Genomic DNA, 72,089 nt, shown 5'->3' on the forward strand with positions numbered 1-72,089 from the left:
CTGTGAATTCATGCACATGCGCTTAAATGTACAAAAATTTAGAACCTCCACGCTTATGTACCAAAATACGTATCTGCGTGAGCATTTTCCAAAATAAGCACTTTCGTGCGCATGTACTAAAATAAGCACATGCCCGCTCGGATATGTATCAAAATAAGCACTTGCGTGCCCATGTATGAAAATGAGACCTCTGGGCGCATATATCAAAATAAGCACATACGATCACATCTAGCAAAATAAAAACCTGCGTGCGCATGTCCCAAAATAAGTATTTGCGCGCTCATCTTTCAATTAATGCACTGAACGCATAATTACGAAAATGTATAACTTGCTTGCACATGTACCCATATTAGCACCTGCGCGCATGTGATAAATCAAGCACCTATCACAAAGTACTTGAACACAATAAATGGAATATATTAAAGAACAGAAGTAAGTGCAATAAACGAAATACAAAATAAATTTGAAAGAAAACCTATACTGAGATAAAACCAAAGGATTCATAATTGACTCAACACGAGCGTGACAGAGTGGGCAGCACCCAGACGTACTGGTACCATGAAGATACAGATGCTTCCATACAGGTAAAATATTGTGAATAATGCACTAACAGAAAACCTGCAGGTACAGGTCAACATGATGCAAAGCGACACGAATCCAAATATAATCCCAAGAGAGATAATGTTGCCCAGTTTAGTGAAAATGTTGAGAGACCAGTAAATGATAAAGAGAATGAGGCTACAATGACAAAACATCAAAACCACTAACCTCTCTGACAATGATGAACAGCTGGAAATACTGGAGAAAAGAGTCCAAGTACATGGGAAACAACAAGGAAAGTAGAGAGCTAAAAACCCTGAGTTCCACACCCAACGAGTAGCGAGAGAACGGACAACAGGGATTGCCATCCCAAAACAGACATTACATAGATAAGATAAACAGTAATGATAAACATTTTATCCTAATACAAGGAATTTCAAGATACCCATTATCAGAAGATAAATGTAGAGAGAGCCACGAGACAAATAAGAAAATGATAAGACGATCAATAATCCATTAACAACTTTTCTCCAGGGGAAATGCAACACCGACATACCGCATAAGAGGTAAGACCTGTTGATGAAGAAATTACAAATTAGGTATAATATAAGCAGGACTGGCACAAAAAATCGTTCATAATATAATGGAGAAGACAAAAACATCAAACCAAAGAACGTCAAGAGTGGAAAGGAACCAAATCACAAAGCATTTTAAACAAGACTTTGCTAATGTCAAGTCAAACGGAATATTAAAGGAAGATGCGAGATGGCCCAACCATCTGGCCTTGAGAATATTAGTTTGAGCTTTACTTATCTGAGAGTAACGTCTCCATCACAGCAAGAGCAGTACCATGGAAAAAGGCCAGATGCAAAGATGTTGGCATCATGTGTATGGCTACACAAGTCCAACAGGAACCTCATGAGATAACTGGATACTTTGAAGCGTGATAAAAATCAAAAAGAAACATTCTCACTGGTCAAGGTATGCAGCAGAAAAAACAATTGGCAATCTTAACACGAACCTTGATGAACGGAGAAATAAGGTGTCAAAAACTCATTCAACAAAAGTTTACTGAAAACAGTAAAATAGAAAGAACAAAAATAATAAAGAAATACAGGAAGAAACCCACGTATTACCAAAGCAAACCATAAAATATAGTGGTTAACATAATTAAATGCCTCACTGTAATCATGGGAACGATTACTGCAAGGATATTTCTGTTATCAGTGTAATGAAAGAGGTCACACAAAAACATAAGGTTTCACTGAATACTCCAACCACTGACACCACATGTTTGAGTAATGAGAATAAGGTTGGATGTTTCAGAGGCTCTCAAAGAAATAGACTGAGAACAAGCCATTTCACTAGCGTAGTAGGGCGCCCTCTGAAGGCAAGACGAGGAACTGTGTCCCTCCCCACAGATTTCACAACACAAAGTACATTCGTCGCCATTATGCCCAAAATCCATATACTTCTGGCATGGAAAGTATCACAGGAACAGAAAAGATGCCCCTCACGACCAAAACGATGGAACATACCAGCGTAGTTTACCATTACTACATAACTACCAATCTTCACAAACTTTGGCACTCGACTCTTTGGACTCTTCACATCAATATTCATGCAACGAATACTTGTTTAAATGACTGGACGAGATGGATGTCACTCGTGTTCGATCTTCAACACGCGATCAAACTGAGTAAGTGTAACAGTTGCAAAGTCATAAGGTATCTCAAATGGAGAAGAATAGAAAGTCATCCTCTTTATATTCAGACTGGCAGGTCTCATAGTGATAGACGGTTTATTGTGGGAAAAACAGCCACGTTCAAATAACTTCTGAAAAACAGCAGAGGAAGACAGTGTTGCAACATATGATGCAGAATCAAAGTGCTGCAGACGTTCCATAGCTTCACCATCATGAGCAGTATACAGATAGCTTATAGTAGCAGACTATAAAGTGTTCCTAATGAACGACACGTCTGACAAACCGTGTCGCGCAAGGTAGGGGGGGAGGCAGTACTTCCCCAGTAATAATCCAATGAAAATAGGTTTAGAGAAGAATATCTGGACATAAATGTGACAATATATAATGAAAAACCACTTTCAAGTCCAAAAAAGCCTAGAAAGTTCAACAAGGGGCATCGAGAGGTAGGGCAGGGGGACAGCTATGTTCCCGGCCCCCTTTTTGAAGTATTCATAAATTCGTGGTACATCCATAAGCGTATAAATTTTTTCTTCTGGTGGGTGGAAGCCAGATGTATTGACAATTTACATTTTTTGAGGCAAAGCGATTTTCCGCAGTACCGCAATATTGCGTTAAGTACATTATTAAAATACGAATGCATTAGTCTTTATCCCATATTTCCTCGGGCCCCAGGACTTTAATACCCCTGACCCCCCTCGTCAGGCCTCAGTCCAACACACACGATTATCAAATACCGCACACACAATTCCAGGTTTGGCTCCAATGAAGAGTTGAAAAAAAAGACGACCAGTGTAGAACGCATTGCTTCGATTATTTAGAAACTGGAGTTATTAAAATGAAACATCAGTAACACAAGCACAGATCATTCAGTTGATTGAATACTTCAACTGCCTAGTAGTTGCAACATTAATTCGAACATTTATTTATTGATAGAAAAATTATATTGGAAGATATGTTTCTGCAATGAAATGTTACAAGACCTCACGAACGAAAATTGTGTGTTTTCATTAGCGACATAAAATTAAACTTATGAAATACGAAAAGAATATATTTTTAGTTTCATTCTTAGTTTTAGGGCTTTAGTTCTATTCTGATATCCCTAACGTCTTTTTTTTACAAAAATATTCTTTACCCTCTCCTCATAATCTGAGGGTCGAGGGGTTCGGATCCCCGTCGCACGCACCAAACATGCTCGCCCTTTCATCTATGGAGTTATTATAATGTGACTGATAGTTTTACTATTCGTTGGTAAAATAGTAGCACAAGAGTTGGCGGTCAGTGGTGATTATTAGCTGCCTTTCCTTTAGTCTTACACTGCTATATCATGGACAGCTAGCCAAGATAGTCTTTGTGTAGCTTTACGCGAAATTAAAAAAAAAACAGCACAGAGTCATTAGAGGGTGAAGTAGAGGTCTAAACTGAATCAGAAACAGAACCACCAAAATAAAGATAGACTAACATTTTATTTCACTCACATAAATTAAATTCAATAAAAATAATTCAAATAAAACTAAACAGAATCTAATTTTAATACAAAGGGTAAAATCACGTTTTTAACAACAACTATAAATCGTTGGTTATTCGAAGAATTGCTATAAATGTATCCAAAAACAAAATATTAGGTACAGTAAAAAGTACGTAAACAAGTAAAGTGATAGTGTAGATGGACAGTGTTTAAAACGATTTAAATCATTACGTTGATTAGCAAATTTATTTCGTTTTACATATACCTCATAGAAATTTTACGAAAAACTACCATTCCATATGTTTTTATTTCCTATTTTACAAGGGTATGATCTCTAAAAAACAAACAGATGTAGTCATTACGTTTTATTTTACTCACTAGATGGCAGGTCACACATTATCAGAGAAGATTTTCGACCTGTTTTGATCAAAATCACAAAACACAATTACTAAATCATTAAGAGGCTATCGAGTAATAACGACATATGGTCTTGTTTCATAGCTGGAATTGTTTGTTGTTAAGCGCAAAGTGTCGCAGTGCAGTATTTGTACTCTGTCCAACACAAAAATCGAATAAAATAATATTTAAACCTCAGATATAACGGTTAGCCTCCAGAGCTTTGCTTGAAAAAAATATATAGGGTTATATGTTTTGTCCATTGACGGACGTCTCTAATCCCAAATTTTAAGTGCACAGCCATACCGCCATTCCCTAAGGGGTAGCATTTGATTGGCTAATTAAGCAAAGTTCTAATGAACTTTCCACCATATTTACTAAAGAGAACTTAACCTCGGATTTTGCGTTGTAAGTCTGTAATTTTACCACTGACCCACCAAGGGACCTTGTAAAGAATGTTTATTTGCAATACTTTCACAAAAAAGAAAATCTTGAAAGAACATTTAATTTTTATCTGTTGTTATAAATATTAGTTGAATGCATGTATTATATTTCTCGCTGGATAGTAGAAAAATATGAGGATTATAAGGCTAAAATTCGTAGTTCCATTCCCATCGATGAACACAGAATAGATAGCCTATTGTATAGCTCTGCGATTACCAAGAAATAACTACAATAGTAACAATAATAATACCACTATAATATTTTCACGTGTTAACATGAATGTCTGGGCAAAAGATTTCTCGTTATAGTTAGTGCGACCTCTACGCCAAAGTATTTTTTTATTGTATTGTTGATATGCGTCTCAGAATAAAGGTCTTGAAGCCTATTTGTAGTTAGGAGAGAATCATCACAATGTACAATATGCCAAGAGTTACTTTAGTGTCTGAAAAATATCTACAAACACCAGCAAATAGAAACTATTTTAAACGCTCGTGTTGTTGAGCACTACTGCAGGTAGGCGGCGCCAGTAAACACATCACGAAGCTTTTTTGTGGAGTAGGTGTATATATATCAGGCTTAGAAGGTGCGAGAGAGACTGCCGAATAAAGAATAACTATGGACAAACGTCATCACAAGGGTAGGAAATCTAGTGTTCTCTGTCCACCACAACAGGTGATACACGAGTGAGGTTTATTAATCTCATGTCCTGGCCTTACATAAATTTTTAAAACAAATGATTTTCTTAATGTTAAGTAACTCCCCCAGTGGCATAGGAGTACGTCTGTGTATAATACCATACATGGGATTTTATGTTTTTTTAACCTTTTTGTTCTCATTTCCTTCTACTTATTTGTTTCAACAAAACGTGAATTGAAGTATGTAGAAGTTTTGTTTTTTAAATTTTGCGCAAAGCTATTCGAGGGCTATCTGCGCTAGCCGTCCGTAATTGTGCAGTGTAAGAGTAGAGGGAAGGCAGCTAGCCCTCACCATCCACCACCAACTCTTGGGCTACTCTTTTACCAACGAACAGCGGGATTGACTGTCACATTATAACGTCCACACAGCTGTAAGGGTTAGTATATTTTGTGCGACGGGGATTCGAACCCGTGGTTTACGAGTCGAACGCCTTAACCCACCTGGCCATGCCGGACCTTATAGAGATTTTCTTTTCAACTGAAGTAAGTTGATGTGAGCCAGTAAGTTTCGTTTGAAAACATTTAGTTAAGTATAATGGTGAAAGTTTCTTATACCTGTCATGAACTTGTACTTCGTGTTTTATAATTAATTTGTGACTCTACTGTTATCATGCAATACACTCCAGTACATGTAAAATGACTCTTTGACATCACATTTGTTTGGAACGAAAGTTCACAAGCGTTTTTGTTGCTTTTTGTGGCATAGTTTACCATCTTACGGAAGATATTTCTTAGCGTAACAATGATTTTGAAGAAAAATCCACTTACTAGACTTGTTCCTTGAGGAAACCAGTCTTCCCAGTAGCACGGTGGTATGTCTGCGCACTTACAATGCTTGAAAACAAGTTTAGATACTAAATGTGGACTAAACACAGATAGCACCTTTCCGTAGCTTCTCAGTTAATAAGAAAGAACAAATTGAACTGTTCCCCTTCCAGTGGCAGATAACGAAAATCCTATAATACCAACTTCAACAACACTAAATGTTATCGTACTTTTAACAAATGAATCTAATAAATAAAAGATATGTTTTCTTTCGGTTTTTAGAATATTTGGAGGTCAGTGAAGGAGGAATGGTTCCTCCTGGAGAGTACAAGTAACCCGGAGCGATGAACCAACGTTAAGGGGACATTTCCAGAATCCACGCTCTCCACCTTCTTCCCCAACTCACTGTGTGGGCACACAACTGATGATCACATGGCAGGGTCATACAATTAATAGGGAGGACACTATACGGATCCTAGGCCATAGAAGTATAGTACCACGCATACCCACATAGCTGTTGGGTTTGACCCCACTGAAAACTTTAACCAAAAGAACGTCTTAATATACGATTTGCTACTAAATAACACAATGGTGTTAACTAAATTTATCGGCCAATTCCTGTTTCACAAACCTTTATAATTGTCTGAAGTTTCAAGTTGTTTCATTTTATTATTTACTTCTTGTTATTAAAGTCAAGCTGTACATAAATTATTTATCAATTGAAAACACGATAAGGGTGAAATTATACACCTTAACTGCCCTGACATCTAGTGAAATGTTAATTACATTCAGTAAATAAGATTAGTAATTCTAAGAACATGAGCTGTCAAATTATTGTGTGGATATTTGTTATTTATTTTATTTCTACAAATAACTTGAATAATATGACAAAAGTATAAAATTAATATATTTTAAATACCATTTTATGTTTATTTGTCTTTCTGAATTATTTACTATAATATATGAAAAATGCTATTAAGCACAATCTACATTACATAAACTAATGATGTAAAATCTTATTGGTTGAAGTATAATATTTATAATTGGTTAAAGATGTAATACTTAAGACATTTTACAATGTTCTTCATTGTGACCAACACTTGTTTTAAAAAGTACAGTTTTCTTTCATTGTTTCATGTTTAACTATATGGTATAAGGAAGCAAGATCGACCACGATATAATATTTCACATTATGTGTGCAAAAACGGCTCGTTTGGGTTGAGAAAATGTTTTACATAGAAGAGCGAACAACGTTTCGACCTTCTTCGGTCATCGTCAGGTTCCCAAAGAAAGAGGTAACTGACCGGAAGCTGACCACATGTTTGAAAGGGGTTGTGTAACTGTGTATCAAAATGTAGAGGGCGGTATTAGATGTTTGAATATATAATTTTATTTATTTTATTATATTAATATAGGTATAAAGGCGTTCTTTTATATTGGTTTATTTTGGGTTTAAGTTGTTGTATAAGTAAGGCTTCTTTAATTTTGCTTTTGTTTATGTTTGTTTCTTTATTTAGTATTTGAGTGTTTTCTATGGTTATGTTGTGTTTATTTGACTTGCAGTGTTCGAAAACGTGTGAAGGTGACTTTTTTATGTTCTTTGAATCTGGTTTCCATTTTTCTACTTGTTTCTCCAATATAGAAGTCGTGGCAGTTATCACATTGTATTTTATAAATAATGTTGGTGTGGTGTTTGTCAGTGTAGTTTTTACATAGTATAGACCTCAGTTTTGTGCCTGGTTTTTGAATAAATTTGGTATTAACTGGAATGTCATATTTTGTTACTAATTTTTGCCAAATGTTGGTTATTTGTTTGCTGATGTCAGGAATATATGGTATACAGCAGTATATGGTTTCGTGGTTTTTTTTGATTCGTGAGCTGTATTTATTTTAGTTGGTTGATTTTGCTTTCTGTCTAGGTGTGTGCGTATAATGTTTTTTACGGTTTGTGGAGGAAACTTATTGATGTTGATGAAGTATTGTTTTATTTTGTCTAATTCATCGTTAATTTTATCTGGTGAGCATAGTTTTATGGCTGTGTTTATTTGGTTTCTTAGTATGTTGAGTTTTTGTTTTGTTTCATGTGCTGAGTCCCAAGGAATGTATAGTCCAGTATGGGTGATTTTTCGGTGGATTTTTGTCTTGAATTGTGTGTCAGTTCTTGTAATTTTGAGGTTAAGAAATGATATTTGATTGCTTTCTTCCTGTTCACATGTGAAGTTAATGTTGGGATGTATAGAGTTAATGTGATTGAAAAAATTAAGTATGTGTTCTGTAGATTTGAATCCCGCAACCGTGTCATCTACATATCTGTACCGGTATAGTGGTGGATGTAATGCTGTGTTAATTGCTTGTGTTTCAAGTTGTGTCATAAAAATATTGGCTAGAACTGGTGATACTGGGTTGCCCATGCTTAGGCCATTTGTTTGTATATAGTTTTGGTTGTTGAACATGAAGTTTGTCTTTATCGTGGTGAATTCTATGAGGGTTGCTAACTGGTTACTGGAAATTTCTATAGTTGGGTTAGGGTCTCGGATATAGAGTTCTAGGGCTATCTTGCAGGCTTCAGTGGTTGGAACTTCTGTAAAGAGGGATATAACATCGAAACTGGCCATTAAAGCTTTATGATTAAGTTGATTTAGATTAGACTTGAAATTAAAAGAGTTTTTGATGAATGAGCTGGCTGATGTTACATATTTGGAGAATGCCCATGCTATGTATTTACCAAGATTGTAATTAAACGATTCATATGTGGACATTATTGGTCGTAATGGACAATCTGGTTTATGAGGTTTGGGGATGCCGTATATTTGCGGTGTGCGTGAGTCGGTTTTACGTAGGTAGGAATAAAGTGTTTGTGAAATTGTGTTGGCTTTTTTCATTTGTAGTAGTAATTTGTTCAGTTGCGTCTCGTGTGTCTTTGTTGGATTTATGTGTATAGGTTTAAATTTGTTCGTGTCTGATAGGATGTTCTTCATTTTTTGGATGTATTCATTCATGTTCATTATGACTATAGCGTTACCTTTATCTGCTTTTAGAATTTTTATGTTTTTGTCTTGTTTTAGGTTTTTAATGGAATTAATGTCTCTTTTTGTAAGATTGTTTTTTAGCTTTGTGTTTTGTGAAATTATGTTGATGGTTTTGTGAGAAAATTCTTTGAAAAAATCGTTAAAGATGTTGTTTTTAGGTGTTTCTGGAAAATATAAATTTTTAATTTTAACTGGGAAGTTTGGCTGTTGGATGTCAATAAAATTATCTAAGTTGTATTCTTTCTGTTGGTTGTTTCCTTGTTTTTGTTTTCTGTAGAAAGTATCACAAGTCTCCTGGCTAGATCTTCCAAACATGTTTTGATTTCTATGGTTGGAATGTACCTAGGTGCTATTGCGAAGTTGAGTTCTTTGTTAAGTAGATGTTTCTCGTCTGTGTTTAATTGACGGTCGGATCTGTTAATTATGAGGTTAGTCAACGGTTTGTCGTTTTGGTGTCTTTTCTGTTGTTTGCATCTTAGTTTTTCTAGTTTTTTGTTGTGGCAGATCTTTTTGTCTCTGTCGTTCTTAGAAACGAACACTTGCGAGTGTGGTGCTGAACCTTCCCCGTCGTCCTTCGTTGTCTCTCCGGCCGGCAGAACCGCTTCTCTGCTCTTCCCGACGCTCCTCAATTAAATACAATAATCTGTCAACTTCTAGGTCATTCGTGACCATCACTCTGGATAAATAACTAACATGCCACTCAAATTCGCTTAACTATCTCCGTAATCAGTTGACTAATTTATTCTTGCCTTGTGTGGGGTGAAGAGAAACAATAGTTTCTGACCGCCCCTGGTTATTTTTCGTTCAACATTTGAAAAACGAAATGATAATTTAACCTAAATACCTACCAAGTATTCCTTTCTTCAGCTTCCGGTCAGTTACCTCTTTCTTTCTTTGTGAACCTGACGATGACCGAAGAAGGTCGAAACGTTGTTCTCTCCTCTACGTAAAATATTTTCTCAACCAAAACGAGCCGTTTTTACATATATATTTCTCTACAAGTGGGTTTTATCGACATCACTGAGAGTTAAACTTAGCGCGTTCTTGCAATCTATGTACGTTTGTAAAACTCGTCCAATTTTTTAACCTCCCGTAACTACCGATAAAAGTAACAATCCATAAACTCGAGAAAAATTAAAAAAACATAATCTATCTAACTAAACACCAGAACCATACGTATCATTTCACCACTGTGCATTTCGGTAGTTAGCCTTTATTAGTACCTTTCGTCTAGATCAAAAATGAAGCCAAAAATAGTAACATTAGAAATAATATAAAATTATTACAAGACAATTGCTTAAACACTAGAAATATATACTTATCTTTAGTGTGTCCAGTTTAATAAGCATATGTAATGATTCTTCTTACAGAATATATTATAAAGAAATGTGAAGAAATGGATCTTAGGAAATGATGTAAAATTATTACAACACAACATTATTGTGTAAACACTAGAAATATGCAGATGCTTTTTTCTTTTACATTTATATTGCTTCTGTATCCGTCGTGTACAGATAAGAACAGAAGCAGGACATTGAAATTAGTGTGAACGTGTTTTGACACAGCTACAAACTTAACACAAACCTACATTTGCTATTATTCTAAGTACTTTCAGAACGTTTTCTGTATGTCACACCTCTCGTATAGATTAGGTATATACAACAAGAACCAAATCTTTGGAAGTCATCGAAAATGTAATACAGAACCAAACACATTCTTTTAGTATTGTGCTGTCTGTCAGAAACCGAAGAACTTTAACTTTAGATACAGCGAAACATTATTCTAATACATCTATAGAAGCACCGGAAATATACAGATGCTTTTAGTGTGTATATTCTTACAAATTTATATTGCTTTTGTATCCATCGTGCACATTGAAAATATAAGTACAAAAGCAGGAATTTGGAATTAAAGTAAACGTATTTTAACACAGCTACAAACTTAACACAAACCTACATTTCCTTTCATTCTGTGTACTTTCAGAACGTTTTCTGTAACTCACAACTCTCGTATTGTTTACATATTTACAAGTATTTATTTTGTACTTGTACATCGTGTCGACAAATAAGAAAGAAATAAAACTTGAATATTATAAATAAAATAAGATTTTTGAAACACAACTACATTAGGAAAAACGAATCGCTATTATTTTCTGGTGTCGAAATTTCTGAAAATTATCTGAAAATTTTGTCCTTCGAATATTTCAATTAGAAAGAACAAGAAAAAATTGTAGGAGATAATGTAACACCTCCATCGAGACGTGGAAGACCAACACGTGCTTATAAGGCATGTGTTTCATTGATTTATCTGGTCTTGCATCTCTGTTGTGTAGATGAAGAAAAGCCAAGAGTTCTAACTTTATAATAATATGTAATTATTTCAGGACAATTCCATAAACACCAAAAATTTACATCGTCTTTTAGTGTATATGTTCTTACAAATTTCTCTCAGTTTTCTACCTATCACGTAGATTTGAAATAAAATAGTAGAAGTGAGACTGGAAATGTAGTAATAGTATTCCAACACATCTACATACGTACCTAAAACCACAGAGCTTTTTGTATTGTGCACCTCTGTTTTGATTAGGTAAAAAAGCCAAGAACAAAGTCATTGAAAGTAATTTAACATATCTACCTACACACCGTAAATTTACAAGTGTTCCTCAATGTAGGGATTTCTGTAAGTATATCTGATGTTTTGTATTTTTCGTGAAGATAATGAGCAGAGGCCAAGAAACCTCTTGTATACAAACACTAATAACACTTTACGAAACAGGAACGTTAACACGCGAAAAATACACCTGAACTTCGTGTATACGTTTGTACAAACTTATCCAATTTGTTAACCTCCCGGAAGTACCGAAAAAAGTAACGATCCATAAACTCGAGAAAAAGAATCATAGTCTATCTAACTAAACACCAGAACCATACGTATCATTTCACCACTGTGCTTTTCCGTATTTAGCCTTTGTTCATACCTTTCGTCTCGATCAAAAATGAAGCCACAAATAGTAACATTAAATATAATATAGAATGATTATGAATAGCTACTTAAACATCAGAAATATACACGTGCATTTAGTGTTTACCTTTTCACAAATTTTTATTGTATTTTGTATCTCGTACAGGTAATAGAAAGGTGAAAAACAGAAACTATAGAAATAATATACAATTATTACAAGACAATAGCTTAAACACTAGAAATATACACTTGTCTTTCGTGTGTCCATTTTAATAAACATATCTAATGATTCTTCTTACAGAATATATTATAAAGAAAGGTGAAGACCTGAATCCTTGGAAGGGATGTACAACACAACAGTATCGTATAATCACCAAAAATATTCTCTCTTTTACTTATTCGTCATGTTTAGAAACATTACTGAAACTAAGAGAATAATGTATTAATATACGTTATTATCAAAACAGGCTAAAGAGTTAAGTAATGTCACCATAAGCCGAGCAAGAAATTACTGAATGTACTGTCAGAATGGACAAAGAGATAAGTAATGTCACCATAAGCTGAGCAAGAAATCACTGAATGTACTGTCAGAATGGACAAAGAGTTAAGTAATGTCACCATAAGCTGACCAAGAAATCACTGAATGTACTGTCAGAATGGACAAAGAGATAAGTAATGTCACCATAAGCTGACCAAGAAATCACTGAATGTACTGTCAGAATGGACAAAGAGTTAAGTAATGTCACCATAAGCTGACCAAGAAATCACTGAATGTACTGTCAGAATGGACAAAGAGATAAGTAATGTCACCATAAGCTGACCAAGAAATCACTGAATGTGTGGTACATAATGGCCAAGCAGGTTAGTTTATGATGACATGACTGTGATAGACTGAGAAGAAAACTTTAAAATAGTATCGCACGCAAAAATCAAGCAGATAAAATTACAGCAAGAAAACAAGAAAAGGTATCTGTAGATGGATGTATAGTGATACTGACCTTTGTATGTAAGTCTCGAGCGTAGGGTAAATAAATCTCTTAAAATATGGAAGAAACGCAGGTTCTCCACCCACACAGTTTTACCATACAAATCACCATCCACTACCTGAAATACACTATGGGAAGGTTATATATAGACCTCAACGCTTCAGATGTGAGAACGACATAAGTAGCCGAGACACTGAATATAAAAATAGTTGCACCAAATTAAGAACTGACCACTGGGGGTGATAAGATAACTTATCCTCTGAAGTTGGGATTCCAGCTCCCATAATGGTCAAATAATCTGTGCGAAACAGAAACTTGAATCGTGGGCGTCGTGTAAAATACTCAATGAAAGAACAGAGTTAAACTTAGCGCGTTGCTGCAACCTGTGTTCAATGGCTTTAGTAACCTCATAGAATGAACGTACATCTGTTTGAAAGATCTAATATGATTATCTCACCAGCTAACTTAGACGCATGCGCAAAGTCATCAAGTTTACCCAATTGTGTGTTTGCATTGGTTACGATAGTGAATGCATACTCGCTAAGACAGATGACCTAAAATAACTCAATAATAACCTGAAGATGACCTAGGAACGTCGAAACGTTGTTCTCCTCTTATCAATAAGTGTTAATATCCATACCAGCCGTTCTAAGATACACTTTTATTTCAAGTGGGTTTCTCGTCATCAAGAAATACACGCTCGAAATAAACGACTCTGCTTCATAGAATATTACTCGCCGTCATATTATCGGACAGAACGGATAAAATCATTATAAGCTTATTTTAAGAAAATAGGTTGTCATCATATATATAATTGATCTATATGCATATATGTAATGACCATGATTGTTTGTTTGGAATTAAACATGAAGATACTCAATGGACTATCTGTGTTCTGTCCACTACTGGTATCGAAACCCGGTTTGTAGCTGTGTAAGTCCGCACACATACCGCTCTGCCACTGGAAAGCGTAATGACCATGAAAAGATGTCATATCAGACGTCTTTATATTCTAACTAAATGTTGATTGTTTAAGTGCAAATTACTTTATATCTTATCTGTGCTGTACCCTCAAAAGGTATCGAAACCCAATTTTTGGCGTTATAAGTCTTCAGACCTATCGCTGGGTGAGCCTACAAATTGAGTACAAATAAACTTTTCATTTTACGACAGTTCAAGTAATTAAAGGTATTATTGTTACAAGAATCTCACGTTCAGTTGTTGCTTTAGTTGAATTTCGTGAATAGCTTACCTTGGGCTATCCATCCACGCTTGCCATCCCTAATTTTGAAGGCAGAGCAACTATTTAACAAATGCATACAGCCAACTCGTGAGCTACTTTAGAAATAAGAGTGAGCTTTTATTATCACTGTTATAACGCACCCACGACTCCAGAGCGTGATGTATGATATGTATTTTTCTCTTTTGACGGCGGTTTGTTTTAAATTTCGCGCAAAGCTATCTGCGTTAGCCGTCTCTAATTTATCAGTGTAAGACTAGAGGGAAGGCAACTAATCATCCTCACTCACCGCCAACTCTTGGGCTACTCTTTTATCAACGAATAGTGGCCTTCGGATCAGAGTCGAGTGCTTTAACCACCTGGCCATGCCAGGCCTTTTTGACGATGGTAACAAAGCACGAACGACAAAACTCTGGACTCACATTCCAAGTACCCTAACCTATAGGCCACGCTCGGTGACAAAGCCATTTAGCTTACTTTAAACATGGTTAGGTACAAATGTGATACAAACATAAGTTTGAAGTGGTATAAAGTTGGTAGAATTTTTACAACTGATTCATTGGGTGGGCTAAGTCAAAAAAAAGATAACACAAAACGTTACTGATTAAGACGCTCGACTCACAATCCGAGGGTCGAGTGTTCGAATCCCATCACACCAAATATGCTCACTCTTTCAGCCGTGAGAACATTATTACGTAACGATCAACTCCAATATTCATTGGTAAGAGAGTAGCCCAAGAGTTGGCAGTGGGTGGTGATAACTAGCTGCCTTACATTGCTCAATTAGAGACGCCTAGCGCAGATAGCCCTCGTGTAGCTGTGCACAAGAATAACATAATCTATATTTATTCCCAACTAGGACAGCAGTAAGTCTTCAGATTTAGAACGCTAAAATGAGAGGTTCGATTCCTCTCGGTGGACACAGCAGATAGCCCGTTGTGGCTTTGCTAAAAGAAAAGCACTTACACAAACCCATATTTATGAACTTAAAATTAGTACAATATCAAATGAAATAAATTAGGAGCGACTAGTGTAGAGCGATCTCGAGTAGCAACGTTCAAAACTCAAAACAAGCCAAGCCAAACACCGAATCAAAAACTACGAATAAGCTCAGACTTCCAATGTACCTCTCAGGACGTAACCTCATAAAAATTTCAAACTCGAGTAAAACTTCCTGCATAAACGTTTATTTGTTCTGAAGTTAAGCACAAAGCTACACAATATATGCTCTAGGGTGTCGAAACTCGGTTTATAGAGTTGAAAGTCCGTAAACTGACCGCTTTACTATTTGGAGGGGGGGAGACTACATTAAAAATAAAGAGGAATGGAAGAGAAAACTGGAAACCCAGTGACTCAAATACACCATGTATAATCCATACTCAAACTACTATAAATTCCAAACTTATATTTGCTCTTAAAGAATGCAACGGCAGTACGACAACGAAACTGTTTTAATTAAATTCTTATAATTGTCCTGGTTTATCATCTCTTTACAAACAAACGTCACGATGTCCTTCCGCAAAACATCGAAGATTAGATAACCCATGGGTATGAAGCAGGTACCAACCAACTAACGGAAATACGAGAGTTATATCAAGGTCTTGGTTAATGTAACTTCACCTTTCATAGATCAAATGCCATGGTACTAAGAAGTCGAAATGCGAATAACTCCACATACGTTTCAGTCAGTTCAATCTATAAACTGATTCAGTCAGCATGAAGATAAATACACAGAAGTTTTAATGGGATGATAATATGACCATAGTCTTCCACCATAAGGTTTGTTTTGTGTGTGTGTGTTTTTTTTTGTTTTCCTGGCCGCATTTATTAACTCGTCATAACATCAAATTACCTAACACAACAAAACCACAAACTTCGGTTTTTTTTCTTCCTTCGGCAAAATTATACTAAAAAAATCTTACAAGAAATTAGGTCAATAAGTAAATAGTACGTGACAACCAGAAGGGCCTGGCATGGTCAGGTGGTTAAAGCACTCAACTCGTAATATCCATGGGTGCGTTATAATGTGACGGTCAATCCTACTATTCGTTAGTAAAAGAGTAGTCCAAGAGTTGGCGGTGATGACTAGCTGCCTTTCCTCCAGTCTTACACTGCTAAATTAGGGACGACTAGTGCAGACAGCTTTCGTGTACCTTTGCGCGAAATTCGAAACAAATAAAAAGACAACCAGAAATGTCAGTCTGAGTAGGAATCTTATTACACGATGGTTCAACACAGATAGTATATAAAAAGTCCCTTGGTTTTAAAACGGGATTCTAAACTCCAGGTCTATAGAATAGTTCATTAATGTTCTTCACGTACTCGAGTATAGAAGCACATTATGTTAACATAATAATAAATTGACAAACAATGACTTGCAATCGCAATGAAGTTGTTTATGTTTGGTGAACATACAACGCACTTCAACAGGTATAGTATAATGATAATACATATTATAATATAAAAGTATTGATATAAAGAACCAACAGAGGGCAGCTCTGTCTATATTACTTCTGCCAACTTCACCTGGGAAACGCATCACCACATCCAACTCTTTGCAATACTCATTATCCCCAAATTTGAAAAGTGTTTTTTTTCTCTCTGAGTGAATGGCTATAGTAGAACAACCACTTAAAGCCTAGACACGGTCACACATAAAGGACTGAGTTTACATTAACGGTCTGCGAGGAATAATCAGAGACCATCAGTTGTGTTTTCGAAACTTTATTCATAAAATACATTTCAATAACATAATTTAATGGTAAAATATAAGTTCTGAGATATCTTTCAGTAACGAAATATTGAAACAAAGGTGGTAGTAAATGTTTTAGCAATTTTTAAAGCTGAATTATGAGTGTGCTCGACAGAAACGACAGTTAACTCTTGATATGGCAATGCTAAAAGCCAAGCATAGGTGCCGCCACTTTCACACTGTCATTCCTGAATCTAGATATTTAATATTGGTATAATTAACGGAAGGATGATATCATACAAATTATTTTCGTTTCTCATCCAATGTTTCGGAGCCGGCGCAGAAATTTACTGGTAGCAAGAATGCTTAGGTTTTTTCATCCTGTTCTCCACTAACGAACATGCTCAGCCATGGATGTGTTAATATTATAATGGTCAATTACACTTTTCTTCAGTAATAAAAAGTAACTTAAATGTTGGCGGTGGGCGCTGTTGACTTTCTGTCTTCTCTCTAGTCCTCAGCTTCAAGTCACAGGCGACTAGCACACATTGGTTTCGAGTAACTTTGTGTGAAACTCCAAAAATAGTCATACAATCCTTATGGGTCTACAGGAGTGCTCGAGTCTTCGCCTTCTTGTTCTAACGTCCCGAAAGTGCTCTTTTATCCCTTCCATAAAAATGATTAACTATGAAAAGAAACATTTGACTCCATACTTTGTTGGTTGCGAGTTATTAGGAAAGAAAAAACAACATTCAGCTTTCAAACAAATGGAACACAGGACCTCGTAGGACTTCACAGTAAAATATAATAATAATTGTAATATATTAATACGTGCTCGTGCATAATAATTCAGTGTTTAGTTTTTAAAAAATGAATAAAAATAAAATATCTTTTCTTCTTAAGGATTTTTATAATACGTGTAAAACACGAAGTCTCAATACCCATAGTATCCTCTAACCCCCCCTCCCCAAACAAAACAAAACAAAACAAAAGAAACTTGCCTTACGATATTTGAAAAGCGCTTCTCTTTTATCAATACGTTTTTACCCTTTAATACTCTTATATTGAACTTTATAGTTCGTAAGGGTGGACTACATGACTTGAATACTGTTTTGTCTTTTGTAACCACTATGGTGCTGATAGGTTTGTGTTCGTACTGGTGACGAGCAGAAGACATTGCTAAAATCATGTTAGGGTGAATTTACTCCGGAATTTGTCACTTTGTGTTTAGAAATAACTTTTGTTCGAGGTAATTTACAGTATGAAGTGAGGTGTTCTTATACTTTTACTGAAGTGTATAAATAATTACTACCATAGTAACAGCCATCCTTTAACTTTGTTAAGTTGTGAGCTGAAAGATATTCTCTAAATGTTTATCTCGCTGATTATCGTACGCTGTGAAAAATACTCTTTCATCTTATTAAACTAGTTTAAAATCTAGATGTCGCCAAATTGTATGCATTTTTATAGTTATTGGTTGAATACTGTTGTGCAAATTAGCTTGGATTATAAAGTATTAAAAAAAAAAGTCCACTCCACTTAGTGATAACGAAAATGTATCATTTATAATAATAATAAAAAAAATTATTCAACTAATTTGTCTAAACTTACACAGTTTCACGAACGAACGATAGGCCAAACTTTATGAACAACGTTAGCACAGTCACTTTCCTCGTCGGAATACAAACACAGTACTCAAGACATTGAAGTGTCAGACAAGCTGATTAAACAAACTTGTTAATTTAATAATAAAAATCAATCACTTCAGTAGAATCACTAACTAATCAAAATATCTACTGCTCTCGTATAATTCACGCGTTTATACTTTCAAATAATTCCCTAAACTTCCAAAAAAAAACATTACCTGGTAAAACAATAAGGAAAACATCTAACATGAAACGGCCCGGCATGCCAAAGTAGGTTAAGGCGTTCGACTCGTAATATGAGGGTCGGGGATTCGAATCCCCGTCGCACCAAACATGCGCACTCTTTCAGTCGTGGGGGCATTATAACGTTACGGTCAATCCCACTATTCATTAGTAAAAGAATAGCCCAAAATTTGGCGGTGGGTGGGGAAGACTAGCTGCCTTCCCTCTAGTTTTACACTGCTAGATTAGGAACGGCTAGCGCTGAAGTAACATAATAATTAATATTCGTAAATATGGATATGACAATCGTTATATCATTAACTGTATAAAATATACAATCAAAATTTACTTTCTTATTCAATATTGTCCCTAAACTACCCAGTCACCAAATCCTTTTGATCTTTTTTTTTTTTCTTTTCATGGTTTATGGTGCGAGGGCGAGATCTCTTACTACCCTTTATTGTCCCTCAATAGCACAGCGGTATGTCTGCGGACTAACAACGCTCGAAACTGGGTTTCGCTACCTGTATCTGGCAGAGTACAGATAGCCCATTGTGCTTAATTCAAAACTACTGCCCTTTATCAACACTTGCTCTCTTGTCACTTGGAAAATTATCTTGAATTAGATTTTTCAGGGAATTTATTAGTGGCTCCACCGTCAGTAATACTCTGTATGTGATCTCAACAGAAAGGTCGAGTTCTTTAGAAAGTTGAAATATATATATGGCTAAGTCTTTTTGGAAACAGTCTATTAACTGTTCTCTCCCCGTACTTCTGAAAGCAAACATGGTGGATGACCATTAATTTGTGGATCCTGTCTTTGTTTCGTAGAATGTTGTGCTTTTATATTACTTGTCTTCATTATCTTGTGATTCCACTATTCTTAAAGGTTCAACCTATTGTGGGGTAATTGGTGTTTGTACAGAGAGGTTTCTTGGTCACAGATTGTGAAACCATTTAAAGCTAAAGTTTGATGTTTTCTCCCACACATAATCAATTCCACAATTCGTGAAGACGAGAAACCTACTTGAAGAAAAATGTATCCTCAAGACGGCTGAGACTAGATCTGTGGTTTCGTAAGACACCAACAAGTAACAGAATTATCTGTCTTAAGTTGGTTGACACTTGTTACAAACTAAATACATCTGAACAGTAGATACATTTTATAATTAATAAAGTTTTTTGTTCTTATACCAGAAACTATTTCTGTTTTGAACTGTTGAAATGTTCAAGAAGTCCTAAAGTATATTTTATTTGGTTTCGTTTATCGTGAAACGAAGCCAAATAATGTTAATATCCTACACCGACACGTAAAAATACCCAAGCGAAAATACTAACATTGTAACCAATCTAACTAATCACATCTGGAGTTCATGTGAATTTTACACTGAAAACAAACAATTTCACTAATCTTTTAGTGGTTAATCCTCTGTAATGTACAAAAATATAAACTTCAAAATGTTAACCCTATCCGATGTAAAAGGTATAACATGTAAATACCATCATTAATTAGCCACCCAACCCTCATTCACGTTCTCATCTAACCTCTCCAAAATGGGAGGGTAATTTTTTTTTTTAATATTTGTGCAAAAAGCGCATGTTTTATTTGATTAAAATATTATATTAAATATAGGAAAGCTATGTTTAAAATGCTTACTTAAGGGAAGCAAAATCACGTGTTTTAAATGCTAAGCAGTGTAAGGTTCGAATCCCGACCGACCTCAATTTTCACACACGTTCACTCGAAGGTGTATAAATGACATTTAGAACTTTAGTTCACAAGTCACTACTTCACATGCGTCGTGCTACAAGAAATACAGTACTAAGGAAAACAACCTAAAGTTTAAAATCGAATTCTATTGACGACTAAAACCCTTCAACTCTGAAATTACAAAACCAGTTACGTTTCCTTGTTTTGTTGAAGTTTCACATAGTTTAAATTAAACATCAAACTTTTAAAATTTCAACAGACATATCTCCCACTGGCTTTGTTTTAAAATGTATTTTCATATAATAATTTGTTTACTACAGGTTACTAAACCTTACTTTCATTCAGATAATAAACTAATCAAATATTCCATCCACACTGAATATCAGATACTGAGATGTGGTGTATCAAATTACATATTAAGAAATAAAATCTTTATTGAAACATGAAATATTTTATAGAAGTCCACAAATGTGGAAACAGATTTTTACATTTATCGTACCTAATGATATAAAAACTAAATCGTACCTTGGTCTAAATAATAAATTTGAATACAAGGAACTATTATACATTAATTTGACATAAGCCTTCTCCTGATCTGTTTGTTGAATATAATTAGAATGTGAAAAGTTATAGTAATGGTGCTGTTAACACTGTATGTGTGGACAAAGTTGATTTAAATTCTGCATCATATTTACTAGTCCCATTTAAAGAAATATTGTGTAAAAAATAATACTGACAAAAATCAGGGCAACAAGGGACACTGAGACAGTCCTATTTGTTCAAAGTTCAGACAAACAATTTCTTGCATTTGAACTACTTGAGAAATAAAAACACTGGAAAACAGACTTTAAAGATTCAAAGTTTAATCTGCACCAAATTTTTATAACGTTCATCACTCACAAGCACATATTCAAAGTATTTATTTAAACTGAAATGAAACAAAGTTAATATATCAAGCTGTAGTAATTAGTGCTTGAAACACTAATATCGTAAGCTGAAGTGTTTTTGGTTGTCTTACATTTGTAGCATTAACATTAGAGATTCTATATCTGTAGCAACATTCACAGTATCTATTCATATATAAAAACAAAAGCTGTTTTGCAAGCTTTGAAGAACATGGGAGGAAAACAACTACAAGCCTAAAAATACTACTGTGGGTATTAATACTAGAAGACAAAACGTTTCCGTTCTCAGCAAATTTACTGGAATATTTACTCATAACGAGTCATCTACTCATCAATTGTATTTAAATTCATTTGAATCTAACAAATTCAATGATTTAAACAAAGACTTTTCTTATTTTACTTTGTGAGGGACACAAACAAATTCTCAACATCAGTGTAACCTTGACAAACATTTTTATAAAAGCTGAAAAATCAAAATGAAAATGGAATTTTTAATTGCTAAAGTTTGAAGTAATAAGCATTTCTGACGTTAGCCATGCTTATTTCAATCCAAGCTCATTTCTTCATCGGGATCCTTGTCTTTATCCTTATTAGAAACGTTCCCGTCTGTTCCTTTCCCTCCTGAACTTCCTTTACCACCTTGGGCATTTTGCAATGCTCGTACAAAAGCTTCCATGTCTATCAGAAAACATTAAATTACATTGACTTGAAGAACAGGGTAATAAAACCAAACACATTGTGTTTCCCCATGTTAGATATATTGTAATTTGATACTTAAAGTTCTTTGAAAGCAAAAATACATTCAGATAATAAACTGTATTAGTTTTGTATATAGCTACTTGTGGCTCAAACTGTGAACAAGTTGTTGGAAGGCAAAAGTATTAACCTGTGTTGTGAATAAGTTTTTAAAAAATGAAATTAAAAAAAGAAAGATTAATTGAAAATAATTCACAGTTAGAAATGAAAACACTGGGTTTTATGTCTAGTCTCTTTACCAAAAACCAGTTATCGCATGAGACTTCGCTACTCCCCAACTGAACCAGTAAACACTGGGTTTTATGTCTAGTCTCTTTACCAAAAACCAGTTATCGCATGAGACTTCGCTACTCCCCAACTGAACCAGTAAACACTGGGTTTTATGTCTAGTCTCTTTACCAAAAACCAGTTATCGCACGAGACTTCGCTACTCCCCAACTGAACCAATAAACACTGGGTTTTATGTCTAGTCTCTTTACCAAAAACCAGTTATCGCATGAGACTTTGATACTCCCCAACTGAACCAGTAAACACTGGGTTTTATGTCTAGTCTCTTTACCAAAAACCAGTTATCGCACGAGACTTCGCCACTCCCCAACTGAACCAGTAAACACTGGGTTTTATGTCTAGTCTCTTTACCAAAAACCAGTTATCGCACGAGACTTCGCCACTCCCCAACTGAACCAGTAAACACTGGGTTTTATGTCTAGTCTCTTTACCAAAAACCAGTTATCGCACGAGACTTCGCCACTCCCCAACTGAACCAGTAAACACTGGGTTTTATGTCTAGTCTCTTTATCAAAAACCAGTTATCGCATGAGACTCCGCCACTCCCCAACTGAACCAGTAAACACTGGGTTTTATGTCTAGTCTCTTTACCAAAAACCAGTTATCGCATGAGACTTTGCCACTCCCCAACTGAACCAGTCATAAGACAATTCAGTGTTCTCTAACTGTTTCTACATTACTTCACATCAATCTCTACTAGCTAGTTGTAGAAACACTCTGTACAGATCTTACCTCCAGAAGTGGCTGCACTGACAACATCCGAGGTCATACCAAACTGCTGCATCAGAGGACCTAGTTGTCCAGACTGTAAAGCAGCACTAAATATTCCCAGAGCCTGAAAATTAAGAGAAACATCTTGTGTCATATCTTTATAATGTTAACCATGAAAACAGAAAATAAAGGAATATTAAATGAGTATCAAAAAATAATAAACAGCTTTTTAACAAACAATTAACTTTTACATTTTCAAACATTGGTAAGAGCAGCTGGTTGAGGTTAACATCAGTGCATGTGCACATAACTTCAATATTAGATTTTAAACTGCCTAGTGCCTGGATGTGAGAAATGAGTACTCTATCAAAATGCTAAAGAGCCCCTGACAGTGGGTTAGTGCAGAAGAACCAGCTACACCACAGCCAAAAGCAAATCTGCACCCTGGGAAGGTTTTGCTCAGTGTTTGGTGGGATAAAGGTGGTATAATACACTTTGAGTTGTTACAACCAAATCAGACAATCACTGCTGAGAGATATTCAACAATTGAATCAACTGAACAATGCACAAAAAAAGACTTGCTTTGGTGAATTGGAAAGGAGTTGTTTTCTAACATGACAATACATGTCCTCACATTGCTAGGATCACTTCCAGAAAAATTGAATAGCTTGGTTGGGAGAAACTTCCTCATTCACCTTGTTCTCCTGATTTTGCTCCTTCAAATTACCATCTTTTCAGAAGCTTGCAACATCATTTGAATGAAAAACAATTTACTTTTATGGATGAGTTACAAAATAGCTTTTGTAACTTTTTCATCTCAAAACCACCTGATTTTCATAATTCTGGTACTGAAAATCTTTTGAGACGTTAGCAGACTGTTACTGAAAGTGATGGAAAATACGTAACTGATTAAAGTTGTTATTTTTCCTCCTTTTAAATCTTAGTGTTACAAACGACATTACTTGAGATGATTTGATACAATCTTTCAGGACTTCCCGAGATTCTCAATTATGAAATAAATGATTATTCTTATGCTGATAACTTAAAATTTCTAACTTTTTGAAATCATTGAGCATAGGGTTCAAGATCTCGACTGAAAAACCAAAAGGAATTATATTAATTTATAGTCGTCCATCTGTATTTATGACACACACACGTGGAATTGGAAATAATGAAAATGAGTAAAAAAAAGGTACTTCACTCTTCTATTAACTTACAGTTTACAAACTGATTACTTGTCAACCAACTAATCAGAAAGCATCACACACGAACAAAACCTATAAAATCATTGGCTGTCCCACTGAACCTGTATTAGTTTTTTTAACTAATAAAATAGTTGCACCAAAATAAGAACTGACCACTGGGGGTGATAAGATAACTTATCCCCTGAAGTTGGGATTCCAGTCCCCATAATGGTCAAATAATCTGTGCGAAACAGAAACTTGAATCGTGGGTGTCGTGTAAAATACTCAGTGAAAGAACAGAGTTAAACTAAGAAATGTAAACCAAAGAATTATCAATAGAATAAATGACATCTATTTCATTCAACAATGTAGAAAGGTACAACTAACCCCTAACTTTGTAAAAGTAAAACTATCAAAAAAATTTAATAAATACACAAAGATTATCCAAAATTTACAGAAAAAACTACTTAAAGCCATGTTGAACATGAAATACAAAGAACTCCATGACTTACAGAAACAAAAAATGAACCAAGACCATCAACTGGCATGCTGCATTAAACCAGAGATTTGCGGACTTATACAACGAAACATAAACCAAATCAACACTAGGAATGACAGGAACAAACAGATCTACCACAACAAAAATTAGAAAAACTAAGATGCAAACAACAGAAAAGACATCAAAACGACAAACCAATAACTAACCTCATAATTAACAGATCCGACTGACAATTAAACTCAGACGAGATACATCTACTTAACAAAGGACTCAACTTCGCAGTAGCACCTAAGAACATTCCAATCTTAGAAATCAAAACATGTTTAGAAGATCTAGCCAGGAGACTTGTGATACTTTCTACAGAAAACAAAAACAAGAAAACAACCAACAGAAAGAAGACAACTTAGACAATTTTATTGACATCCAACAGCCAAACTTCCCAGGGAAAATCAAAAATTTATATTTTCCAGAAACACCTAAAAACAACATCTTAAACGATTTTTTCAAAGATTTTTCTCACTAAACCATCAACATAATTTCACAAAACACAAAGCTAAAAAACAATCTTACAAAAAGAGACATTAATTCCATTAAAAGCCTAAAACAAGACAAAAACATAAAAATTCTAAAAGCAGATAAAGGTAACGCTATAGTCATAATGAACACGAATTGAATACATCCAAAAAATGAATTTGATTTTTTTTACCACAACAAACAGCTTGTTTGTTTTTAGACTTGGTTGAATTATGCATTCAATGAGCATACCAGTAATGCATGGTAATTATCTATTACCCAGCAGTAGTAGTGTATTGGTAATAATAGCTTCCAGGGTTGAAATACTGAGTTACAAGCATGTAAAAAGTCAAAGATTTTGCTGATAAAGGATATTTCAACGAGATTTGTTCCAAGACTCCATCTCACCCACTAGTGTTAGTAATCTATACAAAATTAATAGCAACCCTACTACCAACAGGTACAGACAGATTATGATCCATAAAGCTATTCTCTATGAACATGACTTGCTTGGCAGGGATTAATCATCTTGTAAAACAGGTAATGGAACACTTACAACTATGGATAATTCATCACAAAAACTCAATATTGACATTTTTAGACTGAATAAAATTACACAAAATCTGAGAAGTTCTGAAAGTGACCAAAGAACTTGGTTTATTTGTGAACAATAATAATAAAACACATGGAACAATATTCCACAACCATACATTAATATAAACTATGTTAGCATGAAAACAAAATATTACAGCATTGTGTAACTTGGTTTTGTTGTTTCTATTGCCAACAAAATTACCATCTAATTAGTTTTACCTGTGGTTTATGATTCCTTTATGTATATTACTAGTTTGTTTTCATAATTACTTCCATTACTGTACATATGTGTATACATTTTTTTCCCCAAATTTAGCTCTACCTTAAATTTGATTGGGAAAAAATGATTTTCTGATATAATTCACTTCAATTATCTATTAGTTCTTTTTCAGTATCAATGTTTTCTACGTAAATTAACATTCTGCAATTTCTTCATGTAGAAAACGTGAGCATTCAAAACTATCTATGAAACAAGTACAGGTAGTTGTCAATTTACATAACAGTCACGTTCCAGAAATTTGTACACAAATCAAATGCTATTTCCTGTAGAGTATACATGATGCATCCAATCCCACTGGGAATGCCATTAGTTAACCCTTAATATACTGCAGGAGTGCCACCTATGCACATGTAGTCAACATAATATAGCTACAGAAAACATCAACTCCAGTGTGAAGCATGAGAAGTTGATTGTAATGACTTTGTTGTATGAACAGACCCCACGACCATCTTGCTACTGCACAGGTGACCGTAATGTTATTGTCATTGTAACATCACTTCAAATATTGTGCACCATGTTTTCGCAAGTGTTATCGTAATAACTCGTCTGCATCAGCTAAACATTCAAGCACATGGTGAGTAAATGCTTCTATTTGTACTGCTACAATACACAAATCGCCCGAAAATCATGTTAATCAGAATTTGCAAGCACATAAATTGAGAAATGGAGTTATTACATTGATTGTGTTAATTAAAAACACAAACAAGTTCACGTAAATTGAGAACTACCTCTGTTCATCTTTTTTAACTCTCCCAATAACTTCTGACACACATCATAGACAGCTCACCATTTCTTAATACAGAGTAGCTGTAAGTGTAGAAATGTTAAATATTAATAAATACGTACAACTATGATTCATACCTGCTGAAACTGTGGTGACTGAACTGTCATTCTCAGATGATCTCGAATAGAAGAGGATCCAGTATCACCAGAGGGCGGTAGAAGCTCACACACTCTATCCATAAACTCCTGGTTCGAGAGTAATGGATGCAGAGCTTCAGCAGTAAGAGCAGAAGACAGATCCACTAGAAGGGGAAAAACAATCGTTAACTGGTGAAACTTTTAGGTAAAGCTATTACCCACAGATGAAATGCAATATAAATATAAAACTGAATCATTTGCTTTAATAAATTGCAAAGAAAAAAATTTGCTTTTTAAGTAATATGAGCTATTGTTTTTTTTAACTATTACTCACCCAGTGAACTGTTAAGAATTTGAAACTTTCTAACTTGGAAAAAACATGAAAAATCTGATATTTTACACCTAGGTTGGAATGATATTTTTTTACATCTTCAAAAATCCTTTGCAGTGATAACCAAAAGCAATAATCTAAATCCATATTATAAATCTGATGTCTATATAAGAAAGTAATGCCATCTTTGATTATCAAAAAGCAACTTTATGAATGGGATAATAAACAACAAATTTTTGGTGTCCTACCTGCAGTCCCAGAAGCACCTCCTTCACCAGATGTTGGTACTGAAAATAAACATCAGTAATTAATGTAGATTGGTACCAATTCAGAGGTTTAACTTGAACAGTAGAAATTCAATATATCTTCTAAATGTGAACAAGTTTTACCAGGTAAATTTCAAACTAATAACTATTTTTATAGAGGAAGTCCACAATACCCACATTCTACTTTAGCTCTTAACAGCTAATATTTTAATGATATAATCATAAAACATCAAGTCTTATTAGTAGCATAGCATGTGTTACATCAGTGCCAAGTAAGCAATGATAAATTATCAGTATATAAACAACTAAAGCAAAAAAAACACTATGTAACACAAATTTTGTTCCTGGATAGTATGTGTTATTTGTTTATTGCTTATGTTGTAAAAGTACAGAAAATGACCATTATTTCCTTCAAACTTTGCTTTTGCCACTTGGATAATGAAATTTAAAAAGTAATCTATTTTCTACGTAAAAACAGGCAAATTTGCACATTTTCATTTATACAAAAGTTATACAAAAATGAACAGAAATGTATAAAAGTGAGTAGTTTTTCGAGATTTACAACTGTAATGTAAATCACTTTCATATATCAGCCCCCACACATAGTCTTGGCATTCGACTTCGTTAGACCAAGATCTCTGATCAAGTCACTGAGGTCTCATTGGTTGAAGTAGTATGGGTTTCTCTCACCAGCTGCACCTCTGAAATTGTCATCTGGATCTTCAACATCTACTTTCTCTTCTGAGGATGGGTGCTTTCTTTCTGGCAGAGTGGGTACAGGGAGCTCAAGGCAGTGTGGCACTGGGGCGATGGATGATGGAAGGTCCAGATAGATGAAAGAAGCATTCTTGCCAGCTTGATGTTTGGAAGGATCCACCATGCAGAAGTAAAAATTGCTTGAGTGGTCAGTGAGTTCACACCAAATTCTTGGAATAGTGAACTTCATGGCTCTCTTTTTCCCTCTGTACCATCCTGTAAAAGAGCAAAATAAAACTGTTATTATGAAGATTAAATTTATTTCATCCACAACTAATGTGTAAGAGGTTCATGCAAAATATTTTGTGATATTTTTCTATACTATTGGAAATTAAAAAAAAAAATTTAAATTTTAAAAGGTCTAAAATTTACATAATATAAAATCTTACTATTCAAGCAAGCAAAAACTGTCCGTCTTACCTTCTAGTTTTGTTTTGTTTTTTGCAGTGCTCACAGGTAAAATGAGGTTCCCAGGGTTTGTCTTGATCCCCGACAGGTATGCCGAAATAGGTCTTGTAGGCTTAAGACATTTTAGCAGATGCTGTCACATAGTACTTTTTCACTCGTCTTGATAAATTGGCCACACACATAGCAGAATGCGTCTGGCGAATGCTTACAGCTTCTTGATGCCATCTCTGATAAAATCAGATAGGTCTATGTGTTCACTTAGGCAGCTAGAACTAAACTGAAGTGGTGAGCCCCTGTGTATATATATACTATGGAAAGTTCTAGAAAACTCTTGTAAGTTCTAGAAAATTCTTGTAAGTTCAAGAAAATTCTCTATCAGCTACTCAGCACTGAATCTACCTGGAATGTTTTGGAAAATGAGTAAATTTGAAAATTTCATTACCCAAGTCACAAAAGCAAAGTTTGAACAGAAAAATAGGTTTTTTCTATTTTACTTTAGGTATATGAAATTGAGAAATAACAAGCAAAAAGTAAAAATTTTGTTACATAGTGTAATCAATGAGCCAAATCAAGCATATGTTAGTACATTATTAATTATATAAAATACTATTGTTTAATATAAATATACTTACATGCAATGTAATGTTACATTACACTTTTCTTTGTACCACATTCAGGTCACTTCTAAACAAAGTTTCAAACCAAAGTTCCATCTGAAATGTAATTGTCCCCTGGTGGTGGTGATGCTCAAATAACTTTTAAAAACTTATCTATCACAGTGAGGTCTTATCATTAGCTAATAAAATCACACGTTAACCAACTGAAATTGTAGCAGTAACTAATAGTGGGCCTCCTTAAGAAACGTTTATAACATTCACTTTTAACTTTCACATAATATGTAACTAAATAAAGTCAACGTGGTTCACTACATGTTAGATTTCCAAAGTTTCCTAATTAAGAAATCTATTGTTTTAGTGAATGAAATATAAAGAAGTCAGAAAATTTTATTAACTGAGGAACATAGCAGGATGCATTGAAAATCCTGGTAGTGTACAATGGACTTGTTTGTTGACTACAATGGCTACTAAGTGTTCCATCAGAACTCATATTATGTCACAAAAGTAGGAAAAACTGCAGGATTTCTCATCTATCAAGGCTAATCCACATAATCAAATCCCCCTTTAATATAGAATAATCATGGGATTGTTACATTTTATGAATGGGCAACAGTGTTAAAAATAATAATGCCAGTGTTGTACTGCTTTGAAGAATCAATGTTCATTGTTACTAGGCTATTTTAGACAACACTGAAGGTCATCACTTAGCTTTAACATGATGAAAACACTAATTATATAAAAAGCAAATGTAACCAACTTTCATAATCATGGATTATCATAGTACAGCATTTCTCAATCATTAAAAGAGTAGAGATCAACTTCTTGTCTCCCCAACATGTTATAGACCAATAAGATGCAGGCTCAAAGAAACAACAAATATTCAGTCAATTTGGTTGTTTTTGTTAAATCCCACAGTTGTGTTTGTTACGATTTCACACAAAGCTACACAATGGCTATCTGTACTAGCCATCCCTAACTTAGCAGTGACAGACTGGAAGGAAAACAATTAGTGAAACCCACCCATCACTAATTCTTGTGCTACTTTTTTTTTTATCACTGATTAATAGGATTGACCATCACATAACACCCTTAAGGCTAAAGTGGCAAGCATGTTCAGAGACTGGGATGTGAACTTGCAACCCTCAGATTGCAAATCGAGCAGCCTAACCAGTAGGCAGGCCAAGGGCTATTTGCTGTGTTCAGCACAAAAAATCAAAACCCTGATTTTATTGCAAGTCCACAAGCTTACTGCTATCCCACCAAGGAATAAAGAACAGAAAGCAGAAGAGAATACACTAAAGCTTTGTTGCATATATTCAAGATGGGCAGTTTGCTTGTTTTATTTTACAGAAAAGCCACATTGGACTACATGCTGTACTCACTGCAGGGAATAGTACCCTGAATTTTAGCACTAAGTCCACCAACTTACCCCTGTACTATTGGGCATTAAAATCCCATGGACTGGCAAGGTGGTTGTGATGGATCGGCACAGATTATGACACAGATGATTGAGAAACACTTCTCTAGACTATACTAAGAGTGATAATTTAGTTTGAACATGTATCAAACAGTAAACCATTTTCATAACATTGTATATAATGAGATAGATTGCACAAATATCATTTTTATTCAGTTTCTTTTTGTTTAATTTTGTGCAAAGCTACACGAGGGCTATTTGCACTAGCCATCCCTAATTTAGCAGGGTAAGACTAAAGAGAAGGCAGCTAGCTAGCCATCAACATCTACTGCCAACTCTTGGGCTACTCTTTTACCAATGAATAGTGGGATTGACCATCACATTATAACACCTCCAATAGCTAAAAGGGGCAAGCATGTTCAGTGTGACAACATTCATTTTATTCAGAGAAGCAATAATAATAATAAGGAAATACCTATTTCCAACATTTGTGAAAATCAAATTATGTTGTTAAATTCATTACCTACTTAGCTTACTAAACACTGATAGTTTGTTGAACCAATAATAATTTTTATGAAAGAGGTGGACTTTACCCATCTGAAGAACATCAATTAATTCAATGTATAAAGAATGTTGTCCATCAGGTCCACCACTTTTGTATTCAACCATTCACAGGATGAATTGTAATACCAGTTAGGTGGTGGAATGGGTAATACAGGTCTTCCTTCCATTCCCACAAACTTAGAATACTTTTTATTGCTACTTTATGACTTTTTTTAACCATTAGCATTACAGGTGATGCCATCCATTGGTCCATATGCACATTTGACAATATTAAATGTGTCATTGCATTGTATACATATTTTGGACTGTAACTAATTTGTGACTCTGGTTTGAAAAGGCACATCTTAGGGAGCAGTGAAGTATTTTGGTGTAAAGACTGGAAGTAAGTACACTGAGTTATAGCTGACAGAAAGGAAGATAGAATAAAGAAAACTGGACTTGTCACTGCATAGGCATTGCTACTTCATTGTCTGATGATGAATCATTTCGGTTTCAATTTCCATTTTAGCTATGCATTACTGCCAGCTACTGAAAGACACTGTTAATAAGAATTCAAAAATAAGAACATTAAAATGTTTCTTTTCAGATTAACTTTCAAGTAGACAAATTGAAAATTCATTACAATTGATCTAACATCATTAAATATGAAAAATGTTCAGTAATCAACAACTTCATCCTTGGAGACTTACCCTTAAATAATGATTTTAATGAGATATATGGAGTTCAAGTTTTTCAATTTTTGTCTCTCCCTCTCTCAACTTAAAGCTTACCATTAAGACTAGACAGAATACTCTGTAAGTCTTGAAGCTGGATCTGAGATGACTGTTGTTGTTGTTGTTGCTGCTGCTGCTGTTGTTGTTGTTGTTGTTGTTGTTGGGTTGCAGTACTTGGAGGAGTGCCACTTTCAGCAGTTGTTGTGGTAGCAGCTGGAGTGGATGGAGTTGGAGCAGTTGTTCTTTCTGAAGATGGAGTTTGAGTTGACCTAAATAATGAGTTAAATTAAGTGAAACTATAGAAGGAGAAAACTCAAACAATACTTAACAAATAAATACAGAAATAATATTCATATGAGGAAAGAACAATTATTTAGAAGAAAGAAAGACACTAATAAGGCAGACAGTTCAAGAAAAAAGTTTGGAATGATTTTTTCACGTTACAGGAAACAAAACACAATAAGTACAATGACTTTTATCATATAATTAAAGCATTTTTCCTGTAATATTTTTATGACAATGGCTATTCCTTAAAGTTAAACTAATTCTTAAACCAGAATAAATACCATAACACACTGCTTACAATGTCATCAACTCAGCTTGTAGGCATCAGACACACCTCTAGATCATGCCTATGTTAATACATTTCTGATGTATCAAGGTCATCCTTTAAGTAATGCCCAATTTTTGGTTCAGAAAAAGAGAAAGGGCATCAAATGCTTTTAATGTTATTTAATCAATAATGTATGTTCCATTATTACTAATTATTTCCTGCCAACAATTCACAAGCTTCTATAAAATTCTTGGGGTTTGGAGGAAAAGAATGTAGAGAGGGTAGTTTTGACACCTTCATGTGTTCCAAGCTCTTTTCCATCAAGATAGTCCTGCAAACTTCAGAATAGATGATAATCAGATGGGGCAAGATCTGGAAAATAAGGAGGATGTGAAAGTTTTCCCTAGTCTGGCTCTTCAATCTTTGCAGATGTGATCCTTGCTGTATGGGGCCATGCATTATCCTTGTATAACACAACACCTTTACAACTGATCAAAGCAGGCCTCTTTTCCTTCAGTGCAGCATTCAAGTGCTCTAAGTGTTGACAATAGAAGTCCGATGTAATTGTTACATTAAGTGGCAGCAACTCAAGGTGGATCACACCAACAATATTCCACCAAATGCTTAACAAGACTTTACTAAGATGGAGGTCCATCTTGGGCTGTGTTTTAGCCAGTTTACCTGCTTAACATTTTTATAATATATCCATTTTTCATCTCCAGTCATTAACCTATCCAAAAAAGGTGTATTATGTTCACAAAAGTGCAGAGAAGTGCAAAAGTCCACTCTTGTTCTCAGGTTGGCTTTTGTCAAATCATGATGGACCAATTATCCAAGTTTTGACACCTTTCCAAGCTGTTGCAGATGACAGTGAACTGTTCAATGGGTTGAATTAAGCTTCTGTGCTTGTTCTTCAACTGTTCCAGCACAATCTTCATCAAGTTCTGCCAGCAGCAAGTTATCATTAAACTCAACAGGGCGACCTGAACGTGGCGTATCACTTAAACTGTAACCACCTGATCTGAACTTCTGATACAACCTTCGACATTTACTTTCATTGAGAGACTCTGCATCATAAACAAATTGAATGTGCAGTTACTGCTGCACTATTGCCTTTTGTAAATGTATAAAGCATTATAAGCTTAATGTGCTCCTAAGACACATCCATCTTCATAAGGGTTTAATTGATTAATGGTCTGAAAAAGTAGAGTTGGGTTAATTTTTTATTTTTCTGAACATTTTTATACATGTCCTACTACACATTTTAGTCATTAAAGCATTCTTTCGAGAGAAATGACGACTCACTATCTGTATTAAATTTTCAGACATTACTTATGGGATTACATGATGTTATATCAGCTTATTTGAAAAACTTATGACAATTGTTTTTTAACACTTTAGGATCTTATAATAACAAACCTAACATATAAATATGGCAATTTGTACTCGCAAAACGAGGAGTACAGTATGATAATTTACCTTGACATCTTATTAAGCACTCACATGAGGGCATTTTCAAAATTAATACAGTGTGTCCCAAAAAAATGCATACATGCTTTGAATGATTATAACTCAAACTTTATTTTTTAAAAGATGCAACTGATTTGAAGTAATGGCAGAAGCAAGACTATGTTTTGAGAAAAGGAAATATCTTAAAGTGTTACTGGAAGTGTGAGAACGTAGCTAAAGTGCAAGGACGGTTTAGAAGGGAGTTTCAAACAGATCCACCAATGCAACTCACCATTACTCACATCAGAGATAAGTTTAAAACAAATAGAAGTGGTCAAGACATCCATAAAGGGCGTTCTGCAAGACTGCAGTCATCCACCAGTCCCGTACAAGAAGCAGAGCTGTTGGAAAGTCTCCTCCAATCTCCAAGAAAATCTGTTTGGCAAACAGCCCGTGAGAGAGGAATCCCAAAATCAAGTGTTTACTGCATATTGAAGTGCGTTCATTGGAAAAGTTTTATTCCAGCATTAGTCCATGCCCTCAATGAAGATGATCCTGACTGAAGAGTTGAATTTTGTGTATGGTACCTGGCAAAATCTGCAGAGGATGCACAGTTTTCAAACAAGGTTTCCCCCACATTCACTAGACCTCACACCTCTGGACTTTTTTTTTTTTATGTGAATATGTCAAAGATAAGATTTATAGCACAAAATCTGCAATAATCAATGAGCTGAGACCAGCAATTGAAAGAGAATGCAACCAAATACTAAATGAAATGATTCGTGAAGTTTACAATTCCATTTGTCCCTATTATCAGCAGTGCCTGGATCAGAATGGTCATCAGTTCGAACACTTGCGATAACTCAAAAAATTCTATGCTTGTCTTCTTAAACTTGAATTATAAAACCTAGATATATCTTAATAATGTGTTTATAATCATTCAAAGTGTGTATACATTTTGTTGGGACACCCTGTACATTTTTACTTCTAACTTCATCAATTATATTAGTATTTCTCAACCACAGGTTCATGGAATATTGCCAGTCCATGTGATTCCACAAAAATAAAGAAATAAAAAACTGACAGAATATTCACCTATAAATTGTAATGATTTTTTTCCCTAGACAAAGTAAAATTATCTAATATAACCTAAAAATAAATATTACAGAAAAATGTTTACATTGTTTCTCACTATAGCCACCTGAAAACAGTAGCTGCATGCAACACTGTAGTTTCATTACATTTTATTTCTGCACACATGTAGGTCTTTACTTTCACATAAACTTCAACTCCATTCTCTCCAAGCCACAATTAACATTTAAAAATTTTATGTTCTACAAGAGAAAAACTATATAGACTGTATTTTATAATTCCTTCAGAGAATCTTTTTTTTGCTTACGGTGAAGATGATGGAAGTGTAGTCGTAGTGGACTGGCTACTTGATGGACGACTCACCCCTAGAAGGTTACTTAAGTTGGCCACTCCAGAAACACCACCCACACCTCCTGTTAATCATGAATATTATAAAAATAAACTATGAGTATAAGCATGCTGTTATTACAATACAGTTTTCACAACGTGTAATGACAAACATATGATAAGAAAAGGTGTCAAATCAGCATTGTGCCAATTCAAAATAATACAATATTGGCTCACTTTCCATAGGAATATTATGCAAAACAATGGAAAATGTTTTATTTGAAATAATCTTATTTTTGTCTACTTTTAACAAGTCAAATGTCATGCCCTGTAATCATCTCACTAACTTTGAAGGTGAACCTAAAGTTTCTATCTATATACTTCAGTAAATAGATGTAGTTCATTACCAATTCATTTCTTCAAATGTATTTCTAATGACAAAACCAACAGAAATGTCATTACTTGAAACATTTATGAGATGTTTTACAATCTTCAGTGAGCTAGAAACACAAAAACACACAATGGTCATTAAACTAAAACTTATACAATGTGTACTGACAGTAAACAGGAGAAAATTTATGTAACAAATGAAATCAGTCAATTTAAATAAAATTTAAACCAAATAAGAAATGTAGTGCATGAGGTGCAAGAAGATGTAGGTTTGTTAACTAGATGAAAACTAGTACCAACACAGTACAGAAACAGGACATCCAATCTCTCTCTTTGTTGATCTTTAAAACCCTCTCAACAGCTAAACATGAAATTGAACTTCTGATAAAAGATGGTTTGCACAAGAATGTTTCTTCTGTCCATAAATAAAGCACTTTCACTTAAATCTATTTACATATGACTGATTTCATTTGTATCACATATTAATTTTCTCTTTTTTTCACTTAAAATTTACTTTTGTTTATTACTAACATCACATTTTTGGTGTAATAACTACTGTGTATTTTTGAACTTCTAACTTACTGAAAATTGAATTCTTAAGTTTCCAAAACATCTAATCAATGCTTCACATAATTAGATTCACATTGTTATTTGTTGAAAATTATTAACCGAATTGTCAGAAATAAGCATACATAACTGATGTTGACCTGTGCCTAATATTAACAGCATTAGTCACTATTACATTTAATAGTTTTCTGACTCAAAATCAATGGCAGGTGCAGCAGTATTAATTACATTTTCAGCTTTCTACATTTTAATGTTCGATACTTTAGGATTAAAAATAAAACTGCACTGTTGTACCTGAAAAATTATAAATTAAAGGAAGTTCAAAACTGTTTTTAACAAAACAAGCTGAAATAAGAGATTATTCAAAAGTAAAAATAGATTATTTGTTCACCTTAGATGATTAATGAGCTCAAAGATTAAACTCTACTTGTAGTCCAGTTCTAGTCCAGGAAAAATATCAACATCCCCAACAGTAGATTCCATTGGTAAAAATATGTAATAATGAACTAACATAATGTTGTTTTAACCTGAATCACATGAAAGAAGTAATATTTGTCAAAAACTGTAATCAGGTGAGATTTCATCATTTGTCACTAACCTACACCAATACAGTTTGTGAGAGAATTACACTTCTGCTACCAGCCACTGGGCTCAGATTTCTTAAATGTCAAACAACCAATGCGTTGTGGCTTTTTTTCTTGCTGCCTGACTTTAATTTGCAATTTTGCAAAATTGCAAAAAAAAGTGCAGGACATTTTTAGACTTTTCTGAACAATGGCAGACCTACTAAAATGGCCTATTCATATTAGAACCACTATAGTTTATTTTTCTAGGGCTAATAATGCAACTTGCAGTTTCAAATTTGGACACAAAATGTGTAACTGGTATGTTTAAAATGTGATTGTGATAGTATGATGACCTTTAACATTTTTGATTATTTTTCATTTGAATGTAAGCTAAACAAAACAATATCTGGACTATGAATTGTGTCACAAAATAGCTCTTTACTTTTTAAAGTCTAATTATGTTGAAACTACACTTGAAATACAGTTGCACATAAATGATTAAGTCAAAAATTAAAAATTACCAACATATAAAAAAGTCAAACTTTGCAATCCTGTCTGCTCACTATCTAATAAAAAAGCATTATATTAGACATGAAGCCAAGTGTGCTTTACGAATAAGACAATTATGCAGTTCAAATACAACTTAAACAGGTTTGTAAAACCATTTCAAAATTTCTTTAGGATTCTTTTTTCATCCAATTTAGCTAATCATGTTTTTTTTTTCTTTTCACACATCAACCCTTTCTAAAATGGTTTGTAAAACCATTTCAAAATTTCTTTAGGATTCTTTTTTCATCCAATTTAGCTAATCATGTTTTTTTTTTCTTTTCACACATCAACCCTTTCGTAATGGGTCAGGGTTCAAAGGTCATGTCATCGCATTTGTTGACTTGCATTCAAAATTTTATTGAACTATTTCATAAATTTATGCTAATATGTTTAGAATCAAATTATAAATAATTCAAACTTTAATACTATATATGAGTTAACTTCTCAATTTAAAAGTAAATATTAAACAAACACAGATAAATATAGATTTTAGTGGGTCATGTGGTATGTTGAATGCAGCACTGTTTAAAATTAGATGTTTGTGATGTCAAAATACTAAATGCTAAGTCTATAGTTTTGTACAAATTAGGAAACAAAATTACTAATATTATCAAGCTAGAATATAAAACAAGAACCTCACATTTTTTATTTTGTTGAGGTACGGCTTATGTTCCGAATCAAACATGGTGGCCTCATTCAACTCTTTCCATTTTTGGAAACTGTTCCTCATGTACATTTACTTCAATATACGACATGCAAATAACCAATCAACAGCTTAGAATGTCCACCAAGGGGTTTCCTCAGTCATTTTAATCTTTGAAAATGCTACAACATTCTTTCAATCCAAGATTTTTAAAGAGGTGTTGTCTTCAGTCTGATTGAAGCTTCACATTTTTTAAAAACCTAAATAAATCTTAGTTACTAAGCTTAATAAATTATAGTGGAATTCTATGGTATCAGTGTAAGAATTTATGATATTTTGGTTATTCAAGAGTGGGGCCCGGCATGGCCGAACGCGTAAGGCGTGCGGCTCGTAATCCGAGGGTCACAGGTTCAAGCCAGCCTTAAACATGCTCGCCTCCCAGCCGTGGGGGTGTATAATGTGACGGTCAATCCCACTATTCGTTGGTAAAAGAGTAGCCCAAGAGTTGGCGGTGGGTGGTGATGACTAGCTGCCTTCCCTCTAGTCTTACACTGCTAAATTAGGGACGGCTAGCACAGATAGCCCTCGAGTAGCTTTGTGCGAAATTCCAAAACAAACAAACAATTATTCAAGAGTATATATAAAATATATATAAAAAAAATTGTTTGATATCCTCCACATTAAAAATTTTAACAGGCTTAGCAATATTTTTTCAGTAGCAGGAGAGTTCAAAGGTTGTGATGATAAGAACTGTTTGCTTCACTTCTTGATTTATAGTTCTATATTCTTCGAAAAACAAGTCTCATTTTATGTCTAAATAGTAATAACCTATATATATATATATATATATATATATATATATATAATTGAAATAATTGAAATGTGACTGAATATTACAAAATACTAGTACACTAAAACACAGCCACAACTAAAGATCAGTTTTATATTACTGGATATGTCACCTGAAAAGTGATTATTTCTTAATAACAATAAAAACAAACTTTCTTCATAACACTTAAACCTTTTGCATCGCTAATTAGTTAAAATTACTTGTTTATTTTGTTACTTATTAACTACCACCGTGTCGGTGCAAACTATGTAATGTTAAGTAGGCATGAATGGAAGGCCAACATAATAAAAACAATTATAGATATACATGTTCATATATATATATATATATTGTTATGAGACTAAAGCTACTTAGACTAAATATTTGTATTTTCTTATTATATGTAATCATAGCATGAATAAAGCATAATCTATACATTTCCTGATTTTTAGTGATGCTTACAAGGTTGGTTAAGTGACAAACCCCTCCCACACAGAGCAGAGAAAATATACAATAAAGTTTTACTGAAAACAAAGATTTGAAACACATTCAGGTTTTAGAGCTTGTATAAATAATATTTAAGATTTTTGGGACAAAGAATACTTTTTTAAATCATAACATGAAATCACTTTGCACTCAGACCAGCAGGAAATAGACTATTTTTACAAACAAATCTGTAGTGAAAGGATTTCATTAAAAATATGATTTTTTGTGTACAAAATACTTGTAATATTTACTAAAAGTTTACAAAATTTTGTGAAGATACACATACTGTATAAAAATTTATAGTTCAAATAATGTGTGCACAAATGTGTAGACGAACATGTTTATTCTTCCGAGTCGCCTGTGAAAGGGTTAACAGAACTGAAGTGATAATCAGCATAATGATGACAAACTTCACTTTACTACAAAACATTTCTAGTTCACATAAATTACAACTATTCTTCATGCAGCATTTTTCACATGTAAATTACAACTATTCATTTATCATGCAGTTTTTCACATACAAATTACAACTGTATACTTAGCATGCATCATTTTTCATACGTAAATTACAACTATTTATCATGCAGCATTTTTCACACAAATTACAACTATTTATTTAGCATGCAGTTTTCACAAATAAATTACAACTATTCTGCCTGCATGCAGTTTTTTCACACACAATTCTCTAACACTTACCAAGAAGCTGCATAAGCTGTTGCTGACTTATATTGTTAAGAAGATTGTGCAAGTCTCCATCTCCAAGATTGCTTAGTTCTGAATGGAGTCCTTGAGAAGAATTTGAGCCACCAATTCCTCCTCCAATCCCCGAGCGAGTGGAGCCTGGTGCCGGAGGATTATTGAGATATTCATTGACTTTGTTACAGTTTTCATCGTCTTTATCTGTCTTTGGTTCCTTTCAGAGTGAAAGAATAAACGTTATCTTCCAATGAATATGGTTTCTATAGTTAAATATAGTTTTATAAAATAAAAACAAATTGAGAATACAGAAATACAGAAAGAAATGCCTGAGCATGAAGCAAATTACTGGTTTTGAAGCACAATTTAATTTGTTCTGACTGGGATATAGCACTAAATTTCTTGTTCAAATGACCTCAGCTTGTCATTTTATCAGTACTTAGAGCTAGTCAAGTTGCTTAAATATGTTAGTGCATGGTTTTCAATAACTGCCAAGCCTGTGTTACATATTCATTGTTTACATGGATGGTTTTGGTGCAATACTCCAGTGCAATGTTTATTTCTCATCCAAATCTAAACTTAGTAAATACTTCAAGTGTATGTAGATTCATATAAATGTTTTATCATCAGAAACTGGATAGAATCTCACAAATAAATCAGTGCTGGTTTTTGAAACTAGACAATTTTTACCTGTCAAAATATTACATTTCAAGGCCTGAAAATGGGTAGAAACATTTATGAATTAGTGATGTACATTATGATTTTATATCAGTGAACGACTCATAAATCTAATAATATGGCTTTAACATGTTCATTGCCATGTGACCCAAAGGTGGGTCAAAACCAACTTATTTACAGACCAATGGGAAGCCACATATTAGAAGTGATTTCAATGAGCTAATTAAAAATAGTATAGTTACCCATATAATTAGACACCCTGGGTGTGTAAAAAAGAAGTGTGTGATTGGCACTAGGATAGGAATCAATAACAATACAGGTGAGTGTGATAAAAGCTGTTAACCATTTGCAAATTTCTATTTTTTTTTTATAACTTTCTCACCATGTAAAAGAAACCCATGAGCATACGTTAATAATATTTAGATGCTGACTAGAATGTAGAAACTTTTGTTATTTCTTATAGATGACAGAAATCAAATGTTCAACAGAGATATATGTGCTGGAAGTAAGTTAAGACAATTGCTTCAGAACTGTCTAAATGTACTTCATTCTTAAAACATGGAATGGGTTTAGTATGATTTGCTGTACAAGTATATATACAAGATGGATACCACTTTAATGAAACAAGCAAGTATGGTTAATGGACTTTTTATAATGAAATAAAAGAATCACTTGTATCCATTTTTTGGTTATTAATACAACTTTAATTCAACCTTTAAAATTTGTAGTTCACACAAAATGGAATTACACATTTTGATAAAAAGTTTAAGAAAAAATCACCTTTATACTCCAGATATATATAAATATTTATTTTAACCAATGAAGATACAACAAAAAAAACAATGGTTACAATAAAGTCCTTTTACGGTTATCAGAGGTAAAAAGGTCATTTTCTTCTAACATTGAAACACCACATTTCTTTTTTAATAATGCTTAAATATTTAAGTTTTTTTTCCTTATGTATTTATGACAGTAATACCTTTCAAAAATTTAGAAAATGAACAGTACACAGATACCTGCATCCAGTAGAAATATTTCCGACTAGAAGATTTAAACTTTAGAACAAAAACTCTGCCTGTAGTACACTGTTGAACTTTCCTGAATTCCACATCATCTGGGAAAATGATCAGATCCTAAAATAATTATTTAAAAACATACTTTAGAGGTAAAGATTCTGAACACTGGAAAGAAAACAAGAGTTATTAGAGATAATACTTAAGTGACCATATTTATCAAAATGTTATAATTTCAGTTTTATTTCAGAATAAAAAATGAATTAAAGTGTGGGTTACCTTTTTTTTTAAGAATCTTTATAAGAGATGGGGCAAAAATGTTTGTTGTTCCTGCTTCAAATTAACTTTAAAAAATATAAAATTAGACAAAGATGAAAGTATGTTATTTATTACAATCTCATTACAGCTAAACAAATTGAACACAAGAAGTTTCCATCACATTATTTCACTCAAAACAGACAAAAACAGTAAACTGCACCAGAACAATGTCTTCTGAGTTAAGAAAGAATATTTGAGAAAATTAAAACACTTCAGTACAAACTGAAAAGAAAAATTCCACAAAAATACAACTTATCCAAAAGTGAAACCAATTTCTGTAGAGCTCTGAAAGCCAATAAAATAGATGCTACATGTAATATGGAATACTTTGCAATGATAAATAACCATGCACAAAGGGGAAGAAACAATATTAAAGAAACCACAATCAACTACTCACCCCCTCCAACAACAATAGAAAAAACAACAACTCACCTAAAGGTAGTTTACATCTGTGCATCTATCAAAGAAATCTCATAGGAATCCAAATCTTTCCATTAATAGAACTGAACTGTTAGTTCTACTTGTTAATTTATTTACTGATGGTCCTAAATTAATTAGTGCAATTAGTCAATAAGTACAAATAAATGTTGGCACTTCATTCTCCCTGGCAATTGTATTTCATCTAATCACCAGTTCTTCTCTAAAGAAGGAACAAGTGACAAAGCAGATAGCCTTAGTATCTTTGAAATAACAAACAGAAGTTTGATGAAAAATGGAATCAAACCACAGAACCCTGTATAACAAGCATCTTTCCTTCCCTGAATCAAAGCTGAACATACTAAGTAACAAAACATTATGGTTAAAATTGGATAGAGCATAGACAATGTTATATAATTTTTTCCTTTTCAACAAGCATAGCAAAAATATTTCTATTACTTTAATAATAAAAAATATCAACAATTGGAAACTAAGACCATAGATAGAAATAATGAAATAAGATAACATTCACTCAAGGAAAGCTATCAAGATGGCTGCATTTCCACATAAACTGTTTTTATTTAATTCATACAATATGTGCACTTTCACTGATCATAACTAAAGGAATATATGTGGACCATATATTTCTGATTGGGAGAGCCATCTAAAAAAGATATTCCTTGGAAATGCAGTATTTTGATCTCTGAAAATGTTGATAAGGTACTTATTTTGTTTGACAATCAAAATAATTGTAATTCTGATTGATCAATTTGATTAGATCACACTAATTGGCCTAATTTATAGTTTTCACATTTAGTTTTCTAGCATCTTTTTATGCTTAACTAATTTGAAAGTATTTGTCTGAAATGTTATCCAAATATGCATCTTAAATAAGGAAGAACCAAAGTTTTAAAATGGTAACAGAAATAACCTCATTAGCTACATTGCCATGACTGGAAAAAATTTCCTTCATTCCTCTCACTGTATTCTAAAAATTAAGAATTTTTCTCATCCATTCTCTTTACCAATACAAAAACAACTTAAACTTACTAATTAACCTCTTTTGAGGCTATTTAACATTCAAAGAGAATGATCAATAGGTTTTATCACCTACAACACTACAGCAACTTTATCAAAAAACTTCAAGCAATTGGAAAATAAACCTTAAATATGTGCCAACTGTCCAAATACTTTGACTTCTAAGAATACATTCCAACATCTCCTTAACAGTAACAATGCATGTGAAACTAGGGGTCAAGTTTCTAAATCAGTCCCTATATATTAAAATATAGACTAAGGATTACCTTGGAAATCTCACCACCATTACAAATTCTACTTGTATTAAGTATAGTTTGAAAAAAACAACTACAGAGAATCCACTAAATATTTGCTAAATTTCTTACTGATTTTTAAAATAAATCTTGTTTTGACCCTAAAATAATTGATAAGTATGAGGATTTCTAAAACAGTTCCTTCACTGTTAATAATAATAAAGAAATTCAAGTAACTCTTTAACTTCAACTTATCAATACTGATTCTAAACTAACAACATATTCTAGCCAGCTACAACTGAAGTAGACATTTTCTAAAATCCTATTTTGAAATACTGCCATGAAAGAAACTAAGTTATTGGTCAACTCTTAAAAACCAAAAATTCCAAAACAAAATCCACTAATTGCATTATTTTATTAGAAAACACTAATGTATTATAATATTTTCTGTCATCAACTGTTAAAGTTTCTACCTCACAGCCTGTTTCTCAAGTAATTTGAAAATATTAACCAATTAGTTCTGTAATACTGCAAAAAAAGTTGATAAATGTTGACTGGTTAATACTGAAATTCTGAAACAAAATGTGATAGCTGTTATTGATTAATACTAGGATATTGCAGTAAAATCTGATTACTGTTGACTGGTTAATATTGGAATGCTGCAGCAAATGCTGATAAATGTTGGTTGGTTAATATTGGAATACTGTAGCAAATGGCTGATAAATGTTGGTTAGTTAATATCAGAATACTGCAGCAAATGGCTGATAAATGTTGGTTGGTTAATATCAGAATACTGCAGCAAATGGCTGATAAATGTTGGTTGGTTAATATCAGAATACTGCAGCAAATGGCTGATAAATGTTGGTTGGTTAATATCAGAATACTGCAGCAAATGGCTGATAAATGTTGGTTGGTTAATATTGGAATGCTGCAGAAAACTCTAATAAATGCAATTTTATTAATAGTAAAATATTGTATTGAAAGATGGTAAATGGTCTTATTAATGCTGGTTACTGCAGTAAATCTAAAATGACTGTTTAACGTATCAAAAGAAATTTATTTTGCAAGTATTATAAAAATAAATTTGTTGCAAAAATTAGGAAAATTAAAAAATAAAAAAGGTAAAAACTACAACATTTTAAGATGATGTTGATTGTGTTCTACCTTTTATTGGAGGAAATTTTAGATACAGCTGACATGGTTTCAGCCCAGAAAACAAAAATTTCCTTCTTTGATGAACTTCTATTTTATTCCTAAATAAATTAATGAATGGGCTAAAAATTAGAAGCAAATAGTTGTTGTGTCAATATTAAAAATGGTGCTTAAAATTTGCTCAAATCTTACAAGTTATCTTAATATCACTAATGGAAAAATTAAAATAAATATCAGGACAGCAAGTAAGCAAAAAAAAAGGAAATATATCTGAGTAATTAAATTTATTTTATTCTTCGGACCAAATATTTCTTTCTAGCATCGCAAGAACATTTTTCATAAACTACCAGAAATTTCTGGTTTTTCATTTTATTTGACTTTCTTGTCAATATTTTTAGTAATAATTTACCTATATAAGAAGGTAAGCTGTTCTGTAACCTTAACAAATTTTTTAAGTTCCCTATGTTCTTATAATTGACACAAATAATACTCTCTTCCAGTCTTCAGTCTTTGCATATCCAAGAAATTTACAAGTTTGTAGTACTAGTAAATACAAAAAATTTGTCACGGTGTATCAAAAAATATGAGATGCTGTCTATCTTAATCAACCATGTTATACAATGTTACTTACACTATACATTTTAATGCAACCAGCTTGAGACATGCTACGATATTTTGATAACAGTCAAATCAGATTACATCATATCTTCACACTGTATGGATTAGCATGGTACTGGTAGATTTAAAGCTTCAGACAACACAAAACCGATATAAACTATAACAGTTAATTTAGATTCAGGCTGAGTTTTGTCAACTTATATAACTTATTATCAAAGCTAAAACAAACAGAAGCAAGTTTACAACTTAAAAGCCAAAATGTTAAACTTAAAACGAAATAAAGTATATTAACATCAGTCCGAAAATATTTTTATTATAATAATAAATTAATATCACAACACAGTGATAAAAAAAAGTAAATAAAGCATACGTCTTCAACTGATCCAGAACTCCGATCTTTCCAGCAGAAATGCATTAAGGAATCGTCAGCCTGGTATACGTAAACAAGACCTTTTCTCTTGTCAGGGTGTACCATATTGCCCTTCATAGTCATTTTACCAGCCCTAAACTCTACAAGGTATTTGCTTTGTCCCTGGCTGGATCCACTGTTTCCAAATAAAAACGGTCTAGCCATATTTCAACAAAAATAATGGTTTTAGAAATCCTGAAAATAGAAACAGCAGCTTCGTGTATAATTTTATTATTCTTTATAATTTTCTTTGCTAAATCGTAAGCAATATAATTTCAGGATCTTGGTATATCCAACACCAGCTGCCAACTCAATATGCCACTTTTTACTTAACCGCTGCCGAGAGAATAAAATAATATGAATTTCATTGTAAATTTTATCCGTAAGTGTCGCACTGGTCGTTTTCATTTTACCTCCTAAAAAAAGTCATTGCAGGAAATTGTGAAATATTTTCTAGTTAACATATAAATAAAATTATTGTCGTGATAGTTATTGACTGAATAAATAAACACAGTTAATTGGAGGAAAAATAATAACAATAATTATAATTAATAAAAATAGTAGTGAATATTTTTTATTTCGATATACTAGATTAGCCATTAAAATAAATATTCACATAACTTTTTACTTGTGTTTAAGAATAATAAAAACAAATCCAAATATTTTTGTTAACCATTTGTCATGGTACCCTCCAATATATTGCGAAAATACGAAGTTCAGTGATCCAATTTCCCCTTCAACTTCACAAAGAATAATATAACACGTATTGTTTATTATCAATAAATTGAAATAAAAAATAAATATTCTCGTGCTAACTGTTATACAATCTACAAGACTTGGATTTTTTGCATAGAAAACATTTTCAAAGTTTATGTGCAGCATTCGATATTCCTAAATAAGCTAATTTTAAGTTTACCAAAACTTCAATGGTACGGTGTAAATCAGAGAAGTTGGAATATCTGTCATATTACCCTAGCTTTATAACAAATTACTGAAATGCAACACTTCTTTGGTCTCTCTCTGTGTGTTTTCTTATAGCAAAGCCACATCGGGATATTTGCTGAGTCCACCGTGTTTGTTCTGACTAGATAGGATAACTTTTTTACCTTGATACAGACTTTGAACACTTATTTTAAACCTGAAGCAGGGACTGACGCATTGTCTAATATTGACGACAAACAGACTATACTTATATCACTTCCACTGTTAGTTATTATAATATTAAAAAACAACAATATCGGTCATATAAATCTTTTCCATATTATTAAAACTCTTTGGCCAAAACATTTTTGTTATATGTACTTATATTTGGTCTAAATTTCGTGCAAAACTATAAAAGGGCTATTTGCGCTAGCCGTCCCTAATTTAGCAGTGTAATACTAGAGTGAAGGCAGCTAGTCATCACCACCAACCGTCAACTCTTGGGCTACTCTTTTACTAACGAATAGTGGGATTGGCCGTAACTTTATAACGCCCTCACGGTTCAAAGGGCGAGCATGTTTGGTGGAACTGGGATCCGAATATGAGACCCTCGGATTACGAGTCGAGCGTCTTAACCACTTAGCCATGCCGGATCATTTACATTTGGACTTTAAAGGATTAAGTAGTTAATTGGGTGTTATAAAAATGTTTTCTTTCTTTCGAATTGAAATAAACCATGCTTAACACTATTAATTACTGTGTGCCTCCTTCTAAAGTAACAAAGTGTCAAATACGATCCATACAAAGTTTTCCAGTCAATTAAATAACATTAAATTGTATAATTTGTTAATATTAAAACGGAGCATTGTGAAATTCTTTGTAGCGCCCTCTCTTGAAATGGCATCTTATCCAACTCTTATTTTTTTGTACAAACTTGTTTAAGCTTACTTTTGTCATCCTCTGCGTGCATTAGACATGTTTCATGTTTGTAGGTATCGTGTGAATGTTACATGAAAGAATATTATTTTAATTGGCCGAAATTACTATTTTTTAAACCGTCCTCGAAAACTAAGGTCAGCGGACACAGTAATATATGAATCCGTTGAGTCTGTTGTGAGAAATAACAAGCGAGACGATTTTTTGTTCCATTCGTTAACAAATACAGTTTATTGTTAAGGTATAAACAAAGTAAGGGTACTATCACATAGGACTTCAACCACGAATCCGAATTTTTGCAGTCCGAGGCACTAATTACTTGGTTAACAATTGGGGACTTTGAAAATGGACATAAAATAAAATAAAACTTCAAATTCAAGTTATTTGTTGAAGTGAAAAACGGATAAAATTTGTTCAGGTAGTATTTTGTATAAAAACTAATTTATATTTGTCTAATCTAAATCTGTGTATTTTGATAAAAGAGCTTATTTCTATAGCAGTTCTCTATTTTCACATAAGGTTAAATAAATTTTTTAAAATTTGAAATTTTTGAAATTTATAACTTCAAACTAACCTTGAGTAATTGAAGTTACTAATTAACTAAACTGTCAATTTGGTGGTTACTTAAGTTGAAGATGAATTGGTTTCACCTTTTCCGTGTATCGGGAAAGTGAAAACTGCCAAGAATTTTCAAACAAATATCGAGATATTCTAGTTAGAACATATTACTATTTAAAAGTATTATTTGTTTGTTTTTTGGAATTAAGCACAAAACTACACAATGGGTTATTTATATGCAAAAACGGCTCGTTTGGGCTGAGAAAACACTTTACGTGACGATGACCGAAGAAGGTCGAAACGTTGTTCGCTCTTCTATGTAAAGTGTTTTCTCAGCCCAAACGAGCCGTTTTTGCATATAAATTTCTCAACAAGTGGGTTTCTCGTCATCACACAATGGGTTAGCTGTGCTCTTATATCTATTAATTTTAAATCATAGCACGAGGAAGAGATATTCTAAACAAATATCTGAATACCTTATGCCTTGTTCAACTTTTGTCTTTTATTCTTTTTAAGCATGAAGCTATACGTTGGGATATCTGCACTGTGCCCACCATAAGTATCGATAGCTAGTTTTTAGCTTGATAAGCCATCAGACTTAATGGCTAAACCACTCAGTATGGGAGAAGGCTTGATTTTTATATTAAACACATAACAGGCATTGTAAATTTTGTCCACTAGATGTCAGTGCATTAATTTTCAAATATGTTTCATGCTCATAATATATATATGTATATAAACGTATCAGATTGAGATACAATAAACGCATAACTTAGAGCATCATAATATACTTCTTAGTATAAGTGCTTCCATCTAGTGGCTTGTTATGAGATCAAGCTCTCTCTAGATATTATATTTTTGTCTTGTTTTTAAATACCTGTTTAAGAATTTTAAAACAAACTAACTTTTCGTAAATTGTAACAGAACTTGTACAGCTTAGAAATTTTGATTTTATTTTCGTTGTGTAAGTACAATTTTAATACTCTTAAGCGCAGAATAAGTTTTTAAAAGGTGATCCACACCCACAATATTTCGGTCATAGAGCTTAGCTAGAAAAATAAAAACACCTATCTACAGAAATTCAACCCTCGATTTTAGCGTTATGAATCTGAAGATTTATCGCTTTTTTAATGTTTTGGTTTTAGTTTGTTTCAAGTTAAGCCCAAAGCTACACAATGAACTATCTCTGCTCTTCCAACCACGGATATCAAAACCCACTTTCTAGTATTGTAAGTCCGCAGACATACCGCTATGCCACTGTGTGTGGGGAGGGGAGCATATGTTTTGACCTTACACATAAATAAAAAAAAAGGTTCTTACTTTTCGAAGACATGCTGACCTCTGAACCAGAAGGGATGCAACTAGCCAATACCACCAACAATCAACTTTTTACCAACAATTAGTTGGTAATATAAATGCCCCATGGGCTGAAAGGGCGAGCGTGTTCGGTGATGGGGTTTGATCCTGGTTGGAAGAGCAGAGATAGTTCATTGTGTAGCTTTGGGCTTAACTTGAAACAAACTAAAACCAAAACATTAAAAAAGCGATAAATCTTCAGATTCATAACGCTAAAATCGAGGGTTGAATTTCTGTACATAAGTGTTTTTATTTACAGCATTATAAAATTTTATAATTTATAATTTTATTTATAGAATTTTATAGCATTAAATTATAATAGTGAACACTACCGACTTTCAGTGAAATATAAGATAGTTGTATTCCGAGCAACAACAACAGTAACAATATAGTTTAACGTAGTGGTATTCCGAGCAACAACAACAGTAACAATACAGTTTAACGTAGTTGTATTCCGAGCAACAACAACAGTAACAATATAGTTTAACGTAGTTGTAATCCGAGCAACAACAACAGTAACAATATAGTTTAATGTAGTTGTACTCCTAGTAACAACAACAGTGACAATATAGTTTAACGTAGTTGTACTCCAAGTAACAACAACAGTGACAATATAGTTTAATGTAGTTGTATTCCTAGTAACAACAACAGTGACAATATAGTTTAACGTAGTCGCATTCCTAGTAGCAACAATGGTGGCAGTATAGTATAACATAGTTATAGTTCCACTAACAAAGTAGTGACAACATTGTATAATGATTTACTATTTCGAGTTACAGATTCGTTCTTATTGCAATGTTTCATTTACTGACAGAGACAAACTTTAAGAAGGTACTGTCGTGTCTAGACGCGTCTAAAGACTGGGTAATAATATAGTTGCGCCTCCTATTTCATATAAAAATAATTCTTCCTACTTTTTATGAAACACTTTTGAACTGAACATTCAAGCACTGTCTCTAATCTTGGGCGACAACCAAACAGAAGATTTTCCAGTAAATAGGTATTGTCCATAATATGTATAATTAATTCTGTCTCAATGGTGTCTTCACACTTCCCAGTGTTCAACATTTGTACGAGGTCCACAAGTACCAGGTGATGTCTGGACTCTACATTTCTTTAATTTATCTGTTTCCACCTATTTTGTAATACATTAATTGAATTTATTAAACGCGATTTAACGTGAAAACTTTTACCAGAAAAACTAGGTTAAGCGCGTTATCTGAGGGAAATTTTCATTTAACTGCAATATTCAAAACAATTTCCTGTGCCTGAAATTTGTCATTGCTGGCTATTCGGATGGGCTTTATGTTTTAAATTGAAAAATAAGGTTTAGAATTAATGCTATAACGTGGCTTCTTCGCGTTCCAATGATGTGAAACAATGGCTAAACATTTTATGAGTTTTCTCCTATATATGGTTTAGGTTTTTTAGGTTTTTGAATTTCGCGCAAAGCTACTCGAAGGCTATCTATGCTAGCCGTTCCTAATTTAGCAGTGTAAGACTAGAGGGAAGGCAGCTAGTCATCACCATCCACCGCCAACTTTTGAGTTACTCTTTTACCGACGAGTAGTTTGATTGACCGTCACATTATAACGCCCCCATGGTTGAAAGGATGAGCATGTTTGGAGCGATCGGGATTCGAACCTGCGACCCTCAGATTACATTTCGAACGCCTTAACCCACCTGACCATGCCGGGCCTTCATATGTATGAGTTTGGTAACCATTTCAATTTACCATTTACTATTATTTCCTTTCTCTCTTACTTTCTTCTTTTAACAGATGTTCTTTTGGTGACTCAGCACTCAACTTGAAGACACATTACGCTAAAATTTGAGGTATAATTCCCGCTGTGGGCATTGAGTAAAAACGTCTGTTGTGTAGTTTTATAGTTAATGAAAGAAATTATTCGATAAATCCATTTTTCTTCTTGTAGCTCGGAGATTAACGTATCGGAATGTGGATCTCAGGGTTTACACATATGTGGTCATCCATGGTTAAATCACCGAAACAAAAAAAAATCACTTCCCGCAGTTTGGAACTGTGAGTACATTATACGTTAATGAAGTTTAATTCCCCCTATTCGATTAGAGTAGCCATAAAGATGATGATGACTGAAGTTTACCGCGCGCTTTTCTTCTAGTGTATTAGTTAAAAAACGTGGGACAACTTACGCAGCTCATCCTGGGGTGTTGTTTGGTGCCGATATTAAAAACAAATAAACAAACAATTTCTTCTTCAGCTTAGGCCCTGTAAAGGAAACGAAAAGAATCCGAAACTAATTGATATCCATCCAAAACAGCTAACTAACTCCAAATTTGACACATCTAACAAAACCAGCACAGGAGAGAGGAAGAGGTCTACCTGACCATCCCACGTCTTCACGATGCCCAACTTTGATTTGTTTCTTAAGCTGCACCTACACCGGCCATAAGATAACATACATAAACGTAGCCCTGAAGAGTTTGGTATGTACGTTTAAAGTTAAGCACAAAGCAACTTAATGGACTATCTGTGCAATGCCCACCACGAGTACCTAAACCTGGATTCTAGCGTTTTAAGTTCGCAGACATACCGCTGTGGGTGGCCCTGAAAATGACTAGATAATAAGAAAATTTTAAAATCAGTGAAACCAAGCATAATTTAAATAAAATAAAGTAAAAATTAAAATACTGTTCAAATAGGGGTAAAAAGGTCAATTCGAATCTGACCCTCCCAGGTCATCAAGACCTAATTTCCGAAGAAGGAAACGATTCGACAATATCAGTTTCTGTAAAAAAATAATTCCAACACCATTTTATTGAGGAATGAAGTTGTTTTATACTAATTTTAGTTCAATGGTGGCTAAGCTGTTAGTCTTAAGGCTCATAAAAACTAAAAATCGAGTTTCTATGCTCCTAGTGGCCACAGCAAAGTAATTTGCACTAGCGCTAAATAGAAACACAAATTTTCTTTACTGGGGAATCATTGTAATATTTTGTAGATGTCACTTTGCTGCATTTGCATTTGTAAGTTTTTCAATGTTTCTAATTATTAAAGTTTCAGTTTAATAATGTATGTATTTTACCATCCTAGTTTTGTATCTTTTTGTGTGTGAATTAGAAAGATTACCCTGTGTAAGGCATGTATGTCTCCCCTTCCCCAACATGAATTAGGTTTTTTATTCAGTGTAAGTGACTAGTTTCATTTCACAGATGTTTTAGTATACTAGTATCCTAAGCTTGGCATGGCCAGCTGGGTTAAGGCGTGCGACTCCTAATGTGAGGATCGCGGTTTCGCATCTCCGTCATACCTTTTCAGCCGTGGGAACGTTATAATGTGACGCTCAATCCTACTATTCGTTGGTAAAAGAGTAGCCCAAGAGTTGACGGTAGGTGGTGATGATGTCCTAACATTATCTTTTATTAATGTAATGTGCACGAGTATATCAAATGCCCTCTAGAAGTTCAATTACTTTGTGACGTCAAGTAAGAGTGCAATGAATAGGTGAACTTTTTAAACACAACAATTTTGATTTAAATATTTTTTTTAAATTTGTTATAATAGGTTTTTGAGAACGTTTAACACTTTCAGTGATTTGATAACTAGAGATATATTACTTTGATATCAGTTTGCAAATATTGTTTATATGGTTACAAGTATAAATATAAAATAGTGTCGCCGTCACAGATATTACAAAATAAATTCATAAAAAAAACTCGAAAAACTATTAACAGCGAGTGAAAAACAAACTTTCCCTGGTTGTTCAGCGGAAAGCCCGTACACTTAAAACGCTAAAAACAGTTTCGATACCTACAGTGAGATAACCTATTGTGTACTTTGCGCTTAAAATAAATGCAACGAAATTTTATTTTTGTTTTGTATACTTTTAGTGCCATCTAGGGACATAATATATAAATATAAAAGACGGAGCTTGACGTTAAATTTCTTATTTAATTTGTTTCCACTTTTATTCCGCCTGATAATAAAAATTTTGAAAATACATTTCTTCTCCGTTTTCGATATTCTAAGAATAAAACATCTATATAAACTTAGAAAAAAAGTTTAGCAATAATTAATTAAATTTGTAACTATGTTCTTGAAAACTCTACAAACTACATAGTTTGTAACAAGAAAGAAGTCTTTGTTTTTGTGTTCTTCGCAATCGTGCGCGTGAACAGACATCGACAAATATATCAAAAACGACAAGTTAGATCTCCACACTACTTCATTTTTCACAACATTAAATTTGTCCGTTATAGAAGGAAATGGATTTTAAAATATTTCACTAGAAGTTCATTTGTCAATTTCAAAAAGATAAAGTAATATTTTTTACGAGTAGATAAAGTTTAATAAGTTATGATTATTTTCTCCAAGGACGTAGATCAGGTGAGGTGATGCACGGCATGGCCAGGTGGTTAAGGCGCTCCACTCGTAATTTGAGGATCGCGGGTTCGAATCCCCGTCGCACCAAATATGATCGTGGGGGCGTTATAATGTGACGGTCAAACCCACTATTTGTTGGTAAAACAAGTAGCTCAAGAGTTGGCGGTGGATGGTGGTGACTAGCTGCCTTCCCTCTGGTTTGCACTGCTAAATTAGGAACGGCTAGTGCAGATAGCCCTCATGTAGCGTTGCACAAAATTCAAACCAAACATTCATGAAGCATGCTCAACTTAAAGATTTTTTGTTGTTGTTTTTAATTTCGCACAAAGTGACACAAGGGCTATCTGCTCTAGTCGTCCCTAATTTAGTAATGTAAGACTAGAGGGAAGGCAGCTAGTCATAACCATCTACCGCCAACTCTTGGGCTACTCTTTTACCAACGAATAATGGGACTGACCGTAACGTTATAATGCCCCCACGACTGAAAGAACGAGCATGTTTGATGAGACGGGAATTGGTACTCGCGACCCTCAGATTACGAGTCGAACGCCTCAACGCACCTGGACATGCCGGGCCTAACTTAAAGTATTGTGTATCCAGTTTACTGTTGGTAATTATATTGTTGAAAGTCTTTAATGAAAAAGGAGATTGGACAATAAGTGTACATAATTATGCAAATTTCGAAGCGCTGCGACATGAATTAATCAAAATGGTTACTTTAATCGACGAAAAAATATATTCGTATTTTTATTTATCTCTTCTTATATTTGTAATTACGGTTCAGCAGTTGTATTATGACGCAACAGCACAGTCTCGTAAATAACAATTATGCCTGTGTTTCAGTTACTTTTTTCGGTTCAGCGACGAGACTATCTGGTTAGCGCAGCTCTACCTTGAAACATGAGTTAACTAAACCGAGTTTCCTTAGTTTTACACAGCTGAAATTATGTCATTCGTTAAGACATTTGTCGAAAACTGATAGGCACACAGGCTCTGAAGCATTTTTCTAAACAATTCAATAGATGGCAATATCAAAATTAGGCCTAAAGAGACTAAAATGCATTTCGAACATGCAAATAAAGCAAATTATAGAATAAATAATAAACGTGAATTACTTAATCTATTTTTATTCTACATTAAACCTGTCGTAATATAAATACTTATTTTTTATGTATTTAACTAGTTTATTGTTGTTTTAGCAAAAATAATTTTCCTTCAAACTTATCTTATAACACGTGGTACAAAAGCTGAAATTTATTTCTATATAATATAAATATACATGTTTCGGTGCGTGCGAGTGCGTATTTGTTATGATAATAAAAAATTCAGTAAACGAAATTCTAGCTTTTGTACAATAAAACTTTAAAAAAGGGCGTTCATCAATAAAACTATCAAATTAAACAAATGCAAAAACCGACCAACAACAATCGAACACTTTTGTGTTCTCGTTTTTATTTTGGTTAAAAGCAAAAAATAAACAAAGCAGAAAACAGTGGATTTTTAAAATATTATTTAATTACTAATACCCCTTTTTTATATACTTTTTTAGTTTGATTGTAAAAGTATTGTTTGTATATCAATTTGTGAATACTTCTTTCAAGTTTGTTCACTTTTATTGTGAAGCTATTGTTTATTAATCGAATTCCAATGAGGTACTGTTAAAAACTGTTCGCCCGACATGACTAGGTGGTTAAAGCACTCAACTCATAATTCGAAGGTCCTGGGATCGAATCCCCCTAACACCAAAGATTCTTGCCCTTTTAGCCATGGGGGCGTTATAATGTGAGAATCAATCCTCCTATTCGTGGGGTGGTGATGACTAGTTGCCTTCCCTCTAGTCTTACACTGCTAAATTACGGACGGCTAGCGCTAAATTCCAAACAAACCCAGCTTACTGATAAAGTATATTTAATTACAACTTACAGAATTTACAATAAGTAAGGTTAGTTTTTAGAAAATGCACGACATTTCGATCACTTATGCGATCATTATCAAGTAGAGAAGTGTTTTTAATATTGTATATATGTAGCATTGAAGTGACTTACCATCAACCTTCTTCAACTTATTGTAAAAGTATTGTTCACGTGTCACGTTGAGACGACTTGTTCAACCTGAAGGTACTGTTTACGTGTACTAAGTCTGTTAAGCCTTTTTAGAAAACGTAGTCTTTTTTTATTCTAATTACCAAACTTGTACTAGTATTAATTTGAGACATGAGTGATCTGAGTATGTAGGACATTATGATATTGAAATACCCAGAACCATGTCTGAACCCTTCTATGTAAGACATATGATTCTATATTCTGTTAGCGAGGGTGGGGATTTTTTAATCTTTAAAGCAACCTTTTCACACCCTCTGAAAAGTCTTAGGATGTTGATTCCACACTATCTGGTTTTAATGCTATCAATGGATTCATTAAGGGAAAAACGAAGTCTAATAATGAATAAGTGTATTACGAAACGTTTTGAGCATACGTAATGAAATGTTTTAAAACATGACTTAACAAGCTCATCCCAAAAGCTGAAGATTACACGATGGATGAATTTGGAAAATAAGAAAACAGGGTTTAACAAGTACAGATAATTTGTCTCTCCAGTTGGCTAAGTCTGCATGACTGACTTTCATGCAGGACCTAGCAACAGGAACCATACCTTGTTAAACCAGTACTTCCATATTCCTCACATTGAAAACGTTTTCTCGAGTTGAAAGGTTATTGTATTCCAGAACATTTTGTCTTCTTATATTTAGTAATTACATGTGACTTTAAAAACAAACACAGAGGTGCTGGTTTCGTATATTCTGCCATGAAAATTAAAGCTTCATAAATAACTGGCGAATAAACAACACATAGTTAAATAAAAGTAATATCTAAATAAATTACAATATGAACCGGATATTTGTCTTTCTCACGAACATTCGAAAATAAAAAGTTCACAGAAGGATCAGCTTTAAGCTTCGTGTATTATGATACTAAAATTTGGGGTTCGATCTCCACGATAAAAGATATGTAGCATTGTGCTAAATCAAATAGACACTCAAAATAAATAATGTTTGTGTGAATTTCAGAAAAGCAAACTCGAAGTAAAAGTTTGTAACTAAAAATCCAAAAACCTAAAACTAACAATAAAGAAACAATATAGAAAACAACTTAGAAAACAGAAACAATGTAGAAAACAACTTACAATACAGGAACAATGTAGAAAACAACTTAAACAGAAAAACAATGTAGAAAACAACTTACAATACAGAAACAATGTAGGAAACAACTTACAATACAGAAACAATGTAGAAAACAACTTAAACAGAAAAACAATGTAGAAAACAACTTAAACAGAAAAACAATGTAGAAAACAACTTACAATACAGAAACAATGTAGAAAACAACTTACAATACGAAAGAATGTAGAAAACAACTTACAATACAGAAACAATGTAGAAAACAACTTAAACAGAAAAGCAATGTAGGAAACAACTTACAATACAGAAACAATGTAGGAAACAACTTACAATACAGAAACAATGTAGGAAACAACTTACAATACAGAAACAATGTAGGAAACAACTTACAATACAGAAACAGTGTAGAAAACAACTTAAACAGAAAAGCAATGTAGGAAACAACTTACAATACAGAAACAATGTAGGAAACAACTTACAATACAGAAAAACAATGTAGAAAACAACTTACAATACGAAAGAATGTAGAAAACAACTTACAATACAGAAACAATGTAGAAAACAACTTAAACAGAAAAGCAATGTAGGAAACAACTTACAATACAGAAACAATGTAGGAAACAACTTACAATACAGAAACAATGTAGGAAACAACTTACAATACAGAAACAATGTAGGAAACAACTTACAATACAGAAACAATGTAGAAAACAACTTACAATACGAAATAATGTAGAAAACAACTTACAGTATGTGGCTGTGCTGTGAAACAAGTTACTATCATTATGAAGTAAGTATTAATCTAGAAACTTGCGACATTTTTGTACGATTTGACAGCTATAGTCGGTTCAGTATTATCTCTTCGATTCAGCATTATCTTTCCGGTTCAGTATTATCTTTCCGGTTCAGTATTATCTTTCTAGTTCAGTATTATCTTTCCGGTTCAGTATTATCTTTCTAGTTCAGTATTATCTTTCCGGTTCAGTAGTATCTTTCCGGTTCAGCATTATCTTTCCGGTTCAGCATTATCTTTCCGGTTCAATATTATCTTTCCGGTTCACTATTATCTTTCCACTTGAATAATTTTATTACAATTTCAGTTACTTTACTGAAATATTCCTTTTTTTTTTCCAATGCTGCTGGGTATAATTTTCCATGATTTTTCCCCTTCAAATTAAAAAAGTGCAAGTTTCACTGGCCTAAACATTCTTCTATTTCGCAACTGAAACACAGACAAAAGAAGGTAAAAAATGATTTCCTGCGAACTTACCGTTAACTTTAGTTACGTCACGCAGTATAGACAGCGAATGAAAATGATTGAAACAGAACATACGAACGATATTTAACGTTTATAGTTTATATTATTTTAACGAGCCTAAGTTCCTCCAAACGTACCAAGCGCGGGAACCTTTAGATTTTTCTCAATACTCATATATATATAAATTAGGGGGTTCAAGGGGGTACTTCCTCAGTTAGCTCCTACCTTTTATATGTTAATGATCCTGAGTTTTATCAAACCAATAATTTAGCAGTAGATTATGTTATCTGTTGTTGTTCTTCAGTTTGTGTTTTAGATATTGTTGTTTGTTTTTAAATATTATTTGTTTCTCTACAGCATTAAACTGTGAGCAAGTGCATAACGCACACGCCTCCATCTTAGTTTGTTTTTCAATTTCGCGCAAAGCTACATGATGGATATCTGCGCTAGCCGTCCCTAATTGAGCAGTGTAAGACTAGAGGGAAGGCAGCTAGCCGTCACCACCTGCAGCCAAATCTTGGGCTACTCTTTTACCAACGAATAGTGGGATTAAACGTCACATTATAACGCCCTCGCGATTGAAAGGGCGAGCATGTTTAGTGTGATGGGAATTCGAACCTGCGACTCTCGAATTACGAATTGAGCGCCATCTTAATGTATCTTCAGCACTGAGGGAATATTTCGAAAATTAAAACTTTTCTCGCTTTGGAGTTTTAACACAGACTAGGTTGGAAACAACAGTGAACATGAGGGACAATAAGCTCAATGAACATGGAATTTAATTTGAAAATGTCCCCTTAGTGTATATATATCACGAGAATAAGACACTTCTTTGTAGTTCGTGATGTGATTGCCAATATACTGTGAAAGGAAGAAAAACGTAAATTAATTAATTAATCGTGTTATCAAGTTGATGAACCAGTTATTATTAAACTGATAAAATAGACGAAGATTTCTGGGATTGTATAACAGATGAAAACTCCTGGAGTAGTAAATTAGACGAAAATTGAAACTGTTATGAAATTTACGAAAATGCTATTATGTTAAATAGACAAATACTTCTAGTATTATGAAACAAATTAAAACTTTTGATATATATATATATATAGACTAAAACTGACATTGTTTTGTATAATATAAGGAAATGTTTTTATTGAATATTAGAATTTAGAATATTGAAAAATACCCCAAGCGTTTTTATCCGTTGTACATAATCAAACTTCTATTTTATTGTGTTTTTGCGTAGCGCTCGACTCGTAGTTTGTAAGTCTGTGTGTTTCTTATAGCAAAGCCACATCCGGCTATCCGCTGAGCCCACCGAAGGGGAATCGAACCCCTCATTTTAGCGTTGTAAATCTGTAGACCTACCGCTGTACTAGCGAGGGTATTATCATCATTGTAGTTTGTAAGTCTCGAGTTCTAATCCCACTCTTTTATCGTGATAGCGTTATAATGATACGCTAAATCCCACTATTCGTTGGCAAAACTTTATCATGAGAGTTGGTGGCGGGCTGTGTTAATCAGCTGCCTTCCCTGCTGTCTTTCACTAATAAGCTATGAACGACTAGCACAGATAATGCTCGTGTAGCTTTGCCACGAAATTCAAAACAAACCATGCTAATATTATCGTAACGTCTTGCGCGGGGTCGTATCGAATTTCCGGAAATGGACCGAGAGTTTCTACAAGTTAACTGGTTTCTCCGTTGTTCAGTGATCCGCTTTCAAGATGTCCATAAACTTCAACAGAAAGGGATATTTGATGTTGTGTGTTGATAACTGGTTAGTTTGTTTGAGTCAACTTCTCCATCACTACTACAAGCCTGAAGATTGCCTACCTTCACTTCCATCACCCTCACGCCTCGTTCAGCCAGCTCGGTTTTTGTGCTTTTTTAACAGCTCTATAAATTCTATAATCTCCATCACACTACGACTTATTCAGCTTGGAACCGAGTTTTCCATTGTGTAGCTTTGTGCTTGATTACAAACAACCAAACAAAATAAAAACTTAATCCAATCCACGTGCTAAATTCAAAATTTACCAACCTCGAGCAGGGAAAGAGAAAGATTACTCAATCTTCGAACACCCAAATTGATTAGTTATTTCTCTTGTACTAGTTTTTCATTAAAATAACTGTTAGAATGCGTTATCGCACGAATGCCAAGTGTATTAGTCCCACACGGAAGAATAGAACGGCTTGTTGTGGAACGAGATTTTATGGAAAAGGAAGAAATGCGCACTGTACGTTTTAAAAGAGCTCGTGAAAAATGAATCGATTAGGTTCACATTTTTAATATTGTGAAAAAAATGAGAAAATAAAACAATAACGAATAAAAGCCTGGAGTAAACACTGATAGATTAGAATCCATATATCATATTAGTAAAGACTGATAGATTAGAATCCATATATCATATTAGTAAACACTGATAGATTAGAATCCATATATCATATTAGTAAACACTGATAGATTAGAATCCATATATCATATTAGTAAACACTGATAGATTAGAATCCATATATCGTATTAGTAAACACTGATAGATTAGAATCCATATATCATATTACTAAATACTGATAGATTAAAATCCATATATCGTACTAGAAAACACTGATAGATTAAAATCCATATATCATATTAGTAAACACTGATAGATTAGAATCCATATATCATACTAGAAAACACTGATAGATTAGAATCCATATATCATATTAGTAAAGACTGGTAGATTAGAACCCATATATCATGCTAGAAAACACTGATAGATTAGAATCCATATATCATATTAGTAAAGACTGATAGATTAGAATCCATATATCATATTAGTAAACACTGATAGATTAGAATCCATATATCGTATTAGTAAACACTGATAGATTAGAATCCATATATCATATTACTAAATACTGATAGATTAAAATCCATATATCGTACTAGAAAACACTGATAGATTAAAATCCATATATCATATTAGTAAACACTGATAGATTAGAATCCATATATCATACTAGAAAACACTGATAGATTAGAATCCATATATCATATTAGTAAAGACTGGTAGATTAGAACCCATATATCATGCTAGAAAACACTGATAGATTAGAATCCATATATCATATTAGTAAAGACTGATAGATTAGAATCTATATATCATATTACAAGGAACAAAGTTTTCTCATTAACCTAATTTCACATCCAGCACTCTCAAACACTGAAAGAGAACCATTTCTGAGAAATGACCCTGACTACCCTGGAAAGTAAAAGGGTTAAGTGATTAAGGGGTAGTGAGAGGAGATGTTTACCTAGATGGCTTGAGAAGTGGGCGTCAACGATGGCTAATTTGAATTTCGTACAAAAATTAGAACTGTTGAATTGGTGTCTTGCTGTTTCCAAGAAGAAGAGCTAATGTGAGTGTTATGATAATTCTCCAATCACAACAGTTCCATAACTTGCCTTTCCAACGCACCATTCGAAGATGTGGGAACTGGGTCAAGGAAGTGTCATCAGTGTAGAAAGAAGGGGAGATATTTCCTTTAATCTCGAAGGAGCCATTATTTTGTCACCAGCTACGCCTCTTTGTAAACTTTAAAACCAAACACTTTAATTACCATCAATATAATTTGTTTTATTTATAAAGGGAAAACGATAAATTTGCAAAGCTAGTAAGCTAGTTGAAACTTCGTGTTTGGAAAACTTTACAAACAAAATAGCGAAGAAAGAAAAAAATTTTAAATTGTGGTTTATGAGCACCAAGTACTTTAACTTGCCATCATTAGGAAGGTTCGATTATTTCGGTTATTATGTATCTTTGACATGATGAACAACTGTCCATGCTTTATCCACCGCTGGAATTTGAACTTCGGATTTTAGCCGAAGAAATAAGAAGGGTAATTTATTTCCTACGAAATGAGTTAAATTAAATATCGCTTTACCAAATGTTTTAGTATTATAGGGACAAAATTGTGTGTGTGTGTTTTCTAATAGCAAAGCCACATCGGGCTATCTGCCAAGTCCACCGAGGATAGAATTGAAATATTGAGTAATAAAATAAACAGGTAGAGTTATGTTATTTTAGTAAATAACCTGCAAAAGTATGGAAGCGTGTGTATTTTCTTTTAGCAAAGCCATATCGGGCTATCTGCTGAACCCACCAAGGGGAATCGAACCCCTGATTTTAGCGTTGTAAATCCGTAGGCTTATCGCTGTACTAGCGGGGGGTTAAATATGGAAGTAAACTGAGTTATAATCAGTGATGTCGAGAAAACCCACTTGTAGAGAAATATATATGCAAAAACGGTCTCGTTTGGGTTTAGAAAATATTTTACGTAGAATATTTTCTCAACCCAAACGAGCCATTTTTGCATATATAAACTGAGTTATATTTACTTGTAATCATTAGTTTGATGCACTTTTTCTAGAAGTTGCAGAAGTGAAATTCACATAATCCTTCAGTTGAATGCAAAATGAGCGAAAACCAAACATGCTCGCCCTTTCAGCCGTGGGGGCGTTATAACATGACGGTCAATCCCACTATTCGTTGGTAAAAGAGTATCCCAAGAGTTAGCGGTGAGTGGTGATGAATAGCTGCCTTCCCTGTAGTCTTACACTGCTAAATTAGAGACGGCCAGCGCAGATAGCTTTCGTGTTGCTTTGCACGAAATTCAAGAATAAAATCAAAACATCTCTACAAGTTTCTACTATAGGTAGCTGTCGCCCGTTTTACAGTCTACCTAACAAGAACATAAACTATCTTTCAAAGAAGACATACTTTTTGTCAAATCTAAATGGATTTGCTATGACAACGCATCAGAAAAGAGGAATCGTTTGCGAGGTATATACTGGTTAAACAAAGAAAGTATGGCAGGTATTTAGTTTTGAGAAAAGGCATTTCAGTTCGCCCTATATATTGGTCATAAGCAACCAGTACCAAGTATATATGATCGTGATAAGTGCCCAGTACCAAGTATATATGATCGTGATAAGTGCCCAGTACCAAGTATATATGATCGTGATAAGCGCCCAGTACCAAGTATATTTTCATGATGAGCGCCCAGTACCAAGTATATATGATCGTGATAAGCGCCCAGTACCAAGTATATTTTCGTGATGAGCGCCCAGTACCATGTATATTTAATGAAGTTACCACAGAACAACAAGTTTAGATACCTTCACGTGGCCTCTACGGTTCAACGTTTGTTTCCAAGTTGCTCGAGGGTTTAAAGTTTTTTTTATCTTCTACATTAATGAACTTTTCAAATTCTTCTTTTGAAAAATGTTTTATTTTATTTACTATTTTGGTTGATGTCCAGTTGATTTGATGATCAACGTTCTTTACGTGTGGAAAAATAACATTATTTGTTTGACAACTTTTAACAAAATCTTATGTAAGTTTTGTTATTCCAAACTTTTAACACTGCTAAAGGTAACTTGAAGTTGAAGCAACTTAGAATTTACGCTATAAAAATAAAAGATGTGTTGTCTATTTCTTTTACAAACGAATGTTGGACTGGACTGGATTTGAAGTTAACCACAAAGCTACACAACAGGCTATCTCTGCTCTGCCCACCACGGGTATTGTACCTCGATTTCTAGCATGTTAAGTCCGCAAACATTCCGCTGTGTCACTGGAGGGCAGGTTGCACTGAAGGGCACACGTGAAAGCGTCAGGAGTTGTTGTTTTGCAATAACGACTGATTATTTAAGAGCACTTTACGTGACATTTATCCATTAATACCAGAATATTGATTAAAGTTACACTAAATACACTTTTTTGGGGAGCTGGGACATGACAGGAAGATTGTGTCTCACAGTACCAGAGTCTTTGAGTCACAGTTTTAAAGAAAGATACGAGTATGTGGTAACACAAAACAGAGAGAGCTTCATTTTTGAGTTCAACTCAAGTTGACCGAGTGACTGATCTGTCATCGTTCCCCATGTCTACATCATTAACACCAGAGACAGCGTTTCGATTTCATTTTTGTTGCTTTACTTTTTAATATTCACTTACCAACCCTACATTCCCCTTCAATCGCGAAAAAAACTGATTGGGAAACCGAATAACGACCCTAAGTGACAGCTGTAAAAGTTATTATTAACAGTATCTGTGATACCAGAAAATGAGAGTGAAATTCATTATTATTATTTGACAAGTATAAACATGCAAGTTTACTGTCTTATGTTTCCCGCTTTGGGAAAAACTTTTTTTTAGTAAGTGATTTGTTTTCCCCTTGATTCGTGGCTCAGTATTGCCAGATGGTTAAGGCACTAGACTCGTAATCTGAAGGTCCCGGGTACGAATCCCCGTCACACCAAACATGCTCATCCTTTCAGCCGTGAGGGCGTTATAATGTGACGATTAATCCCTCTACTCGTTGGCAAAAGAATAACAGTTAGCAGTGGGTGGTGGTGACTAGCTGCCTTCCGTCTAGTCTTACACTGCTAAATTAGGGACGGCTAGCGCAGATAGCTCTCGTGTAGCTTTGCGCGAAATTAAAAAAAAAAAGAACAAACCCTCTATTCGTATAATTATGTTATTACACTTCTCTAAAACCTAAACAAAAAAACCTATGAAACTATTTATAAATATGAAGATGAGATGGAGATTAGAAAGTACATCTATTTTCATCGGTGCTGTTGTCGAGAAGATCTCTCCTCCAAAACCTTGACGTTTGTTTCGCATTTGTTACTTCAAAGAGAAATAAGTTTTATATTAAAACGGAGCTTACTAAATGTATAGAAGATTTTATTTATGTGTGTGTGTGTGTTTTATAGCAAAGCCACACTGGGCTATCTGCTGAGTCCACCGAGGGGAATCCAACCCCTGATTATGGCGCTGTAAATCCGTAGACATACCGCTGTACCAGCGGGGGACTTACTTGTTTGTTGTTCAGCAAAAGTACACACAGTGCACAATCTGTACTGTGTTTACCACGGGTATCGAAACTTGGTTTCTGGAGTTATGAATCTTCAGTTTTACAAATGATTCACTGGGGGAGGCGTAAGGAAGTTAAAATGTATATCTGAATATAAAGTAAAAATAGTATCTTCTAATCACACACTTGAAGCCCAGTCTGTGGACCACTGGTAAATTTACGGACTTACAACGCTAACATCCGAGATTCGATTCCCTGTTTTGGACAGAGCATGTAAATAATCCAACTGTAAAACACTGGTTTAACAAGAACATGGATTTGTAATGGGTTTGTGTTTTAGTGGATCTCGTCTGGAATGTGTAGTCCCTCTAACCCGTTAATGTGAGGACAAGATAGAGTGTTGAAATTACTACGTCTACACATGTTGATCAAAAGAAACTTTCTATACTTTATATTTATTCAATAATTGTTGACGGAATGGAACTGGGTTTTTCAAATTGAACCGCACATCGGTTCCTAATCCCAGTTTGAAACTACTCACCAGAAAGAGAATTATAAGGCATCCAGCTTAGTACACTCTAACATACTTTGTCAGTTTCGTCCACAGCTGAAAGTATGAAATGTGTTCAGTGGCATCACGTCTCGAACCCTTGATCCACAGCCCGAAACGTTAACTTCTAGGTCACACTCGGCCCGTGTATATGTTGATAGAAATTATCTAAGGTATAAAGATTAGGTGTTCTGACTGTGAAGACGGGGTGGGTCTTAGGTTTAACTTTATGGGGCCGTTGGTGTGATATAAGAGTAATACGGAGTCATATTTGACTCTATAGGGCCGTTGTTGCGATATAGTAGTAAAAGGTAAATACCATATTTTGGTCAGACAAGAGCAATCCGAGAGTTAGCAATGAACACTATTAACTAGCTGCTTTCTCTCTTGTCTATCATTTCAAAATTAGGCGTTAGACAAACAAACGATTAACGCCAGTTTAAAGATATTTGTTTCTAGAGGTTTCTCCGAGTTGTTGTTTTTCATAACTGGAATATATTTGACCTTTACAAAAGCAATCATCCTAAATTGTTTTTTTTGTTTGAAATTAAGCACAAAGCTACACAATAGACTATCTGTGCTCTGCCCACGACGGGTATCGAAGCCCGGTTTTTAGCTTTGTATGTTAAGAGATGTGCCTCTGTGCCACTGGGAGACACCCATCCTAAATAAAATGACCCAAATCTGTATGTGTAACTTTTTCTGCTTTGTTTGTTGTTAAGCGTAGGGGTGGGTACTCAACGGGTCATCTGTGATGTGTCCACCACGAAACTTTTCTGGAAAAACAATGAAATGTAAGTTATTGTGAGAGATATTTATTAATATTTAGTGAATATTTATTAACTATTTATTTCTTGAAAGAATGAGTGTGTTTAAGTGATAATTGTTTTTAGATATAATACATTTGTGTTCATCTCAGATTTAGAATAAAATTCTCTTCATCCGCACATCCTAAGAGAACACGCCCCAGCAACCAACATACAATAGTGGGATCCAGTTTGATACGTTCAGGAAATATTTATTTTATTTAATGTGTCAAGAAATATTATTTACAAAATAAATATATTTGTATATGTGTGTGTGTGTGTAATCCTTATTGACTAAAAATTTCAATAATAGAACGACGCGCCCTCTACTCTTTGTGACCACCCACAGAGGCGATGTTCAAGTCAAGCCTCTTCGAAAACTGCGGGAAGACAAGAAGTAATCTATAGCTATGTTCATAAAACTTGGTAATGTTCTTCGCCTGTTATATAGTTCTTCAGCAATCGCTGTATTATTTATATGTAAAAACGGCTCGTTTGTATTTAGTTGAACCAAAAACCAGTTACCATAACTACTTGAATGTACAGGTCACATATTGTGGAATTAAAAATTGGTTGTAGGTTTGAGTGAAAAACAAACTTAAGGGAAATTATAATTATAGCTAATTAGACATGAAAAAAATATTAATTACAAGCCTTCCACAGAATGTATTTTTTAGTTGAAAAGCTAAACAACCTCATTAAACGAAAAATAAAATCCATCATTCCTCGATAAAGAGTGTCTTTATAAAACTTATCTCAATCTCACTTGTTATAGCCTACGATGCCCGGTATGGCCAGCTGGTTAAGGCACTCGACTCGTAATGCGAGGGTCCCGGGTTCGAATCCCCTAACACCAAACATGCTCGCCTTTTTAGCTGTGGAGGCGTTATGACGTGACGGTCAATCCCACTATTCGTTGGTAAAAGAGTAGCCCAAGAGTTGGCGGTGGGTGATGATGACTAGCTCTTTTCTCTCTAGTCTTATACTGCTAAATTAGAGATGGCTAGCGCAGACAGCCCTCGTGTAACTTTGCACGAAACTCAAAAACAAATACCCTACAAACAAATCTCTCTAGTTGTTTCGTAATTTACCTTTATTGTTATTATGCATTCTCATTCACGATGTTAATGATGATAAGTAAAAGACGCCAAACGTACGAAATGAATGAGATGCAGGACGTGATTTGGTTTTGGTTTCAGTTAATTTTATCTAGAGAGTTAGTTATACCAACAGCAACTTTCCCAACGCAATAATTTACTGGTGTCGTTACGCATGTGTAACTGGTTTAGTCAAGTAGATGTAACGGGAATTAACCACGTTAGAGGTCAAAGACGTTACGTCATCAGGTTAAATGAGTAACTCTGGCTATTTTAGATGTGTTTAACATTCGTTAAGCCCGGGTGTGCGACAAGAAAGACAATAATGAAATAGCCAAGAAAAGAGATCTGTTTGCACGTTCATAACAAAGAAAAGCATTGTATGTCATGTGTATCAATTTGGTTAATGGACAAAAAGCTGTAGTGTTTTAGCACAAAGCTACACATTGGACTATCTACTCTCTGTTCATGGCGTGGAATCAAACACCGACATGATCAAACTGTAAGTTCTTAAACTTACCGCTAACCCACAAAAGGATAACACACAGTAACAATTAGAAATAAGTCATTTTGACAAAGTGAACCAATCGTTTTACTCAACACATTCGGTTCGAGAAGCAGCCTATATTGTATTTCTTGTTATTCCCGTATCACCTTTAACATGTGCCACGTGTTTCGTCCTCTGTGAATTGAAACTGGCGCAAAGTTTCTTCAGTGTAATCATAACAGGATCCGGTGTTACCTTGTAACATGTAATCCGTTCACTTGCTCCATCCATTTTGTACCATGATCCCTGCAGTGTTTGGTCTCTATCATTATAACAGGATTTATCGTCACCGTGTAACATTTACTGTGCCATCTCACCCTATTCTGCATTATAAGTGATACAACTTTTTACGGTATATTATTATGGGACTCGTTTCCTTCCACGTTTTTTACCATTTTTTTACTGATGTAGTTTTTTACTACCCACTTTTAATACCTTTTTGTAATGATTATAAACAATTCTTTTTTTTTTCCAGAAAGGTACTCAGCCTGCTCAAACTATGAATCTCAAAACCAACCAGCTCAGGTCGTGAATAGTATTTGGTATTATCAACCAGAACGACATCACATGCAACCAATGTGGAAGTACCAAGTCAGAGCCTTCCGTGGTTTAGACATAACTTTCCATAATTCTCTCTGCTAATCAGAGAGAAGGCGATCAGTAAAGGCACCCGCCATACACACAGCTGCCCTTACACAAGCGTGATTGCCTGTCATAGCTATAAGTTAGAACGTATTTAGTTCATATCGTGTCTCGAACTTTATATCTTTCGATTTGCATCTAGGTACTCTTACAACTAATCCACGCCTGGTTCAGAGAGAAATAAATATATTTAAGTAAATATTTAAACGGGGATCTCTGTAGGTGCTACTGTCCCTTTAGCAGGCAAATCGTACCCTCAATCTTCTCATGTTCTGACTGTCACTTACTAACGCAATTTTGTTCCAGAACTTTAGAAAAAAATTATAATTCTTTGACGTCTTTTTAACACGTTTATTCCCGACTTCCCGTTGTTACTGTGTCATATTTAGCGTGCACCCCCGTACTTTTCATTATAACCGCTGCAAACTGTTGTCAGTAGCATTATTACAGAACTCATTGTTCTCGGTGCTAAAATCAGGAGTTCGATTCCACCAAAGTGGTTTTGTTGATAAAGAAACAAACCTATCCCTGAATAAATTATTACACTGGTGTATTTATGCATTTCTACGATAACATGCTTCTTTAACAACATGTACAATTAAATCATTTTTACGAAGTTGGTTATCAGTTGTTTAAACACGGGGAACCCCATATCTATCCTACCATCCAATTCAATGTGTTGTGGCAATCGAACACGAGGTTTATTATCCCAGTAGCGTGCTAGTTTGATACAAACGGGGATTATTTCAACTCTGGGGGAAGAACAGCTTAAGCTAAGCTATTTCTTTTGTTTATTCGCTAGGTTGAATGAAACCCTAAAACCTAGAAGAGGTTTTTTAGGCAAGTCTACATATAATATATATATATATGTGCGACTTTTTAGATACTGTTCAACCTACAAAGTGGAGACATTTGTTCTTTTGATGCTCTGGACCACTGCTATTTAATATTTCTTGGGCTGTGCGATAAAATTACATTTTGATCTTTTCTTTTCTAAAGGAAAATCGGACATGGAATCGCAAAACAAATCCAGCCAGATAACCAGTACTACAGGGACACAGGCCGAAATCTATAAAGGTCGTAGTGCAATTTTTGGAGGGAAAAAATGGCTAAAAAAAACTGGAGATTCCAAAAAACAAATATGTGCTTTATTAGTAATAGGGAGATTTTTAAATTTTACTAAGAATGTGTGTGTGTGTTTTTCTCATAGCAACACAACATAGGACTATCTGCTGTGTCTACCAAGAGGAATCGAAACCATGATTTTACTGTTGTAAATCCGAAGACTTACCGTTGTCTCAACGGGAGACCTAAAAGTGTTTTATACACATATGGGTGCGATCACACCCACCACACCAACAGATCATTCGAGATTACGTAAAAGTTTCTTCTGTAAAATTAAGCCCACGGTGGAATAGAGAGGATTTACAACACTAAAATCCAGGTTTCAATTTCCCACGTCACCTTGTTCTAAAACAAACACACCGTACAATTAAGTTCAAACCTTTTCAAAACACTTATTATTACTTTACAGTTTTTGTTTGATTTGGGGATTTATATGTGTGTGTGTGTTTATTGTTTCATATACCTGGCCCTTAAATAGGTTTCGTATCAAAAGTTCTAGGATGACAGCTATTATAACCTGCATCGAGCTTAGGTGAAACGCGGTCGTAGTAGAGAACTAGAGTTACTTTTTCATATTTTAGCACGTGCTGACTTTGACGCCTTTAATTCGTCTAGCAGAAACTAGCTGATATTTTTATTAATATTATTCCGCAAGATGGCGCAACCACCCTCGCTGGCCGCCCAAGCATTCGTATTCCGATGTGGTTTATCCAAGTGATTAAATGAGCGACATGTTTGTTTTTGAGCGGTAATCAAGTTTTGAAAGTACATTATTCAAGTATTTATAGCATCACAGTGGTGTGCAAAGCATTTCGTATCGTTGGTGATGTATAATTAACATCTGTATGGTTTTCCTTTAAACTTTCATTTTAACTCGTCCATATACTGTTTATGTGTTTTATATTTGAGTTTTTGTAATTTCGCGCAAAGCTACACGAGGGTTATCTGCACTAGCCGTCCCTACTTTAGCAGTGTAAGACTAGAAGGAAGGCAGCTAGTCATCACCGCCAACTCTTTAGCTACTCTTTTACTAGCAAATAGCGGGATTAAACTCACATTATAACGCCCCCACGCCTGAAAGGACGAACATGTTTGGTGTGAGGGGGATTCGAACGTCGCGAATCCTCAGATTACGAGTTGAGTTCCTTAACCACTTGGCCATGCCGGGCCTTTGTTTTATGTCTTTGACCTGAGTTTCACTAAACATATTATAAAACCTTGGAATTCTACTAGAGGATAAAACCCTCCACACATCCGGGATGTTGAATATTGTTATATTACTTAAAATCATGGTCACTTTTTGGCTCTAGTCGTTACCAATTTTAGATTTGAGTTCATGCAGTCCGTAAAACGTTCTAAGTTATTCATTGTATAATAAAAAATCATGCAAACCTATAGAAGAACCACCTGTCCATAATTATAAGGAGACAAACCAATTAGAAGGAAGGCAGCTAGCCCACAGCACCAAATGTCAACTTTTCAGCTATTTTTTGTCTTAACAAATTGTGGCATTTAACCGTTGTACCTATGAAACGTGAACAATGCTCCCTCAGATTCACAGTCTTGGCATGCTAACTACTGGACTGCACCTGACCCACGTGTTTCAAGCGGAAGTAACAGGTTAGAAAGTCCAGGTTAACTGATATAGTTAAAATTCCCAGGAAGGATTAGTTACAAACTGCACAATTCTCGTGAAAGAT

At 34.1% G+C, this 72,089-nt stretch overlaps 1 protein-coding gene and 1 long non-coding RNA gene across 3 annotated transcripts; both read right to left on the bottom strand.

Moving 5' to 3' along the window:
- Positions 1-21,343: 21,343 nt before the first annotated feature.
- On the bottom strand, positions 21,344-46,536 carry LOC143233592 (proteasomal ubiquitin receptor ADRM1-like). Of its 2 annotated transcripts, XM_076469967.1 has the most exons (10): positions 46,145-46,530; positions 42,002-42,118; positions 40,308-40,524; positions 35,562-35,667; positions 32,316-32,429; positions 32,218-32,270; positions 27,668-27,706; positions 27,089-27,252; positions 23,179-23,281; positions 21,344-22,080 (listed from the first exon to the last, which is right to left on the bottom strand). In XM_076469967.1, the coding sequence occupies exons 1-10, from the start codon at positions 46,346-46,348 to the stop codon at positions 21,947-21,949; spliced, it is 1,251 nt and encodes a 416-aa protein (XP_076326082.1). In that variant the 5' UTR covers positions 46,349-46,530; the 3' UTR covers positions 21,344-21,946. The 2 variants fall into 2 exon arrangements, with proteins under 2 accessions (XP_076326082.1, XP_076326081.1); XM_076469966.1 differs by having other exon boundaries at positions 32,218-32,429; positions 46,145-46,536.
- LOC143233593 (uncharacterized) lies at positions 28,200-29,002 on the bottom strand. Its single transcript, XR_013018240.1, has 2 exons — positions 28,862-29,002; positions 28,200-28,657 (listed from the first exon to the last, which is right to left on the bottom strand). It is a non-coding gene; the product is annotated as an uncharacterized LOC143233593 (long non-coding RNA).
- Positions 46,537-72,089: the final 25,553 nt, after the last annotated feature.

This window comes from Tachypleus tridentatus, chromosome 12 (assembly GCF_004210375.1).
Source record: "Tachypleus tridentatus isolate NWPU-2018 chromosome 12, ASM421037v1, whole genome shotgun sequence".
Lineage (NCBI taxonomy): Eukaryota > Metazoa > Arthropoda > Merostomata > Xiphosura > Limulidae > Tachypleus > Tachypleus tridentatus.

Excerpts from the sequence above, each read along its gene's own strand:
- LOC143233592 (XM_076469966.1), bottom strand. The coding sequence starts at position 46,348 with ATGGCTAGACCGTTTTTATTTGGAAACAGTGGATCCAGCCAGGGACAA. Across the intron at positions 32,430-35,561 it reads ACACTTCCATCATCTTCACC|GTCAACTCAAACTCCATCTT; the intron begins GTAAGCAAAAAA and ends CTCATTATTTAG. Across the intron at positions 27,253-27,667 it reads AGGTGCTTCTGGGACTGCAG|TGGATCTGTCTTCTGCTCTT; the intron begins GTAGGACACCAA and ends TTCCCCTTCTAG.